Below are 58368 nucleotides of genomic sequence, written 5' to 3' on the forward strand. Positions count from 1 at the left end.
ACATTGTAATAACACATTTCTTAACAGTGGCAATTGCTTAAGGTGTCAGTGTTTTTTGCACCAGTTTCATTAAAATTGGCTTTATTTCATCTGCCAGGGACGTAATAAAATCATTGGCGTATATTTGTTTGTCTGTCCGTCTGTTCGCAAGATTACGTCAAAACTACTGCACGGATTTTGACGGAATTTTCACCACAGATAGATATTAGACTGTGGAAGATGAAATGAAATGATTGAAAACGCTGTGACTCAGTTGTCATGGAGACGAGCAAAAAAAAAAATGCTGCAACTGTGTGGAAAAAAAAAAAAACAACCAACAGCATCTACTAGTGGTCAAACATGAAAACTACATCAGTTTCAGTGTTTCCTGCTCTCTTCACATAGCGGACACAGTTTTCAAAACATTGGCTTTTAAATGCAAAGCTAAAATGCAAATATGATCCGCCTTCACTTGAAACGTTGTCGTGTCAACTGCAAAAGGTGTAAATAGTAAGTATGCGTGCAATGATACACTTGGAAGAAATACCCATTAGATAAGAGTATTTAATTACAGTATAGGGAGTGGTTGTAATATGGTACTTCCACATTTCATGGTTGCTCACATAGGTATTAAAAATAAAATGTGACCTAATGCATTTACCAGAAGAGATAGAAGGTGTCTTTTTTTTTTTTCGGGGGGGAGGGGGGGGGTCCCCGGTTCGCACCGTGCTGCAGTCACGGGGTGAGAGAAGGGTGAGGGGAGGGAGGGAGGGGGTGTGTGAATCTGCAGGACTCACCACGCCTCGGCACGGTGAGTCCGTCAGCCATATTGAGTACCTCTCCTCCGTCAGTGGAAGCAGCAGGCTGGCTGGAGGAGTCAGCCCACAGCCGCCGGTATCACCCGCGTCCGGGAGGTGAGACGCTCCTATTTTTACCCGCGGTGGATATATAAAGTCCCGCTGCTGGCTGGGAGGAGGCGGGAGGAGGAGAGGGGAGGGTGACAGTTGGACACAGCCTCAAGAGAGGTGAGTTTGATCGGCTTCATCTCTTCCTTTAAGCTCTTCCAATGAAGCAGGAGGATTTATTTCCTCCTCTACCGGGCTGGTTAACGGTGTAACTCCGCACGGGAGCACACCTATCTGACGGGCAGGTTAACGGCGGCGTGGTGGAGGTGGAGGAAGTGGAGGGAAGGGTGGGAGGCTCGGCTGGCTTTCTCCACTCACCTCCCCGGTTCTCTCACCGGCTTCTTGCACGTTTCGGGACGGGCGGACGGGTGAGTGGACCCGGTGTCAGTTTAAGACACGTTACGCAACAGCAGAGAAGAGCACCAGTCGGGGTAATTAGATGCCAATTCCTTCTTCTTCTTCTTTTATTTTTTAACGGAATGACCTGAAGGTGCTCCTCCATACACCACCCGCTCTCCCATCAGCAGAAGAGAGCCTCTAACTCATTTTACAGTCGTGTTCATGAGGTTTGGGGGTAATAATTGGAACCGCCTCATCTAGTTTGTGAGTCCCTGAAGGCACCACGGCGTCACAACGTCCACCGGCGGAAACAATGTTTCTTTACGTTCGTAACTTCTGAAGCCGCCGCCGCGTTTCATCCTGCAACAATGTAGCAAACACTAAGAACCGTTAAAAATATCAATTCGAAGTCAAAATATCCCGTTTGTGTGTTTTTAATATTGACTCGAGGACCGTGAAGTAGCCACGACTCACATTCCGTTATTTTTCTTCCGCTTTGCGGATTATTTACATACTGTATCTTAAAGCCAGACCGCTAACTTTACCTCCTGGACCTTGGTGGGAATCAACTTTAACCCCCCTAACTGGGGTGTTTTGGTGATTTAACCTGACTAACTTGTTCACCTTTTTCAAAGTGTCGTTCCTCATCCCGAGTACAGTTACAATAGCGCGCGCCCACACATGATGCCTGCCTGGCGGTCCCATCTGGCACAAACAGATGCTCCGCTGGCGTTGCGGTGCTCCGCGGCTCCCTAATTGGCCTCGTCGCCGCACGAGAAGCCCGTCTATTGGCTGACACCGCCGTCACTCAAATCCCCTCCTGTCGCTGTAGATCCCGCCCTCCTCCGGAGCCAAATTACAACTCATTTGAGAGAGAGGCTCGCGCATCATGACATGAGATACCTTTGACGGCTGGTTTTAGATTTCTCTTGAGCTGCGCTATTTCTTGTAACCTGTTGAATAATCCCAATGGCTCAAGAGCAGAAGAGGACAGCGTTGTTTTATCCACAGCACATAAACATCAAATTTTGGGGAAGCGGATGTCCATCTTCAGTCAGTTTTTGTTGCTTTACATCAGAGGTACACTGGCCTCAATAAAACCTCATGGTGAGAGAACTACATATATGTTGTGAATATATATGTATATATATCATGACAACCGTACAAGCGTGTAATAATCAGTATTTTATTCAGGTCTTCAATCTAAACACTCTGAAGAGATCAAAATCAGACAGACCTTCTGGATCTGGAGACCTTTTGTTGGTCCACAGCCTTTCTTCAGGTCATACTGGACGGGATTTTGTATTAAAAGTTTGAAAACTTGTGAAACTAAAACAAGCAATCGGTAGAGCGCTGACCTTTGCCATCGCCACATTTGTTTGCGGAACTGAGTTCCTAGCAGGTCAGGTAACTACATCACTGTGTGAAACGCTGAGCAGGAAGCGTCTCCACGGTAACGGATTTGGATCTCCTTTGATCTCCTCCATGAGGCGCCTCTCATCTGTTTTGTATGGGAAATTTGTTTTGCAGTTTCAGGTCGAGCTGCAGAAGCTACTGATGCTTGTCGCTTTAATAAAACGAGACGTTGGATTTCTCCGATACGAGGATGCCACCTAAAGTCCTGGCATATGTACTACATCGTTTTGAGCCGTGTTCATAGTGAAGTGTGGACAAAAAAAATTTCAATAACGACAGAGAGAAAAACGATTGTTTTGGTTCTCGTGGACAGGGTCTTAAAAAACATATTTATGAAACATTCAACAGGGGAAATCTGTTAAATTCATCACTTGCGTCAGCGAAGAACTGGAATAAATCCTGATGACGTTCTTAGTAAAATTCAAACCAAATTACTGTGGTTGGTTCCACATTAAAACTGAGGTTTAATTAGGCCTTAATTAGGTCGGACCAGAAATAAAAACACCAGCATATTAAAGTTAACGCTTTACGGTCTGAAGTTGCTAACCTTTTGAATAAAATTGCAACTAGTTATTTAGATTGAGCGACTAATGTGTGAATGTTTTCATTAATTCACCATCACAGATTGGCTTAGAGAATGTTCACATTCCCGTTTGGTTCGGACCGGAGTTCTCTTCTGGGAAAAACCGTTTCGCTTGGGCGACGTGAACACGCCCACGAACTCTGAACCGGAGCAAACAAGTGATCTCTGGTCCCCTTGAAATGTTAGGTCTTGGTTTGTTTATAAAGAATCTTTCTAACAGGCGGGATGAGAGGATGTGATGTAGTGCGCAATGCATTCTGGGTAGTAAACAAAACTACGGGCTAAAGCGGCGAGACTTCTGCTCTCGTTGCGGCCCAATCAATGAACCGTGTTCCTTCTTCACTTCCTCTCTGGACAGTGTTTGTTTCAGGCAACAGCGCCCCCAAACCAGCAGCTGGTGTAATTGCGTGACATTTTCCAGGCGGTTTGATCCGGTCTCTAAAGTGAACGTGAACGCCACCTGAACTAAATGAATTTGCGAAAAATCTCGGTTCCCCTCCCTCCCAAGTGAACCGAGTCCTGGACTATCCGGATGCGAAAGGTCCTCTAAAATATCTTGCCAGGTTGCTGGCTTTCACTGCTATAGGTAATTCTAACTTCTGCTATTTAGTCTTTTCATTATGACATCCTCTGCTAGTGAAACACGACAACGCTGCTTAGAACAATAGTCGCATTCTTCTCATGCTCTATAATAATTGTGGGCTCCATGTGGTTGCTGTGGCTTTCCTCACAGTGATAATTACCCCACTTCGAGTTGGGTCTTCGGGCTTTTTCTGTGCAGTTTGCATGTCATTATGAAATTACCACTCGGTGTGAGTGTGCGTGATGGTATTCCTCCCACTATTAGGCTTGTACAATGGCTTCACCTCTACTCAGCTGGGAACGGCTCCAGGACCCCCAAGTAGCCCCGACCTTGTGAAGCACCACATGGTGAAATGAGTCATCTCAGTAGCTCGTCGTCTTCAGTCCCAACAGGAGGAGTAGTAGCAGGTCCTGACTCTATTAGATGACGCACAACAATGACATAAGCTCTTTGCCAACCTGTTGAACTCCGAGAGGTGGGGTGGGGGGCAGGCAGACTGATTCAGGACGCTCACTTCACGACAAGTCTTCGCGAAAGCAGCCACAGCAGCACCGTCCCTCCACGTTCACACAGGAAGCCTTTTATTTTACTAAAGAAACAAAGTTATTGAAATAGGAGAAGGAATTTGCTAAATGTGCTTTGAATTTGGCAGCAGAAGCTGAATTTAGACGAATATTTCACACACCAGCTGCCACTGTGAGACAGTTTGAAACTCCAGTGTTTGAAATGTTCATGATGAATGGAGATGTGACTGTGTAACCTGGTTTAAGGTTATTTTCACCTGCTTTTCTAGTATATATATATATATATTTTTTAAATCTTTGCTGTGGTCAGGTCCCCATCAGTATTTTCAGCTTTTAGTGAAAATGTCGCCTCAAAAGAGGCTGAAAGAAACAATTATCCAACAGGAAATGCACCAGGGTATTATTCACTGCAGTAGTGCAGTAGTTCATGCATTCATTATTAATTATAATAATAATGGATGATCGTTAAAGCATGAAGTTTCTCTGCACTGCAGAAGATTCTGAAGTGTAATTAAAACTACATTTTGATCAACATCTTTAACTCTTAATTCGAGACTGACTGGATTTATGTATATATATAATTTTTTTTTATGGCTGTAAATATGTCAAAAACCTGATGAGAAGTACACATACCAGATCCTTCTAGTGGTGATAGGATATCTGTCATATCCATTTGATTGGTGCTCTAGTGCCACGACACTGAACTTTCGTTGCGTTGTTTTGAGGGTCTGTTTACACGACAGCGGTGCTTAGAGCCGCTATAAACTCAACTACTTAGATGGCTTCCACGGTGGAACTTTTCCATAACGCCATGACTCCGTCGATGTGTAAATGGACAGGAAAGCGCAAGTTTCTGAAACGCTTGTGCTCCGTCTTCGTGTGTGGACGACAGAAACGCTGCTACTGCTCATGCACACCACGGCTGCAGTGACGAGTAGTTCCGCACATGGTCAGTAGCTGAACAACCACAACAATGTGTACTCCATGGTGTCATGACTCCCACTCCATATTCTCCTTGGTAGTTTTATTTTGACAGTCACCGTAATAACAATCCAGCGTGGTCGTTTGTCCAGATGTATTCCTGTTGTTAATGTTTCAGAACGCTGCCGTGTGAAAGCGACACTTTCTTGAAACCACGCGTGTTCACTTTAAATGTTTCATCGGGGCCTCAAACTAAAAAGGAAGTGCTACTTATGATCCAGAAGCCTCACTAAAATCCTATCTGCACTTCTCGCTCTCTTAAAATAGATTGCTGTTCTACTATTTTGACTTGCTTTTGTTTCCTGTATTAGCTCGTCCATCTATCTCCGCCCTTCCTGTCCTCTTTAGGTTAAAGTTTCACTGTGAATGTGTTCGGACAGAAAGGTCGCAGATGATTACTTTGTCTTTAGCTTGCTTTTCAGCCGTTTAATCTCCGTTTCTGTTGGTTGTCAGGTTCGATGTCTTGACCATTTAATTTTGTCTGACGTTAATATTACTGTTTTGAGTTTTGGTTTGGATTTGACATGCAAATGGAGGAACTGATTTCAGCACACATTTAGTTAAATAAGCAGAACTGACGAACGTCATAATTTCAGTAATAAGTTCAGAATCCACATTTCAGTTTCCGTCTCAGCATCAGTTTGTGGTTTATTATTTCCTGGCGTCCTCCCTGAAGGTACCTTTTGTTCAAACTCACTAAAAATAATCGGTTGTTTCTAGTAAAACCTTGTCTGTCAGTAAACCAGCAGGTATCGTTTCCTGCTGTTACCACAGCTGTTTTGTGTGTGTGTGTGTGTGTGTGTGTGTGTGTGTGTGTGTGTGTGTGTGTGTGTGTGTGTGTGTGTGTGTGTGTGTGTGTGTGTGTGTGTGTGTGTGTGTGTGTGTGTGTGTGTGTGTGTGTGTGTGTGACCTCACACACTTACAGCAGGACATTAAGTGACCTCTTCAACTACACGTGACGCTTGTGATGAAAGGAAAAGAGACGGATTAAAAAAGCAACAAGTAGGAGGTGAAAATGATTCTTAAAACAAAAGATTACACTTGGAAAAAAAACTGAAATAACTTCACTCTAAACAAGTTGATCACAATGCAAAGTAGCAAGTGTTTACAGCTGCAACAGTAGCAGGCTGTATATAGAGACTTACCATTGATTTTACAAAATCATTTCAGCTTTGAAAAACAAAACCCTGTTGAATGATAGAAGTTTATAATTTATGCATATATCTGGAAGAATGCTGTGTTTGAGGTTGATTAAACCTCCCGGTCAGTGTGAGCTTATGTTCATAGCCAGCGCTGCCGTTGGTGAAGGTGGAATAAAAACAATGATGGAATTTGTTGACAAAAATGTCCAACTAGACCAGCCAGCTTTACCTTGCATATTATATATATAAAAAAAAAAAAAGACTAGAACGCTCCCAAATGATGCATTCTGACCAGAACAAATTATATTTAATTGGTAAAACAGTGATATTGTGTGTAAAAGTGAAGCACCCTTTGACAATATTTTACCATTTTTCTCACAAGTAACGGCAGTTTTCGATCGTTCATACAGCACGACGTTTTAGGAGCCCTTTTTTTTTTTTTTTTTTTTAAATGGGCTCCAGAGTGGGCAAAGTGGGCTGGTTTCTGACTCATGTGTCCTTATGTTTGACCAAAGAAGAAATCCAGATCCAAACACCAGTATTGCTTCGGTAGAGTTTAAATCTGCAAATGTGTGTAAAACACATCAGTACACTGTTAGACTGAAGCTTTACACAGAGAACACTCGGGCTTCTCCTGAAATCTCTTCTTTTTTTTTTGTTGCTTTCATAAACTGAGCACGGGTCACCCTGGGATTGTGTGTGCATGTGTGTAAAGCCTGGAGCCTTTAAAATCCATTACATTTCTGTAGATTATGTTCACGGTCACCTTGCTGAATGGAGGAGAAGCTGACGTGAGAAAACACAAAGAAAAAAACCAGACCAAGCATAGAGTTGAAAAGCCTTTTCTTTCAATCAAAATGAGTGATGCTCAACACTTTACTTTCTTTTAACGTAATTATTGTTTCCATCGTCCTTCCCTTCGCTCAGTGAATAGCTATTTCAGCATTCGGTGCCTGCACCTAGCTCCCGCCTGCAGGTATATGGGTCAAGTCAAGCTTTGCATTCTTATGTCTTCTTCCTTTTACATGGCCTCTGCTCTCTCTTCTCTCCTCCTCGGCACTGATAATGAGAAATGGAAAGTCGTATTGCAAGCAGGAGGGAAACTGTGACCCGCCTGATAAACTCGCCGCAGCTTTTATTAACTGGGGCAGCTTTAAATTTGAGCCGTTTCGCAAGGGACTCGCCTGATACATTTTCGTACGACATCGTTCCAACTACCAACCCGAAATCTCTTTGTCTTTTTAAGTATTTCACGTCTGACGTGTGCATCGAGGGCAGCTGAATGACACTGCTGGCTCGGCTCAGATGCGTTTTAGCCTGAGGAAGGAAGCCGGTCTGCCTGCAGTGGCTCGCTTTGAACAGAGAACGTATTTCAGGCCTCCCGTACCTTCAGGATTTGGCCCCAGAAGGCCGCCGATGTGCTGCACGTCGATCAGCAGGACATGCCCCACAGTCACACTGCACATCAAAGAGAGGCTCTCCAAAGAATGAACAGATATCCAAAATGATCTGTGATGTGATTATAAAATCGGCAGCGTGCTCTAGAAACGTCTAATATATTCAAAAGATGTAGAAAGTCCCTTTTCTCAGCAGGCAGTTTGGTTCTCCTGAAAATCTGTGACGATTAAAGAGAAATGAAATCTTCTGACCTACTTTCACTCAAGCACACACCTTCAGCTCAGAACTGATTGAACCCGTTCAGTTAAAATTAAAGATCCAACATGTGACTATGGCTTTAAAGAAGGAGAAAAATGGGACAAGTGTAAGAATTTGACTGAGTTTGACAGTGAATGGACCAGAGCAGTGGAGTGTTTCCGGTCTGACAGAGTCTTGGATGACCAAGCCTCATGGGTAGTGAAGCCTGACCGCATGTTAAATCCCCCAGAGGAGCTCACTGTCGCTCAAACGGCTGCGGGAGGTCAAAGTTCATGCTTGTTCTCGTTTAAAGCAGGCAGAATACACGGAACAGGTCATAATCCTATGGCTGATAGGTGTCTCTTATGAAACTCCCCAAATTCAAATTCCTAGATAGATTTTTCTATTTTGAGAAAAGCGCTTGATCGAGTGGGATTGTAAGAGTTCTATGAGGAACCATGAATTATTTTGTGTATCAGCGGCTCCCTGCAGAATCTGGACAATCTTCTTGTTGGATTCAAACCAAATTAGTTCCTGTATACGAACTACTTGAAACAAGATGATTCCATTATATTAAGGAAATAATCATCAGTCTGGATCGCTGCTGTTGAAGTTTGACTGATTAAAATGCCACTAATTGAGCTTAAAATGACCAATTTTGTTTGCTACTCTTTCTGTGTGTGTTTTATCATCAATTTGAACTTTCTGATCGTTTTAATTCGATGAATTTGAAAATGTGGTTTATCTTTCTTGACTCGCGGCCACACCAGTAGCTGTAAAGCGGCCGCTGCCCCCGCCTTGAGCCCGAGGTTGTGATCAGACCCGCTTTGATTCCCCGACACTTGAGAAAAGTCTATTTCTGGCCTGACTCATCACGACGATCTGGCACCTGTGGGACACCTTGCCGGCTGCTCTCTTCATTTCACCGTTTAATCATTTTAGGTAACAAGATGTTCCAGATAAGATGGCACTGTTTGGATAACCACTACGACGAGCCGTAAGCAGGCCGGAGGTCATGCGAACAGAGAGAGAAACTCGAGCAGAAGCTGTTGTCTTCACCGGCTCTTAATGCCACTCAGCCTGCAGGGTTCGGCGCTGGTTTCAGGCCAGGGCCTACATTTACCAGCCTGACTTCATCCGGACTCTGGAGAATTTCCTCCTGTAGCCAAAGTGGAGGAGCTCCACAGCAGCTGCTTGCTCGCATGAGCCGGACTCTCTCTGTATTAGTTTCTCTACTTGACTTCCTAATGACTGTTTTACTGGTGGGATCCTCTTAGCTGGAGTTTAACCTCGTCTGTGCTTTTAACATAACAAAGCTCTGTTGTCGCATAAATAGGCTTTAACCGATTACGAGGTTTATGCCTGGAATCAGACCTAATTGTCATTTTGCCTTCGTGTTATTCACTTTGACGTTGGAATGATGTCAGCAGTTATTGTTTTCAGGGGAGATGCTGCGAGGCGCCCTTGAAACTTTAACTCTTTGTGGGATTTAGATCAGTTGAAGTCGGTCGTCTTCCTTCTCAGCTCGTCCTTTTATCGAGTTTGAGTCAAAATGAAATTGGGCTGAAAGTATGATGTGAAGCCTGTTAAATCTGTAGAAATATGATATTTAATAAAGAAATATAGTCATTTGATGATTCCCGACTCAAAACATCAGACTGAGAATAAACTTCACTCATATATATTTAATTTGAGCTGCTCAAACGGCTTTACACTTTTGGTCACGTTCATCCATTCAAACACACACATCAGTGAAGATGGCTGCCATGCAACGTGCCTGCAGACCATTAAAGGCCATTTGGGGTTTGGTGTCTTGCTCAAGAACAGTGCGACACATGAAAAGGGTGAGATGCGAGATTGAACCATCAAACTGTATTTATTGCAATTATTCCAATCACCAAACAAACAGATGATGTTAATGTTTTCGTGCTTTGAGATTTGTTCTTCCAAACGACGGTACTCTCTCTCTTGCCCCCTAATAAACCGCCATCAGCAGCGTTTCACACGTGGAGCAGTTTATTTACTTTGTTGTTGGTCCTTTTTCTTGATTTTCACGCATTTGTATTCTGTCAGACTTTCTAATAAGTTAAGAGCATGATTAACTGCAAATAACTGCACTTCAGTCAGTCTTTTACAATGTATTGTGAACACTCCTACTGTAGCTACATGTTTTCAAACTTCTGGTAGAGTTTTAAATCATGTTATTTATCCGAACCACTATACGAGACCACGCTCTTGTTTTCTACTCGTCATCGAGGGACCAGGTGCCTGCAGACATGACATTGGCCATCCGGTTGTTGACATTAATTTGTATTTCTGTGTGTTTCAGGCGCTGGAGGCCCAGAGAGAGACGGGAAGACGGAGGACGACTTCTTTTTGTTTCATCAGCAACAGGGGACGGGCGGCGAGCGGAGAAAGATGCCGAAACCGGTTAGTTTTGATTCACGGCGCCGATCCCATGAAGGGAGTCGATGCTGTTGGTGATGACTTGTTTACAAACTGAGCTTTAAAACTACTGCCGCAACAGGAAAAAGCATTGTTTTTGTCTCAGAAAGGTTTTGCGGTGACGTTTAGAAAACAAAAAAGGCAAAAACTCAGAAAATTATGTAGTTTTCTTTTTGGGGCCACTAGTGGGTGCTGCTGTTTGTTTTTGTAATGAAACCACACACACATGCAGCTAACAATACGCTATAAATGGGAGAACACTGACATTCTAGTGGACACACGACCAAGTTGGATTGTTATTACGGTGACTGTCAACTATTGTTATCATCCGTCTACTCAAGTATGTGCAGAAAAACTCTTGTTTCCATGGGGACAGAGTTGGAGTGTTTTCAAAAAGTGGCAACGGACACCCAAAACACTACAAAAGTTTAGCATTTTCACTTTATCTACTTTACGACGTCATCTGGAATTGTAGTTATTGACAAGCACATATCCGCCTTGTTTCCAAGTATCTTTCTATTTTTGTATTAAGATAGTAAAGTAAAGAAACAAATGTATATTCACACTTGGAGAACAAAAAACTCCTTGCAAATTATATTTGTTAGATTAAAATCGCTGGACTTTTCTTAACACATTGCAGGGCAAATATTTCTTATGAAGAAATATGGAAGGGCTGTTTTCATTCTCGATCCTGGATTTTTCTCCCCCCCCCAAAGAAAATTTGCATTTCCCCCCGTTCCCATGGAGACGAAGACAGTGTTTTCAAAAAGTTGTTTTCAGTGGCTCCAAGCATCATTACTGTGTAAACTGACCCCCAAAATGTACCAAAGGTTTTCTGTTTTCACTTGAACATGTTGTCTTGTGTGTATGAGATGGATGGATTTAAAAGAAGTATTGGTGTGATTGTTTTGAATTAGTTGTGTTGCGCTGACGCCACTCTCGCCTGCTGTTTTGTTATGCGAGTCCAGAGTTGCAGGAGTCTTAAGAAAACATGCACAACTCTCACAGAAGCGCAACAGTCGGGCACTCTGTGTTTGTGCCTTTCAGCAGGAAGGACAGATCCACAAAGAGGGCTTTCTCTGCTCTATTTTTAGACTTGAAGGACGCTGGCAGCTTTCATGTTGCTGTGAAACAAACACATACAGGCTGAGATTGCACTGCAGCTTAAATAATAGGATTATGCTCTTGACGCTTTTGGAGCCACACACACACACACCTTTTTATTATGCATCACCTTTATAATGTTTCAACTTTAAAAACCTGTCAGAACCTTCCCAAATCCCAATTCTATAGCAGCAGTATATAATCATTACATTTCTACTATATGGATAAAATCAAAGCCAGTAATTCTTCACACTTAAATTCTTACATACATCAGAGTTTACGTATCGCATGCATACGTTCATTCCTTTAACCATCAATCAAATCAAGGGCAATGAAAGTGGACTGGTTTTCTTACTTAATGCACGACTATAAACCACAGCAGCAGTGAAACGGATTGATTGACGTTGGTGAAGTCTCGCAGGATGCCTGTACAAGCAGGCTGTTTACACAGTAGTAGAACGATTGCGCCTAGTCCCTGGTCCATCAATCTCAGTAATGGGGAATTAGGCCAGTTCCTGGAAAGAGACTCAATAATTGATGGGAAACAACAACCGGGACGATGGAATAAAGTGAGGATATGCGGGGGGAGTAAACTGTTGAAAAGATGAGTTTCTAAACCTTAAAACCTGTAATCAACAGGCATCTGAAGGTGCAGGATTTGGAATTTAAATGAGCTGCAGTGAATCTTTTCAGACTCTGTTGTGTTTACTATTCTGTCAGCAGGTTAACTCATTAACTTAAGTTAATCTCTGTTTTACCAAATCAAAGAAACTTAAACGGACTATAAAAAGACACAAAAGTAATAAGAACTTGTGAAATAAGTCTAAAAAATAAAATAAAATACACACAGATACAGAAAAGTAAAAAAACAACAACAATCCACATGGAGTTCAGTGTGACTGAACACAATATTACTCTGTGTGTCAAAATATTGCTCTTTGTCCTTGTATAGTGTGTAGATAATGCTCTTTCTCCTGTATGGTGTTGCTCGTTGTGATGGTTAATCTGTCGTGTGGAGTGAGTTACGTTCTGGTGGAAGTCCGTTCCCTCCTTGATGCACGAGCCCTGCAGGTTCTGATGTTCACCGGCCTGCAGTGTCTCAGGTTGAGTTCAGCCTCCAGAACAGAACACGTTCTCGAACTTTGTTTCTGAAAATATGTGTTCTCTAGGAAAATTCCTTTTTCCACGGTCTCCATGGACAGAAGGGTAGAGCCAACATTGCTGCGGCTCTGATGAGCCTCTGCAGTGATTTTCTCCTGGCGGAAGGTCTTGTTTTGCACCCTAATTAAAAGCATTGCAGTCGTTTTAGACGCTGCTAAAAACCTGCAGCAGAGACGTCACAGTCACCTCGATGGTCAGTGGTCGCAGGTGTGTATAAATACAAAGAAAAATGCCCGTTTTCTGTAGTGAAATGAGTAACGTAGGATGAAGTTTGACGTTTGAGAAACAATCAAACGAGGCACTGGATTGAATGAGAGAGGAACATTTACAGTGTGATCTGAGAGACGGCCATGCAGACGCACCAGACGAAGGGAATATTTACTAGAGCGAAAGAGAAAGTTGGAACAGAGACCTCAGATTATCAAGGCACCCTCCAGGGAAGGACAAAAAAAAAAAGGCTCACAAAGGGACGAGGGAGGATTTGGGGAGAGGACTGAGTGACAGGCACTTTGTTCCCATCAAGTCCAGGAAAAACGACACCCCGGCCACCCTGGAGGGAAACTCCCACTCCGGTTACATTCGACTGCACTTTGACATTAAGCCTCGCAGTTTGGTGGTAAAGCCGTCAGCCCCCCCCCCCCCCCCCGCTTCATATGTGCTTTGTCTGTTTTTCTGTGGAAATGCTTAAATGTCACATTGGATTAAAAGCTAAAAAGTCGAGTCTCCCCCTGCAGGCGCTGCCTCATCCAGACTGGACCCATAAGATAGCGCTGCTCCATTAGCTTGTAGCGAATATTGTGCCAGGTTCAGACGCGAACAATAACTGTAATGTCTTTTTGTTGTGTTTGGCCACGTGGAAGTCGTCGGTCGCCCCCATGTCCCGCCTCTCCCCCCCCCAATGGCAAGATGTGGAACAAGCTCCTCAGCCTCAGGCGACTATTAAAACATAGGATTTACCCAAACCTATATAACATTTCCCGAGGCTGTTTTTTAACGCACGCGTGCATGCACTAATGCTACACGAGGGACCCCCAGCACGCCTTTCATGGGGGGCTCCGTGTGTTAAATTAAAGAGGTCATGAAGTGGTCTCATCTTTTCTTGCTGTTCTACTGTAACACTTCATCTCAGTTTGCTTCTAATCATTTAGGTCAGGGGAGTTGACCTCATTTTTGTTCAGTCGCCACACACAGAACAATTTTATCTTGAGCGGGCAGGACTGGTGAATCAGTGTCGTAATAATCTCTGAATTTCAGTTTTTCGAATGTTTTTCTTTGTTACACAGAGTATGTGTGATGAAGATTTCTATATTATTGCCCCCCAAAAAAAAGCAAGAATTGCTACAATCTCGACATAAAGCCAATTTTAAAGGTGTCATATTATATGTAATGTTTTTCCAACAGTAATATACCTGAAAATGATGCCCAGAAGTAAAGTAAGTCTGTCCTCTCTCTCCCTGGCTTGTATCAATTTTTTAAAAAGTGTGTTGCTCCACCAAGCGAATCAGAAATCAAACCCTATATAGTGTCATCGGGGGTTTAGCCAATCCCAGTCAAGGTAAGCCTTCCCTTTGACCCTTCCACAACTAGGTAGCTCTGCTCTGGCACATGGCACCACGAGAGGAAGTACTTCCTCCTCTTCCCAAGATGGGCATGTGTGGGCCGAGCCAGTCCAGCTCACACAGACACAGCAGATTCTGAACGCGGCTCCCATGATCCAATATTCAAATGGAGGAAAATCAAGGAAAAGCTGGATTTGCGACAATAAACTTTGAATACAACGTTTTGGGAAAAATGAGACCATGTGAAAGTTTTGAAAAGCTCTATGATAGGAGATTTTTAATGGTACTTTCTGCATGGCATCTGATGCTAGTTTTTTAGCTTTCATGGCAGCATTACTGATATCTCAGTGTTGTGTCCACTACTCTTAAGAAATTGTAAAAAAAAAAAAATCTAGGTTTTCTTAGAATTTTGGTCCAATTTGCTTTGTGGTTTGGCCAGATCTGAGCCTCTTGCAGGCCGGTTTTGGCCCACAGGCCTCATGTTTGACACCCCTGGTTTAGGTCTTATCAGCTAAGTGTTAATGTGGAACCAATCGCATAACTTTCGTTTAAATTTCAATAACCATGTCATAATGACTTATTTCAGAGTTCTTCTCTGAAGTGATATAAATTCCAATTTAACAGATTTCACCTGTTTAATGTTTCCTAATTGTGATTTTTAAAGTTAGCTGCATTATTTAACCAGTCTTCAAAACCAATTTGACTTTAAGAAACCTGAGGAAACCTGCGACCTGAAGAATTACTGAGTAAGCACATGATATATGATCTATTTATATATATTCAACGTATATATATATATATATCAACCCGAGGTTTGGTAATGAGGCCAGCATCTGTTATAGTCCCCCACTGACATGTTCGATCTTTATTTAGACTTTACTACCTGTACATGCAGAACTTGAAGTCTTCAAGTAAGTTTTCTCTGCCATGTTGCAGAAATAGTTTCTGTTGAACTTAGCATTTGGAAAACCATTTTCATATTGACTTATAATCTTTTGTTTAAGGATTTTGGCAAACCTGATTGATCAGAGGTCGGAGGTATCCTTAAAGCTGCAGCAGGTTATCTGCATTTTAATATGCAATTCTGCAATGATTTTAAGTCAGTAATTTGACTTAAAATCCTCTTTTTGAGATTTTAATACTGTCCAACTTTAAATCGGGTAACAGTTAGAGGTTTATCAAATGTATATTTGCATCTTATACAATCAGTGTCATAAGTGCAAATTTTCCAGATATTTGCACATAAAATAATGAAAACAAGCCTTGCTTAGAGCTTCACAGTACACAGAAACGCTATCGTAGAGCTGTGTGCTTTAGATATCTTTATAATCTAATGTAAAGGGTCTGCTGTTTATTTTCCCAAAGGAGCTCGTCTAAAAACTAAGACTGCTGTGGAAAGCTGGACCATCAATTGACCTAAATTCTGCTTAAATATGATGTATCCCCTGATCAAAACCAGCGTGGCGCAACGTCCTATTTCTCTGCATGTTTACTCTGGCAATGATGATCAAAATGGTAATAATTCACATCCTGATGAAATAAATATTAGTTTTACTCTTAAAAATTAAAAAAAAAAATCTGGATCAGCGGAGACTCATTTCTCACATGCACCAGATACTGAGTGGGCCTATATTAATATACGATGAAGCAGGACGTCTTAAAAGGGCTGGAATGTTTACATCGTGCCGTTCTCTACGCCCACGTGTGCGTGGTTGAATAAAAAAACACTCCACTCCAGTGACTTGGCACCGTGCTTCCGTGTTTACAGTAATAATTATCAAAACGCTGTGGTCTGAATATGAAGCGAAGAACAAAAAAGCAGTGGTGATTCCAGCTGATGGTTCCCTTATAGAGTCCTAAGCTGGCCCCCTAGAGAGGGTTGGCATTGGTCCATATCCATCACAGTACATTGGACGACTGGCTGCGTAGATGGATGGACCCCTCTTAGTTACACATCAAAAAGCTGCAATGCTTTCTCGTTACCTTCCCCGAAGCCAAGCTAGACACAGTGGACTAACTGCTCTGCTGACAATGCCCTGAAAGCAGAAGACTAAACAAAGGGCCTTCGTGACCCTTGTGGCAAAGAAAGATCAATCAGGGCAAACTGACAGAATATATGTGTGAAACAAGCCCAGAAGTCTATGAAGTGAGCATCAGAGCACTGTCATTATAACCCCTAAACTTACCTTTGTGCTTTATCTACAAGAAGATAATTGTGAAGTGCAGAAATTAAGGGAGGAAGGTGCACATCCCGGAGGCTTCAGGTTGTTTTGGTTTCCATTAAAGGTGAATTGATTTCCAATATTGTGTGTTTGGAGACATTTTACACACTACAGTTTTACAGTACACGCCTCACTGGGTGCATATATAAAGCTTTTTTTTTTTGGTTTGTTTGATTGTGGTTAAGCTTTGTTTGCTCATTGTGTGTGTATGTGTGTGCGCGTGTGTGTGTGTGTGTGAATGAGCCAGCCTGTTCATTCAGGGTGTGAGATGCGGTGGGCCGTCGTGCATTATTGATTTATAGCTGCGTTTTGCACATGTTGCCCCTCGTGGTGATGGTTTCCCCTGGGGGCTCGGGGGCTTACAGAGGGCGGGCGCAGCGAGCCCACGCTAAAGGCTTTAAATATTTCAGAGGGCCATTTTCATTTATATAATGGGAATTATCCAAGTCACTAAATCTAATTAGAGGTGGGGTGTGAAGTTCAGCACCTCTCTTATCGCCTCTCTCCAGCTGAATGTATTGTTTTAGGAGAAATGTCAAATCAGTCGTACATAATCACAAACAGGAAAGCAAAAACATTGAAAAATCTACAGAAATCCAGCTAAAAATGATCATTTCTGTCAGAGTTTTTGGCTCATTTTTTCCACCAATTCCATAGAATGTAATATTTATAAAAACGTTGAAATGCCTCATCAGACACCCTCAGGGGCGAGGCTATAAGCTGGGCCTCATCACATTGTTTCAGCTTTGGGCTTCACGAAAGCTTTTTTGGCTGATTGGGAGGAAATCCCTCAACTAAAATCCAAAATATGATAAATTGCTTCACGCTAGACGAGTGGAGGCTGTTTATGTTTATGTCACAGTGGTGAAATGAGATGTTTGAGAAAATGCATCGAGCTTAGAGGAATCTTTGTTTTTCACGCACTTATTTTATTCAAACAGCCTGAAATCGCACTTATATATTGCAGTTCAGTCTATATTTTTGTAGAATATTTTGATGCAGTTTGATTTGATTGTTAAATTTTTTGCAAGAAATTGTAGGAAATTAACAAAAATCACACTTTCATTTTAACACCTTATGTCACAAATTTGTCTCAAACTGCTTCTGGCCTTAATGTATGCTGCATACCGTAAACATACCAAAGATCATATTTCAGGCAATTCATCATCGGTCGATTCAAAATCAATAATTTGCATGATATCTAAATGTATTTGCATCAAATACAAAAAAACGTGCAGTTAAAATTCTACATTAAAGCAAAAACATTTTTTTTAAATTTAGCTGTTTAAAAAAAATCAGGTATTAACATATGCTGTTGAAATAAATTACAACATTTGACTGCCGCCACAGTTTTTTATTATTGCCCATCTACTCGCGCATGAGCAGTAGAACTATTAAAATAAACGCCCAAAAGGCAACGAAAGGTTTGCGTTTTCACTTGAAAACGTTGCCGTGTAAAACGAAGCCTTGGGGGCAAGAGAAGAACAACCGATGTCATTCAGGAAAACAAACCACAAACACACTCACATCATCTACATAAGTGTTGATCGCAGATCACAATACTCTTTCCTGATATCTTGTAGACCCAGAAGAGTTACTTGGAAACACGGGATTTCAGGAGGAGGAGGAGGATAGGTGAGGAAGGAGGCGCATGGCCCCGGTCGCCTTTAAAGCCTCTGTTAACCAGCTTAGCAGGCAACAGCTTTTAATTATGGCTGTCTGAGTCTCTCGCAAACAGTGGACAGGTGGGCCGCCTCGGCCGCCTCGACCTGGACACACTAGCCTACTATTTAGCCGTCACCACTGGCTATGAATAACATGGAGGCAAACACACACGTTCAGCCTCCTCAGCTCCAGGCCTGCTACAGAAACTAAACAGCACAAGATTTAACATAAGATGGCAATTAAAACATATAAACCTCTAATTAATCTTAAGACTCTTAAATAAGAGTGTTTTACAGCATTGGCGATCGTTTCTGCTCTTTTATTGAGCGGCTCACAGGAGGATTATAGCTTCGTGGCTCAGAGTCTTATTAAATCCTTCCTTCACTTTCTCTCTTATCTCTGCGTCACTGTGCCGTGTGTCTCTTAAGATGTCATGGAAACTAATAAGAGCAACGTTGCCCAATGTATGGCCCACGGGCCAAAACAGGATCCATCAGGAGTTCAATATGACCCGTGGGATGCTTTTGGTTTTTTTCACAGAACTTGTCTGTCTTACTTCTCTTTACGGCACAAAACATTTTTTTTTTTGTTTGTTTTACATACAAATGATTCACAAAGGAAGACTTGGATGTGTACATCATGCATGAGGGGGGTGGACTTTCCCGAAATGCTGCTATTCTGCATACACATCACGACTGTAGTAAATAGTTCTTCTGCATATGCTCAGTAGAGCCAATCAGAACAAAGTTTCCTCCATTGTGTCATGACTCCCAGTCCATATACTCCTGGGAGTTTTGTTTTGACAGTCACCGTAATAACAATCCAACTTGGTCGTCTGTCCACTAGAATGTCCGTGTATGAACATTGTTAATGTTTATAGTCGATTGTTCTCTGCTGCGTGTGTGTGTGTGGTTTCATGACAAAAACAATCAACAGCGCCAAACTTTACTCCTGTAAACAGACATCGTTTTCAAAACGTTGCTGTGTAGATCCAAAACTTTTCTAAAACGGTGCGTTTTCACTTGAAATGTCGTATATACGGGGCCTGAAACTCGATCTGAGAGACGAGCGACGCAGCAGTGAAAGCCGTCTACTCATTATTTGAGCTAGTTTATTATCTGATCTATGAAACAACATTTTTACCATCAGTATAACGATGGCGGCTCACAGTACGAGTGCATATGATCAGGATACAATGACAATTAAATGTGCATCTACAATACGTCTGTCGAGAGATCTCAATCAATGGAAGTGTCGTAGCTTTTGTCCTCGATGGTCTTTGAGTGGGTCAGTGGTGCTAAAGGTTTGTATAACAAGGGTCTGTGCTGATTTTCTCCCTCTTCATCTGCAGAAGGTGCTAATAGGTTTCTCGTGTTACTGTGACATGTCATCTTCAAGTGGTATTTGTAAAGTCAGCGACCGGCAGCTTAAACGGGAAACTAACCACATTCACTAAGTTTCATTAGTTTTTATGGGCAAAAATAAAGTTCGAGATCTAAGACAAGTACTTGGCCTTGAAAAGTTTCACGCTATACTCCACCGGCGACCATCTTCGTCCCATAGATATTTAATATTTTAAGCTTTCTGTCGCCAGCAGCCAAAATCTTCAATGAGGAAACTCATTCATTGATGTGCTGGCTCTCTGCGGCTCGCTTGTTTTCCAAATCCAAACATTTGGTGTTTTCGATACCGCTTTGTGTGTGGATGATTTGTGACCCACGGTGAACTGGCCATGTGTATCTTGCACTTTACAAAGTCTCAGCTGGGATTAGCTCCAGGTCCCACAATCCAGTCGAACCCAATTAAAATCATCCAGATCCAACAAATAACATAGACAGAAAAACAAGCTATTTTAGCTTTAAAATAATATGTCTGAAAAATCATGCAAATAAAACTAGTGCCCGTTTTCAAACAGAAGTCCACATTTTTTAGTAAGTCAGAGTGGGGGTACTTTTGTGCTTATAAGATGTACATTATACACAGTGGCGGTCAAACCTTTACAGGAATCCAATAACAAATGTATTCAACCAAGACCTTAAAAACTCAAAATAAGAAATCTTTTCAGTTACTTTAACACTTTTCACCATATTTATTATGCTTTAATGGCACATCTGTGTGTTTTACACAGAGATAACACTGTGGGGTGTGTTTTTCAATGAATTCCCTTTTAAGGATTATTCTTATCTTAAATAACTTGTTTCTCATCTTGGGGGGGGGGGTCAATCCTTTCTAGTCTGACTTGTCAGCGCGTTAAAAATCCCCGTTAAGGCTGCCCACAGAGCTTTTTAGGCGATTACAGTGAAATCAGCATGAAGGGTGTTGCTATGGAAACCTTATCAAGCAGAAAACGGAGGCACATGACACCAAGTGAACCACGGGAAAGTGAACAGTGTGCATGTTCCGCATGAACAGTGGCTGCGCTCCCATACATACAAACGGGTGTCTGTACACACACACACACACACACACACACACACACACACACACACACACACACACACACACACACACACACACACACACACACACACACACACACACACACACACACACGTCTTCTTAGTGAGAAGAACATGTGTATGTTTATACACATGTTGAGATCGTAGTATTTCAGGAGTAATTGCTTTTTTTTTTTGCATATTATAGACATTTTCGTCAAGTATACTTTACCACAACAACAAAAAAACACTTAGTTTAAATGCATTATTTAGATTAATTTAAATCTCGAATTAGCCTTAATGTATTTCGCACCTGAAAGTTGGCTTTATGTTGACATTGTAGTAAATATCCACAGTAATTGGTTTGTTTTGTGAGAACATAGACATGTTCATCACGTATGCTCAAAGTTTAACTTTAAAGTTTCCTATGGTTTATGTTTTACCGGTCCGGATCACTCGAGAAGAACGTGAGCTGTATGAGGCCACTGAACCAAAATGAGTTTGACTCCCCTGACATAGAATCTTATATATTATGTGTTAAAATCTGACCCTCATAATGATCAAAGTAGCGCAAATGGGTTCGGATGTGGTTTACATTCAGGTGAGTGTGTAAACGTAGGGAATGTTTCTGTGGGCTGGTGAGGCTTTGCTCTGCTTTAGTAGTGGGTCGCGAAAGCCCTCATGTGACGTGGCAGAGAAAAATGAAATCAATGACATTTCACATAAAAACATGCTTTCATCTCAGATTATGGCTGCTTAGTTTACGGAAGCAACTGAATTTAGAGAAAAACTGTAGCAAAATCAGCAGAAATCATTTCATTGTCCCAAAAAGACAAACATAATGTGTTTGTGTGTGTGCAGCCACACGTGTGCGTGTTTGGGTGTTCGGATACGTCTGTGTGTGCGTGTGCATGCATGCTTTTTTGTGTGTGTGTGTGTTATGTTCTGTGTGTCCTCTTTTGCAGCTTTTTGTGTGTATTTTTCAGGTCAGTTGAGCCATCTGTGCCTTTTGAGTATTCTGACTGCTGGTTTCTTGTGATTGATGCACCGCGGGTATCATCTGCTTGTCTTTGTGTGTGTCTCTCTCTCTCTTTCTCACACACACACATACACACACACACGCTTGTACACCCCTGACTGATGCTGCAGTGTTATCCCTGAGGCTGCTAACAACTTTGTACTGTACTCTCATCTTTTGTTCAGTTTCTCCTGCTCTACATCGCTCTCTCTCTCTCTCTGAGGGTGACTTGAGGACAGGTTTTCTCTGCAGGCTTTAGCTGCAGCAAATGCAGAGGATCTGAACACAATCCTGCCATGTGTGTGTTCAGCTGTCTGAAGGTGAATCATTGTAAAAAGCCCCACTGCCTTTGCAGGCTTTTCGCCTCAGAGTCAAATTGTCCAACATAAAGAACATGCATAATTGCAGGGTTGAACCCTGTTATTCCACCTTCAGATGGTGCGTCTGTTAATGTGGAAGCAGCTCTGGACGTCTGCAGATGCTTATTTTTGGCTCTGAAAGTCACAGCTGACTGCAGACCCGCAGATTTTCATCTTTACCGCGTCTCACTAATGATTTCAAAGATGCACAAAACACTTATTTATTCATCATGAATAATTCACAGCAATGCAGATGTGCTTGAATTGAGGTTGTTTTACTTTTTTTTTGGGCACGTTAAAATCCAACTGCATTATAAATGGCTTGCAGGGATGAAGAGGAACCTAAAACTTCTAAAGAATTAAAATATGCAAGAAAGAAAAGTTGCAGAAAAGCTTGAGTTGGACTTCAATTATATAAGACATTTTCTCAGAGCACAACACACTTTGGCACATCAATGGCTGCCATGCAAAGTTCTCCATCTCCATCGGGTGCAATTTGAGTGTCTTTCTACAATTTAGATGATTTTTTACTTTTTTTTTTTTTTTTTTTTACTCCCGTATAGAAAGACTGTAAACAGGCCAGAGCAGCTTATTTGAGTTGCAACCGTAGCTCGTGGAATAACTTGAGAAACATGCAAACTCCACTCTGAAAGGCATCGAGCTGCTGCCCTTTCATCGTTGCTAATTTGGTGATTTTGAAACAGCTATGTCTCAAATTACCTTTAGTGGATCTTGTGACATGATATCGAAAACAAACTTTCTTACACTTTTGCATGTTTTTTCTTTTTTTTGCAGATCAACGTGCGCGTCACCACCATGGACGCTGAGCTGGAGTTTGCCATCCAGCCCAACACGACGGGCAAACAGCTCTTCGACCAGGTGAGGAACACAACGCTGCAGAAACACTGCACGGCTAAACTGTCATTTTTCATTATATTACAGAAACCCATGATCAAGATTAGGTGTTAAATCAAAAAATTCCAAAAACACATTTAAATCGGGTGAGGAGTAATTTTACAAAAGTCATCTTCAAACCTTCATCATATTATGGAGATGTGTGTGCGTGTGCGTGTGCGTGTGTGTGTGCGTGTGCGTGTGTGTGTGTGTGTGTGTGTGCCAGTGGGTGCTTGGACGGGTTTTAGTTGGTACCGGTTCTGTTCCGAGACTGAGCACAAAGGCCTCTTTGTTTCAATGTCTAAATGGAGAGCTGTTGGGAGACAGTGTGTGTATGTGTATGTGTGTGTGTGTGTGTGTGTGTGTGTGTGTGTGTGTGTGTGTGTGTGTGTGTGTGTGTGTGTGTGTGTACTGTCTGGGATTTCAAAGGGCAGCTTTCAGTGTTGTTTCATGTTGGACTGTAAAGGGTTGATGGGGTTGTGCTGATCTGGAAGAGAGGATGACGATGCTTGAGGTAATGAGTTGTTCTCAGCCGGTTTTTGACCTTCAGATTTTTCTTTTTTTTAAATATATAGTATATATTTAAAGGGGTCATATTATCCAGTTTTTCCAACACTTTCACATGGTCTCGTTGGTCTAATAACATTGTCTTCAAAGTTTATTGCCTCAAATCCAGCTTTTCCTTGATTTTCCACCATTTGAATATTGGATCATAGGAGCTGCATTCAGAATCTGCTGCGTCTGTGTGAGCTGGACTGGTTCCGCCCACACATGCCCATCTTGGGAAGAGGAGGAAGTACTTCCTCTCATGGTGCCATGTGCCAGAGCAGAGCGGCCTAATTGTGGGAGGAGTCAAAGGGAGGGCCTACCTTGATTGTGATTGGCTTAACCCCTGATGACACTATATAGGGTTTGATTTCTGATTGGCTGGTTGAAGCAACACTCTTTTTAAAAACTGAAACAAGCCAGGGAGAGAGAGAGGACAGATTTTCTTTACTTCTGGGGCGTCAGTCCAAGTATGGGGACGATCATTACTGTTGAAAAGCCATTAGAAAGTGAATTTTGCATGATATGTCCCCTTTAAGGCTGCATTTTGAGATAACAATACATCTATCATGTCTGAATTATTTATGAAACATTTCCGACTAAAAGAATCACTGCCGCTCATACACTTTCTGCTGCCAGTGCGCTTTTCCACTTGCATCACCAGATAATTGTTGATGATGCAGTTTCATGAGGAACATTTAAGACTCTTGACACAATTTGTTAGTAAGCTACATTATTGTGTTAAAGCCATACTGTGACGCTGGGCGTCAAACAATCTTTAGTTCAGGAGCCATAATATCCTCACCTCGACAGCATGGCCTTGAGGCTAGTCTGCTATCTTTCACAGCAGCAGCAGCAGCATCGATATCTCAGTTTAGGGTCTCAGTGTTGTGTTGTGTCCGCTGCTCTAAAGAAATTTGTTTAGAAAAAAAATAAATCAATGTTTTCCTTGAAATCTTGACAATTCTCTTGGTGGTGTGGCGGATCGGAGCCTCTTGCAAGCTGGTTTTGGCCGCCGAGCCTTAAGTTTGACGCCCCTGGTGTAGAGAAACTGTGGGAGGTGGTGGCACTTCTTAAAGATTCTTCTTGCTCGTGCAAATCTTGATGATATATGACTCATCATACTTGTATTTTTCTTCACTAAACCAACTATAAAATCTGTAGTTGTTGGTATTTATTGTTATGTGATTCCTTTCCATATTTGTCTATATGTGAACCTTGAATTTAAATGAGTGCTTCAGAGTAATAAATGAAGAATGCAAGCAATGATTAGGACTGATTAAATAATTTCCCCACTTAAAATAAATATTTCCCTGCATGGTGTCCACAGTCTTTGCTTGACTAGATGAATTCTGACCCCCTGGCAGGTTTAAACTGGGTAATATCAAACAGTGATGAGAAGTCATTCTATAAAGTGTACTTTTGTGCAGCTGTGCGGATTCCTGTGTGAATCCTGCACAGGAACAATATCCTGATTGAGTCGACTCGCCCGGCTGCCACTTTCCCACACACACACACACACACACACACACACACACACACACACACACACACACACACACACACACAGCCACCGCACACAATAGTACAAAAGAGAAGATTCTTTGTGAGTGAGAGTGAGCGAGACAAACAAAATCGTGTTATCCTACACCGAGGACACGGACTGACCTCTTCCTGGCCTCGTGTCTGGGTTTTCTTTCTTCTGATGTGTCTGCACATTTCACAAACGCTGCAGCAACAGATATTTAGGGGGGGGGTGTAAAAGAAATGCCCGGCTAATTGGAATCGTGGAAGTGGCATCAGTGGTGAAAACATTCTCTGGTAATTGATTTTTCACTTAATAGTGGACAAAGTGAACAAGTTAGGAATTGATTTTTGCATTTTCAGCCACATTGCACCAGATCGAAGGGCCGCGGCAATATCCCCCCGACTCGGGGCCCGTTTCCACGGCAACCATTTCCAGTTTAAACCAGTTAAAAGGCAAAACTTTTGCCGTATTTTGGCAGTCTGTTTACAGGACAGTGTTGATGGGTTTTGTTTTATTTATTGCGTATTGTTCTCTGCCCGCATGTGTTTGTGTGGCTTCATTACAAAAACAACCAAGAGCGCCACCTTGTGGCCCGGCATGCTAACTACATTGTTTTCAGTTGTACTTTTCTGAAACGAATATGCAAAAATGTGATGCGACAGGAGTTTTTGGATCATTTCACTGTACTCTGAACCAGAAGGTTTCAATAAAATTGGCTTCATGTAGAAATTGTAGGAATTGAAAATATAGGCCTTTTTTTTTTTACATCTGTGCCACAAAAAAAAGAAAAAAAAAAACTTTAAATGTTATTATGGCTCTATTTTACTGGTCTGGCCCACTAAAGATGACATTCGGCTTTACGCGCCTCTGAACAAAATCATGTTCGACACCTTGATTTGAAGAATCCCGAGCAGGTAAAATCTGCACAATTTTTGTGAAATATTTGCAATTATTCACACTTTTCCATCAAATCAAAGCTTTTTTCTTAATTTGTAGATCATGTTACAATCCATGCAAACATAACTGGTTTCAGTTCAATCCGTCTTTTGCAATTTGTGTGTTTGCATGTTGATATATTGCAGTAATGATGAATGCAGCCATAGTTATCGCACAACCTCGAGCGCAGCATGTCTCTCTTTTACCTAACAAACCTTTCTGCATTAATCTCTGCATACAAGATCTTATTGTTTTGTTGTCTGTGAGCAGCCGAGTCTTTCTGAGATGATTCAGCTGCACTGCGACAAAGTTAGAAACAATTCAGCAAAATGTAGAATCGCCAAATGTTCGCTTAGGACTGAAAACCACCAGGGGAAAGAGGCTGTGAATAAAGCACACACACACACACACACACCCGAAGAGGAAAGGCTGTAGCGCGATGTGAAAGCTTTTTAATCAAACGTTTCTGAACTCTCTCTCTCTCGCTCTCTCTCTCTCTCTCTCTCTGATGTCTTTGTGTGTAATCAGTCAGGGTTGCTACTAATGATCCAGACAGTTTGAATTTATTATCGCCTCTCGTGCTTCCCTCTTCCTCGGTTCGGCTTGTAATCGCTTCTCCTTCATTCTGAAATCTCGTCTCGTCCTCTGCGGATTTCCAGCAGCTTCCAGATCCTTCCTGAGTCCCGGCAGAGGCCTCGTGTGTGTGTGTGTGTGTGTGTGTGTGTGTGTGTGTGTGTGTGTGTGTGTGTGTGTGTGTGTGTGTGTGTGTGTGTGTGTGTGTGTGTGTGTGTGTGTGTGTGTGTGTGTGTGTGTGTGTGTGTGTGTGTGTGTGTGTGATGCTCCAGCTCCCTGTGCAGTAGTGTTTGGATGGTCGTTATGGATTTTGTTTATGCACTCAGGCGACACACGCAGGTATTTAATCAGTGTGAGCAGCGTGTCTGTGGCGGCTGCACATGAGACACTGACAGTTAATGATACACCATCGTATTGACTGTAGAGCCTGTGTGAGGGTCCACATCCCAGTCTGTCTCGCTCTCTCTCTCTCTCTCCATGTCTTTCTCTCTGTCTCTCTCTTTGTTTCTCTCCCTGCTCTCTCTCTCTTTGTCTGTATCTGTCCCCCTGTCTGTCTCCCTCCTTTGTGTCCACCTCTCTTCCTGTCTTTTTTTCTCTTTTTCTTGCTTTCCATTTTTTCTAACTCTTTCTTTCACTCGCTCTTTTACTCTATTTCTGTAGCTTTTTTCCTCTCTCTATATTTTGCTCTTATTCTTTCACTTATTCGCTCTTTCCGTCTTCATCTTATCTTTTTCATAATTTTTTCATTCTTTCTCCACCTCTCTTTTTCCTACTTAGATTCAGTAAATGGGCGTTCACATGATATAAATTGATAGAAAAGAAAAACATTTAGAATCTCTGTCACTGACGAGACACTCGTCGGTGTGGCCGGTCCAAACCTTCATGACGAAGGAGCAAAGCTTCTTCTTTATTTGAATTCAATTAACGAAAAAGTGTGAGAGTAAAACGGGGAAATCTCAAAGTGCTGTTTGTTTGTGTGTGTGTGCAGGTGGTGAAGACGGTGGGTCTGAGGGAGATCTGGTTCTTCGGCCTTCAGTACACAGACAGCAAAGGCTACGTGACGTGGCTCAAACTGAACAAGAAGGTACCAACAAACTTCTAACTCCCTCTAGATTTACCATCCGAGATCAATGAATTCTCGCTGACGAACGGTAAACAGTCGTCGCCGTCTTCAAAGACGTTTGACTGGACAGATGAGAGGTTTTGATTGGTCTCCGCAGGTCACCCAGCAGGACGTGAAGAAGGAAAATCCTCTGCAGTTCAAGTTCAGAGCAAAGTTTTTCCCCGAGGACGTTTCTGAGGAGCTCATCCAGGAGATCACACAGAAGCTCTTCTTCCTGCAGGTACGGAGCAGACGGACACCCGACATCAACATACCGCTGAAGTCTCGCCTGAATTCGCAACGTTTTCCCTTCATTCGTCGTCGTTCTCTAAACTCGGAGGATTTCGAGGAGCCGGGAGTCGAGCTGAAGTCCAACCCGAACCAGTCGATGTGTGATCCGGATGAGCAGTTTAGGCCCCGTTTACACGTTTCCAGTGAAAATACATTGTCTTTGCATTTTTGTGCCTGAAATGTTTTCCATTTACGCGACAGTGTTTTGCCTACGATGTCCAAGATGATCAAGTTGGATCGTTACTACGGCGACTGTCGGCTATAAAACTACAAAGTCCCAGGAGAAATACGGACTGGGAGTAGCGTGGATTTATTAAATTATTTTTGTTTTTTGTATTTACATTACAACGTATTAGTTTTTGCTTTTTCATTCCAGGAAAGTTTGGCCTTTACACAACGTTTCACGTGAAAAGGGGTCATTTTTGCATTTTCGTTACAGAAAAGTTTTGGCGTTCCAACAAAGTTTTCATCGGATGACGTGCAGTTTTTGCATTTTTTTGTTACAGAAAAATTTTGCATTTACACGACATTTCACTTGAAAACACGACAGGTTTTTTTCCACGTTTACGTTCTAGAAAAGTTTCATGTTTACACGACAGTGTTTCGTTTGAAAATGCTTTGGGGGGGTTTTCCCCCGTTTTTCCTTCATTTCTTTCCCCCCGCACTAACAGTAGGAGTACACGTTCTCATTCTCCACCTACTGAGCATGTGCAGAAGAACAATTTTCCACGGTCGTGGTGAGCATGCACAGTAGCAGCGTTTCAGAAAGAGTTGCGTTTTCCTGTGTTTCCATGGAGACTGAACGTAAGCGTTTTCAATAAGTTCCTGTTCTTCAAAAAAACTTTATGTTAATCTGAACACCGTCGTTGTGTAAACAGACACACAAAATGTAACAAACGTTTAGCGTTTTCACTCTCGGTTCTATAAGTGTTCAGACTGTAGATATAAGGCCTGTATTCTGAATGTTTAATATACCAGCCACTGCGTTTCTGACTGCAGTCTACAGCTGACTCTGTGTGTGTGTGTGTGTGTGTGTGTGTGTGTGTGTGTGTGTGTGTGTGTGTGTGTGTGTGTGTGTGTGTGTGTGTGTGTGTGTGTGTGTGCGTGTGCGTGTGCGTGTGCGTGTGTGCAGGTGAAGGAGGCCATCCTGAACGATGAGAACTACTGTCCTCCAGAGACGGCCGTGCTGCTGGCCTCCTACGCCGTGCAGGCCAAGTACGGAGATTACAACAAAGACCTGCACAAACCGGGCTACCTGGCATCCGACCGACTACTGCCGCAGAGGTGAGGCCAATACTTCTACAATACTACACTCGGTACTTTGAGGAAAACTGGCTTCACAAGACGTTTGGAAGTTATTTTAAGACAATAACTGTATTTTACTGGCCTGTGATTCACTCCTGAAGCTGTAGCCAGCCTTTTACATGATAAATATTGTGTTCATGATAGGCTTAGTTTCTCTGATTAATCTATAATGCTACTGCAGAAAATACTTGTTCTAAACCGTCGTTTTGATTAAATGTTGGATTTTCTGGAATTTTGCAATAACAACATGGTTTTAATGGCTCTTTTAGATCCACAGGAAATAATTAATATATGCTAAAGGATTCTGGTTGAAGAGATGCACCTGTTGTACTTTTTTTTAAGGTTTTCGGGTAGTTTAACATACATCTGATGATCTAGTTTTAATTCAGTTTGTCATTTACTGCTTTTATTAGCTATTATATGAGTTTGACTCACCATCTTGACCGGTTCTGGAAAAATGTTTTCACCTTCCATTTCATGCTTTTTCATTCTTAAAAGGTCTATTGGAAAAATCTATTTATTCCCCATCCGCTGACTATAGATGCTGTTTCCATGGTGATATCATTATTTTATTATAGTGGGCAGATTATTGTCAAGCATGAGATCCGAGGTTAAACTCAACTGGCTCATAAGAATAGTCGTAATCTAGTATTTGTGTGTTCATATGTTTAATTCTTTAATTCCGTTTTTGTCCCCCCTCCCCTCCCCCCGTTTCTTTTGTGTGCTCTGTAGAGTTTTGGAGCAGCACAAGCTAACAAAGGAGCAGTGGGAGGACCGAATACAGACCTGGCATGAGGAGCACAGGAGCATGCTCAGGCGAGTGAGACGCTTTGCATCCTGGTTTAATTACACTCTCGTGAAATTCCTGCTAATGTAAAGCTTGGCTGGTTTTCCTCATGAACCAGAATGGGCTTTTTTACTAGTGTAAAAAAAAAAAAAAAAAACTGAGCTTCTGCTGGTACAGCAAAACTATACGAGCCCTAGAGTGTAGTGGTGGCTACTACATGCATTATCCATTAGAGGTAAGCTTGGACCAACACCAACCAATGTAGACTGTAATATAGACTTGCATTAACCTCCATGGCTGGGTATTAACCTCCAGCATTTAAAAAAAAAAGCATAGATTTGCATAGATGAGCTTAAAAAAAAAAAAAAATATCAGGATAAACCCGCATGAAAACTGTTGTTTTTACTATCAGGCTCTTCCCGGTGCATATATTTATTCACCACTTGCCTTGTACATATTAATATTTACTTACTTAATATTTCAGTGTTCTATTCTGTGTGGTGGAATGCCGTAAAGAATTTACTTCTGGGATTACTAAATATTCCTACCTGCATAGACTTGCATGAAAAAAAACCATAGACGTAAATAAACCTGCATAGATGACTATAAAAAAAGTGTAGACCTGCATGGACTGGCATTAAAAATCCTAAGCCTGCATTGTGATTTAAAAAAATTAAAATAAAAAATGGTCAGGCCAGTCAAAAAAAATAAAAAGCCTATACCCTCATGGATAAGCATAAAAGCATGAACTAGCATTTAAAAAAGTGTATAAACATGCATATAAGAGCATTAAAAGGGCAAAAACATGCAGAAACTAGCATTTAAAAAAAAAGCATACAACAGGATAAACCTGCAAGGAATAGTTGTTTTTTTTTTAAAAAGCATTGAATAGCATATACTGGCATAAATTTGCATGGACGAGTATTGAAATCGCAAAAAACAGGATAGACCTGCTTGTACTAGCGTTTAAAAACAAACAAACCCACAGACCTTAATAAACAAGCACCAACAGAAAACGTCGATCAGCATAAACCTGAATGAAATAGCATTAAATAGCAAACAGCAGGATAAACCTGCAGAAATGAACATAAAAAAGCATCGACCAGGATAAACCAGTATGAACTACCTTCCAAGACAAAACATTTATCTGCATAAAACCTGCAAGAAGTTCATCCTAGACTCTTGATTTCCCTCACGGAGATTTTAAAACGGACTCACAATGTCCTTTCCCGTGTGTGTTTGCAGGGAGGACGCCATGATGGAGTACCTGAAGATCGCTCAGGACCTGGAGATGTACGGCGTCAACTACTTTGAAATCAAGAACAAGAAGGGCACGGAGCTGTGGCTGGGCGTCGACGCGCTGGGGCTCAACATATACGAACACGAAGACAAGTAACTAACACACACACACACTTTAGAAACTTGTATATAGACAAGCACATATTTTGAACTCTGAGTTGGAGTCCATTGATTTGATAGCAGCGCCCTCTTCTGGTTAAGAGGAGCATTGCAATTATCACGTTGAATCAGTCAGCAGATGAATTTTTCTTTTTCTTTTTTGTGTTTATAATTCCATCAGATTTTATTTGTAGGTCATAACAGCTGATTCTCATTTGCATAAATCCTGTAAAGTTGTGAGGCTGAGTTATATAAAAGCAATTGAATATATATTAGTGGATTTAACTGAATCTGTCTAACAAAACAATTTAAAAATAAATTATCAAGAAGATGGATGGAGGGTGACAGACACAATGGATTATATCCACTGATGTTTTTGGTCCTTGAATTTTTCTTTTTAATGTTTTAGCACTATTTTATGGGCCCAGCCCACTCAAAATGAAACTGTGCTGCATGTGGCCCCTGAACTGAAATGTGTTTAACACACCTGCTATAGATTGTAGCTGAGAAGTCTTTTTAAAAATCAGTGCATTGTGACTCCGGATTTCACACAATGGTTATGATTTTCTATCAATATTGCTTCTATGATGTTAAAGCCGTTTCCTCCTCAGGTTATCACCAAAGATCGGCTTCCCCTGGAGCGAGATCAGAAACATCTCCTTCAGCGACAAGAAGTTCGTCATTAAGCCCATCGACAAGAAAGCTCCAGTAAGCTTTAATTGGAAAAAAAATTAAATAGTTAAAATAAAGGCTCTTTAATATTCTACACGCACCTTTTTCTTTGTTTGTGTATATGATCGGCGCTTCTTCCAGGACTTTGTCTTCTACGCTCCTCGGTTGCGGATCAACAAGCGCATCCTGGCCTTGTGTATGGGAAACCACGAGCTGTACATGAGGAGGAGGAAGCCCGACACCATCGAGGTGCAGCAGATGAAGGCGCAGGCCCGAGAGGAGAAGCACCACAAGCAAATCGAGAGGTGAGCACTCTCAGAAATGATCTTCTGTCCTCACGTTGTCAGTAATCTTGTTCTTCATTTGTGCGTTTGTGTCTTGTTTATCTGTTGGAGTCGAGGTGTTTTTGAGTTGATTTATGAAAATCTAAGTCTTATGTATGCAAACTTTAAGACCAAAACAGATGGTTTTGAGACTCAACTTTAAAAAAAATATATATCTATATACATCTGAAGCCACAAAACACGTGTAACCTTCATAATGAGGAAAATGCAGTTTATGAAGTTTGATACGTAATTTTGCTTTTTCATGTAAAAAACTGGAAGCAGCAGTGTTTAAGAAATGTTGATATAAATGTCTGAGTTACTGATTGCATTCAGTCTTACATGTTTTAAATGTTGTTTGGCGGCTCCATCCAGTTGGGGTGAATTTGTTCTATTTCTTCATGACGAAGACACAGTGAGCTTCATCCATCAAGATCTTTACCTTCCAGATGTTTCTTTCTTCAAAAGGCCATGTGCTCCAAAGAGCCAATCAGAAATCAAACCCTATATAGCGTCATCGGGGGTTTAGCCAATCCCAATCAAGGTAGGCCTTCCCTTTGACTCCTCCCACTATCAGGCAGCTCTGCTCTGGCACATGGCACCACGAGAGGAAGTACTTCCTCCTCTTCCCAAGATGGGCATGTGTGGGCGGAGCCAGTCCAGCTCACACAGACACAGCAGATTCTGAATGTAGCTCTTATGATCCAATATTCAAATGGAGGAAAATCAAGGAAAAGCAATAAACTTTGACTAAAAAGTTTTTAGACAAATGAGACCATGTGAAAGTGTTGAAAAGCTGGAGAATTTGACTCCTTTAAAGTGGAGGACCAACAGTTAAAAACCAGCCGCTTATGTCGCAGAGCCCAGCTGGAGAACGAGAAGAAGAAGCGCGAGCACGCGGAGAAAGAGAAGGAGCGAATAGAGCGAGAGAAGGACGAGCTGATCGAGAGGCTGAAGCAGATCGAGGAGCAGACGCAGAGAGCTCAGAAAGGTACGGAAACGTGCTGCTGCGTGACTGTTTCAGGACGAACACCGATTCTGTTGATGATACTTGAAAACTGACCCAAAGTTCTCCTCCTTCATATCCATGTTTTCACTGTAAGGCTGTCGGGTTGCAAAGGGGTGGAAAATGTCTTGTGAATTTCATAAGAATTATAGCAAAGTCCGTTATCAATATCGTAGAAGCGATTAAATTCCAACACACAAACATTTACATGTGATATTTGTAAGTTAACATATTACCACATAATATCGTCAAAGTTACTTTTAGTCCACAGGTTCTAATGTGTGTCTTTGGATCAGGATTCTAGAAATAATCTGTGCATTTGATGGGAGGAATGGCATAGATATTCAACTGCACTGAGTCAGAATTATGCTCAAATATATTTTCCCAACTATATTTAAGTTTCCTATTAAGAGCCAGACTTCAACTTAGTAAAGTCCTGGTTTCTGCCTGTTTATTCCCATAAGTTGTGGAGTTATTGCCCTTGTTTCTATGAATATTAATCCTTATAAATCTCCAATACGATTGATTTTGAGCTTTCCCCGCACAGATTTTGAATATATATCAAAAACAGTCAAAACTCAAGACATTGATTTTATTTTTTTAAAGTTCCCACTTTAACTTAATTCACAAAAATGTCAGAAATGATGGTGGAAAACATTTTAGGACACAGTTTAGGAGGAACGGGAAGGATCCATCTTGTTTGGGCAGACGTATGAATGCTACTTTGGTAAATAAAGGAGAACGATGTTATTTTGGTGATTGCTCCAAAAGTGACTTAATCACTTTTTAAACAGTGTTGGTGTAGAAACAAGATTATCTGTCCACGAAATCCAGGCCCTAGTTTGCATTTTACAGCATTTCTCACAGGTCAAAAGGTCAAATGTTGACCTTGTCCCAGCAGTGTCGGAAGCTCGCCGGCTTCAGCTGGTTCAGCAGGTTGTTTAATGTCTCTGGAGGCCAGCCAGGAACGACACACTCTCCCAAAACACATGTTCCTCCTGCTGTCACGGCAAACATCTCATCTATGTGGATTTGCCCAAAACACAAGCTCCCAAAAGTCTGTGAGGACCACAAAACATTCCAGAACACCACATGTCATCCCTGTAAAACGCCACACATCAATCCCGTAAAACACCATATAACTCCACGAGTGTCACAGAGAGAAATAAGTGATAATAGTAGCCATTGTGTGTTTGTGGGCTTGCAATAGTTTCTCTGTTTGAGGAGAACTGTGCAGAAAATTCAGAGAATAGAACTTTTTTTCTTCCCTTCCATGTATTTCTGAGACACAATGAGATGTGGTGTGAGTGCTGCACTCTCGTGCGCCTCGCGGCAGGTTGCTGGCTTTGAGCCGTGCTCGCGTGTGATTGGTCCTCAGAGCTGGAGGAGCAGACCCGCAAGGCGCTGGAGTTGGAGCAGGAGAGGAAGCGAGCGAAGGAGGAGGCCGAGCGGCTGGAGAGGGAGCGGCAGGCGGCTGAGGAGGCCAAGGCGACGCTGGCCCAGCAGGCCGCCGACCAGATGAAGAACCAGGAACAGCTGGTATCTTCCCAGCATGCACCTCTTTCGTCCTCCCATCCGTCGTCTATAACAAACCTCACCAGACTTAAGGCCCTGCCGAGTGAAAGCGCTAAATTTCCACGTCATTTGTGGCGTCTGTTTACACGGCAACGGTGCTCAGAGCCACTGAAAACTGAATTAAATTTGTCTGCTTTATTTCTAACTAATAACTATTATTTCTAACTAATTTATAAGTAACTACATCATTTTCAGCATTTCTGTGTAAACGGACATGGGTTTTCAGAACGTTGCCATGTAAACGCAAATCCTTTTATCAAACGAAAATGCAAAAACAATGCATTTTTACTTGAAACGTTGCCGTGGAAATGCGGCCTAATATAACAGTCAAATTAAAGTTAAATTTTTTAGAGGTTTTTTAGTTTTTTTCTTCTTCTTCTCTACCCAGTTGAACTTAAGTTTTAATGCCACACAGTAATTGTGACCGGTGTGACAGATGCCGACTATGTATAAGGCTGATTATTGCTTCTACCTTCAAAATAAAAGCCTCTACTAGCAACTCGCACATTGAGAAATATCACGTTAACAGGAGCCGACATTGGGATTCAGTGTGAATTTGCAGGAAGTCTACCATCCAGCTTGTATTTGATGTGTGAAGGAATGTGTTACTTTCTAGGTTTTTTTCCTGTTCTTATTGAACTTGTAATGATAGATCCTCAATGTTGTACTTTTTTCCCCTAAACTGCTGTTGGCTTTGAGGACTGCCGGCCGGTTGGACGTCACCGTCGAGCAGTGCTTAATTTGTAAATCATTAGGTCCCCGGAACACAGGTTCTGGCGGCAACACAGAGACAAAAATGTCACGGGGTATGTCCAAATTGTCCCTCCTAACTCCTTAACTATCGACTTTTCCTTAACCCCGGAAGTGTTTTGTGTGGCGGCCATGATAAGGACTGTCTGAATTCTCAATAAGCAAAGCAAAGGAGGCTCGTTGCTTCCTTTAGAGCCTCCTTTAGCTTAGGAACCACTGATGCATCCTTTAGCAAAGGAGGCGAGCTCATGCTGCCCCACAATTCCTTGCGGCGACAACATTTAAAGGGACCTGCCCATCTGAGCGTTGAGAGAAACTCACGATGTCGGAACAGGGGAGCATGTAGATCATGTAAGTTACCAAAGCAACAATCTACCTTTAACAACTTTAAATCATATAAAACCCAAATGCGCTTTTTGTGGTACATTTTCGGAAACTCGTAGTTCTTTCGTCACCAAGGCGGACGTCACTAACTTGCGCCGCCGTCGCATTATTATGACGTCACGTCAAGTGAAAGCGCTGTCCGACTACCCCACTGACGTGATTTCGCGTGATTACATGATTACCGCCTTTCACTAACTACTTTAGGAAGCCCTCTAACACCTTTCCTTAACCCCGTGACGTCATCCACGGGATTAAGGTAAAGTCGATAGTTAAGGAGTTAGGAGGGAAGTTTCGGACGTACCCGCAGAATATTTCTATTTTTAACGGGCCAATAATATCACGTGAACACAATCAATCAATTAACCTAAATGTTTAATAAAAGAATGATGAATCAGCGTTAAAGAACCACAGACAATCAGCCGGTATGGAGCGCATCCGTCTCTCTGAGTGACAGCTGTCAACTCTGACGTCTTTCAGCACACAGCGCAAAATCACCGCTAATTTATCCACTCGTCAAATTTCACTATACTTTCAGAACAGAAAAACCTACAAATAATAAATATTTACCACCTTTTACACCCATAAGTCCACAAATCCTCTCATGAACCAGCAGCAAAAAATGAAAAGAAAAAGCGTGCTTACTTGTTTAATCGTCCAAAACAGCCCTTTGCATCCATTTCCCTCCTCCTTTCTTTGCTCTGAGGCTCACGAGCAGTTCTGTGTCCTTTTGCGATCCAAGTCCTCACGCACGGAATGGCGTTGAATTTGGTGAAATGTGGTCCAACGAGGCAAAGAAAAAGCAGTGAGGAGATGGTGGATGTGAGAAGAGATGCTCTGTTGGCAGCACAGTCCAAATGTGTCCAGTCTCCATGTCCATACCAACACTTCCACCGTTGTCTCCTTCTTTTTCCTCTGTCCCCGAGTCTGTCCTCATTTCCACCGGAAAGTTCTGCTCCTGCTTTAGCGTCGCTGCTGCAGGTGCTCACTGCTGCCGTGCAGCAGCTCTCCTCCTCCGCGTTTTCCAAAACAACCTTTGACTTTTTGACATCAGGATTCTCGTCGTTTGCTGGCATAAAAAAGCTCTTCAAGCCCAACTGTCTCTTTTTGGCCATCATCCACCACCGTCTTCCAAGCTCGCTGAGGCGCACACAGTTTTCGCGCAAAATCACAGTTTAGAGTGACGTAGTTTGGGAGCGCCGGAAATGCCCTCTCCTCCTCACCCGATCAGTTTTTACTTTCAGTTTGTTTTGAAATTTCTAGCGATTTCAACTCAATAAAAGACACAGCTGTCCGTATATACTATTTAAAAAAATAATTAAACACATAAAAGTGAAAAAGGGGTTGGATTTATTATTATTATTATTTATTTATTTATTTTTGTAATGAGGTGCTGTATCCAATCAAATAAGTGCCGGTCAAAATCTAGGCGGTGCCGGATACTGTTCCGGCAAGATCCGGCCCAAGTTAAAGCTCTAGATTCAAGTGTGGTGAATGTCTGGTGTCTCTCGACAGGCTGCTGAGCTAGCCGAGTTCACTGCCAAAATCGCCCTGCTGGAGGAGGCCAAGAGGAAAAAGGAGGAGGAGGCCACCGAGTGGCAACACAAAGTAAAGAAACCCAGCGCGCAGCCGCGTTTACGACACTTTTTTTTTTTTCTTTCGCTGATCCGAACTCTTTTATTCATATTTGTTCTAAATGTGCCGCGTGAAAGCGCATGTCCTCCAGTCTGACCTTTTGACCTTTGACCTCGCGCGGCGTTCCCAGGCGCTGTCGGCCCAGGACGACCTGGAGAAGACGAGGGAGGAGCTGAAGACGGCGGTGACCACGCCCCCCGCCCCCGAGCACGACGAGAGCGACGAGACCAGCGCCGAGGCGAGCGCCGATCTGCTGAGCGACGGCGTCAGCAGCCAGCGCAGCGAAGAGGAGCGCATCACCGAGGCCGAGAAGAACGAGAGGGTGAAGAAACAGCTGCAGGTAGGATGGAGGGAGGAACGGAGGAGAGGAGAGGAATGATGGAAAGAGTGTTGTTGAAGCAGCTCCAATTCTCAATGTTTTCTCTTCATCCACTCCTCCTCGCTCCACCTATTTCTCTTCCCTTGTTCTCGCATTCATTCTTTTTTCTTCTATCCGTCTTTTTTACTCCATCTGTTCTCTTCTTTTCTTCTCTTTCTCTTCCTTGCCCCTTTCCTCTTTTGCTATCTTCTCTCTCCCTCCCTCTCTCGCTTTTCTTCTCCCTCTCCCCCTTCCCTCTCTCCCCATTCTCTCTCTCCTTCTCCCCTCTCTTCCACGCTCTCTCTCTCACTCTTCTTCTCCCTCTCCCCCATTCTCTCTCCCTCTTCCCCCTCTCTTCTTCCTCTTTTCTCCCCTCACTCTTCTTTTCCCTCCTTCCCTCTCCTCCCCTCTCTCTCTCTCTTCTTCCTCCCTCCTGCCCTCCTTTCTTCTCTCCTCTCCCTTTCTGTCTCTCTTCTTCCCCCCTATCTTTGTCTTCAACACCCCCCCTCCCTCCCTCCCTCCCTCTCCCCCTCCCTCCCTCTCTCCCTCCAGGCTCTGAGTTCAGAGTTGGCGGAGGCGCGCGACGACACGAAGAAGACGCAGAACGACATGCTGCACGCCGAGAACGTCCGCGCCGGCCGGGACAAGTACAAGACGCTGCGTCAGATCCGGCAGGGCAACACCAAGCAGCGCATCGACGAGTTCGAGTCCATGTGAGGCGGGAAGCGGCCCGGCCCGGCCGGGACTCCCGCCGCCGCCGCCGCCGCCGCCGCGCCCAGAGCGGACGGACGCTCTGGTTTTGCCACGTCAACGCCTCACTTCTCCCCGCCAGGCCCAAAACCTGCAGTCGCCACGCCGGATCCTCCCGCCGTCCGGAGGAACGTCAGCTTCTTGGGCTTCGTAGCGTCAAACCTGGCCAAAGCTCTGCGAGCAGCGTCTGGCCCGTCACAATGCTACCTGCTACCTTTTCTTCTTCTTCTACTACTTAAAGAGAAGCACACGTCTTTTAATCGAATTGAAATTAGCAAGCATACCTGCCTCCCTTGTACATAACTGGCAATTTTAAAGCTTGCATGTATGATTTACGAACCTAGAGAAGTCGTTTAAAATGGACTGAATTGGTTGATATTGTGCTTTTTACCCAACAAAATGAAATGGCCATTTGTAGCTGTAGCTTCTTAACTTAGGCAGCAACGCTTCGTTTCTCCACCTTACGTTTACCTTTGTCATCAGATGAGACATTTGAAGAATCTGTTAGATATTTCTTTTTCTTTTTAAATGCCTTATCATGTCATTTCTCTCCCGTTTAGTGTTATCATATTTTTTTTTGAGGGGGGGGGGGCAATTCTGCTGTTTCTGGTCTGTTACATCTGCTAACTCTCTGAGAGCAAAGCTTCTGTTACATTCTTAATGTGCTGGCATTTTCTGTCCATGGAGACGTTTGTTCATTCAAATATATATTTTGCCCCACAATAAAGAATGAATTTATATTTCCAAAAACATGCAGCTTGCTGGTCAAAGACTGAGGTTTGCGTGTTGCAGAGCTTGTTTTTCTTTTTGGATCAGACACGCACTGTTAGAAGAGGTTTCGCTTTACGACAGAGTCCAGTCCAGTTGTATTTGCAGTGAAGCGTTGACACCAACAGCCGAGGCAGTACGGACACAGCCGAGGAAAACATTACAATGGAGGCTTTTTTAAAGAGGTTAAATGTTTGCATTGGCGGATCTAATGGGTTGGCAAATGCCCCCCTTAAAGAAAGCGTGTCAGTATATATAAATGTCGGCCATATGTTGCCACCCTTCAAAATTTCCAGCCCCTCTCTCGCCATGCCATGAATGTATTTTTTTCCTGACACAACTTTTCAAATCAAAACGCATAGTTTTAGCTTAATAAAGCGAGTTCACGTGGCAACGTTGTCCATTTTCACAGAAATTCTGAAAATGATGTTTTCATGTTGGGCCAGTAGTGGGTGCTGTTGGTTGTTTTTGTAATGAAACCACGCACACACACGCATGCATGCAGAGAACAAGCGGCTCTAAACAATAACAATGGGAGTACGAGGACAGATAAGCAAGTTGGATTGTTATTATGGTGACTGTCAAAATAAAACTACCAAGTCCCAGGAGAATGTGGACTGGGAGTCATGACACCATCTTATTGTCCATCTACTGAGCATGTGCATAAAAACATCTGGAGCTGGCTCGAGTTTTACATGATGCACCTGAACGCACCACTCAGGGCTGTGCTGTATTTTGGTGTGAATCAAACATTAATCAATAAGAACCTTTACCCCCCCCCACCCCCAATATTGTCATGCAAAGTTCACAGAAGAAAACACAGGTAAAAGCTTGAGCAGAGCTTTTATTGGTCACTTTCACATCACACACAAGCACACACACACATACGCACACACATACACACAAACAACAGTCATTTGGCCTCAGGTTCCCAGATTCTGTACGTACAGGGCGTCTGCTCTGTTTCCTGCTTCTGTTTTGGGTTTTCTCATCTAAAGCTTCACAAAACACATGAAGAAATCTAACGTGACACATTCTCATTCAGCGGACAGAAAACTAGAAAATGGAGTGAAACGTGGAGGTCAATTCATTTGGCGAAAGGTTCTTCAATCTATTTATACGGAAGGCAGCTGGGCAGCACGTTATGAATTCAATATTGGGTTATAACAATACCTTTTGAGTGCAAAAATAGTTTTTTTTTAATTCCCTCGGAGACGGTACAGCTTGTTGTACATGTCAGCTTTGGGTTTCAGCCCCCAGCTCCGCACCGCCACAGTGAAACAGCAGCAACCGTCAAGTATTTCAATCCTTATTGTTTTGGTTTTCGTCTAACTCCCGTTGGCCTGAGCAGGAGGAAACACTGGAAATGTATAAAAAAACAAGCTTGCTTTTGGTCCCTGAAGAGGCAACACTGGTATTACTAAAGCACAAAAGTGGTGATGGTGTAAATTCACAGTTCTTATTAGAGAAAATGAAATCCAACAGTTTGAGGACATTTCAAGTCGAGATGAAAATCTTTGAAAAACCCAAAGCAACAAGTTAGACGTACATTCAGACAGCTTTCAGTACATTGCGCTCCTCCCATAGTCCTCTCTGATCTCTGGTTTGTAGATATTCCAGTGAAAACCTCAGAGCCCATAAAGTTTACACGACAAGAGAAAACACATTGCGTCTTTGTTTCTGGAAAATTTTGCCTTTACATAGCAACGTTTTGAAAACAATATCCATTTCTACGGAAATGGCAGAAACGCTGCAAACAATGCAGTTTTTAACGTAGATCCACTAGTGGGTGCTGTTGGTTGTTTTGTAATAAAGCCACACGCACACAGCAGAGAGCAATACTCTATAAAGGGCCCGATGCAAACAACCCCATAAAAACCTGTAAACACAACTGCAAGGATATGCTGCACATGTAAAGGACTTTTCCCATTGTAATGACTTTGACAGTGTGGATCCGGGTGCCAGGAAGCTTTAGGATGGGGGGGGGGAGAAAAAAAGAATCATAATGAAAAGAGATAGTAGTGTGATATTTTTTAGAATTTAAATTATTAGTGTAGTATAGACCGAATACAATTACAAAGTTTTATTGAAATATTAGCGCTGTGAAAGTCAACAACTGAACAGATATTTAAAGTTTTCAGATTATAGTTGCCAACTGTTGGAAATACTTTTTTTCTTTTATGTATTTTTAACCCTTCAAGGGACAAGGCAGCTCCATGCCCCCCCCCCCCCAAACAGATTTTTCCTATCACTTCATCCCATTTCAGGACTCCATGGCGCCCTCCGGTGGAGGCCCGCCCCACACTTTGAAACCACAAACTCGGATAATTTAAATCAAGAAATGTGTTCAGTCTGAAGTCATTTCCTTAAACATATGTTAAGAAAAACCCAAACTAGCACATTTTTTAATTTCTCCTTATTGTTCACTCCACCGACTACAATCTCATGGATCAAAGCACAATTAGAAAAATAGTTGTTTTTTTTAACCAAGCTTTTTGTAATAGAAAAATACTATTCTCCCTTTAGAGAGAGCACACAGTGCCTGAGCAGCAGCGTGAGAGCAGCTCAGAAAACAGACGTGTTCCTCTTGTGACTTTACAGGTCAGTAAGGTCTTGAACAAGCGCTTGTGGAAATGTGTCATAAAAGGTGGGAGCCTGAGGCGTGATTTGGCTCCCCGCTTAAACTCTGATCATGTGCCAACTCATCCAGGTAATCTTCAAGGCTTGTTTCACATTTAAAGCTGCGACTCAACACAAACTGTTCCCTAAATGTGTGTATTAGACCCTACTACCGTCTTTAAAAAGGGAATAAAACATCCCCCACCATCATATAAAAAGCCAACAAACCAAAGGGGACGAACACGTGTCGCATAGAACTCCAAATAGCTAAAATATGTTCATATAACACAATGACTTTGCTTCAAAAGTTTATAGGATACAATTTGTATCAACAAAGAGAGGTTTTAATCTGACAGAGAGGAAACGGGGGGAACCGGACGAAGAGTTTCAGCTTTACAAACAAACCTCCAGTCCAAGTGTTCCCACTGCGGAACGGTTCCCTTCGAAACACAGTTCCCATCTCTGCTCCTTTAAGCTGTGGTTCTCTGGAGATCTGAGCAGTTTTCAACAGAATAAAACCCTCTCCGACAAAGGAGACCCTGCGTCTCATGCGTCTCAGACATTCTCACACACACACCAAAGGTAATAAATTAACATATTTTAAATTAAAATAATACCGACAATCTTCAGTCCACCTTGTTATTTGGGGTGACCGTGCTCTCAGCCGCCGCCACGACGTCAACTGGAGGATCGACAAAGCTCAAAGGTGGAAAACAACAAATGCACGAATAAGAAAAATAAAGTCAGTACTGAAAGCTGGTAAGCCGTGAAGTCTGTCCTCGGAGGAGAAATTACTGTAATTCAATGACAGAACAACAGTTTGGGGTTTTTGACTGGAGTTTTTCCTGTGTCTGTTTTTTAGTTTCGCTTCTCTGTCTGGGAAATCCACCAAACTTCACGCCAAAAAGAGAAACTGTTGACCCAATGAGGGGACGAAATAATGTGTTAATACAGAAAATAATGTGTATATACTCAGGTGTATCTCAAAAAAGTAATAATTGAAATGTTAGCAGCAGTCTACATTCAAAACATGTGTGGTGAAATTTAAAGCAATTTCACAAAAATGAAAAGTGAAAATTTTAGCCTGCAGTTAAAAAAAAAAAAATCTAATTTGATCAAATATTTTAACATCTTGTATTTCTGATTCTTGAGGAAATTATTTGAAAAAAACTAAACAGAAAAATGCTTGAAATATTTAAATTCATATATTATTATACGTGAAAAATATATAGAAGTGTACGGAATCATATTGCATCACATGAAATAAAAAAATCAGTTTTTCTGAATTAACAAGATCTCCTAATTATGGAAAAACGAAATTATAAAAAATTCTGGCTTTTATTTTGTTCAAGCAAAAGCGATTTTTATTTTTTCATGTGAATGCAAAACATTTCCTTAAGGTGTCCCATTTTAACTTAGATTGTTTTTTAGATGCACTATATATATATATATATATATATATATATATATATATAAAGGTTGTATATAATTTGATGTTTTTAACCCCATGTGGTTACCTGAATTCATTGACAGCGATCGTAAGCTTCACTTATACCCTGAAATGATTGGCCCCCCCACTCCAAAAAAAAGCTAAGAAAGAAACCCAACGACCCAACGATACCAAAAAAAGTGCCAAAAAACAATAATTTTAAATAACTTAAAATGTAACAAATAAATTAAGCCTAAACTTCCTCCTTGAAACACGTTAAAATATCCTCAGGTGGTGTGAGTGTCTCGACTCACAAAATATCTCCGACATGCTAATTAAACCCTCATCTTTAAGTGCTGAAATATCAGACATATTTATAGAAAAATATGGCAATCTGGGGATTTCCCGTTACAAAAATACCATTAAATCTAATGAGACAATTTCCCTGCAAAGAAATGAAGCAGCCCATTAAAAGCTGGAGGAATTTCATATCTTGTGTAAGTCAGACTTTGTAGTCCTCGTTTGGAGGATCGATGGCGCAGACTTTCAGGTCCTGTCTGTGGTTCAGGTCCCGTGCTGTGATTTCTCCAGCAGGATTGCCGCTGCCAGCTCCTGAGCGTCCATCATCAGAGGATTCCTGGACATCACCGCTCTCACCAAGTCGGGAGGGAAGATACCGCACAAGTTGACGAACACCCTCTCCCGGAGGTCCTGGTACCGGGCGAACACGGGGGTCTCCTGGTGCAGGGCAGCTGAGGCCTGGTGGCTCTTGTGGGCCGTGACGCAGGGAAGCGACTGCTGGGAGCGAGCTGGCGTGGAGAGGCCGGTAGGTGCTGAATGGACCTGTTGGCTCCAAGGCGTGTGCCAAGCCTTTGCATGCAGTTGCGGAAGGCTCTTGTAGGAAAAGGGATCGTAGCAGGGCTTGGCGGCTGGCTGGTAATCAGGCTCCCAGTTTATCTGTTGGGTTAACGCAGGGTAGCTTCTTCTAGAATGAAGAGTTGAGCCTTCATACACTCTGGAGTCCGGGAGACCGCCTTCCTGCCAAAGCGAGCCCAGAAGATTGTGGGTAATGGGTGAGGTTTGAGACGGCGGGTGAACGGAGGACGCTTGGGACTGATGTGGTGAACGAGGAGGCAAATTTGGAAAACTGCTCGGCATTGGATGTTGATGCTGAGGTGGGATGAAGGCCGAAGGCATCTTGAAAGATCTAGGCGACGCATGAGAGAAGAGAGATGACGGAGGGTCGTCTACGCTGAAAGGTTGTTGCCTCCGGAGTCCCGGAGGAACGGAATACCTGCTGGGGTAAGGCTGGCCGAGTCCTGGAGACGCACAGCTTGCACGGTGGGCATACTGGGCAGGGTGGTGGTGATGGTGGTGATGGTGGTGAGGATGGTGGTGATGGCACTGGGGGCTGTCGTCCACCAGGAGATCGGGGGAGAAAGAATCGGAGCTAGCGCTACCTTCACTGCTACAGTCTGACGGAAACGAAAGCCCGCGTAGATCCGCTGGAAGGAAGCGTTCGGGAGTTCGTGGCACGACCAGACTGAGGCTTGAGTAGTTCTTGACCAGCGAGCTGTAGCTCACCTCTGGAGACTCACATCTGAGCAGAGCTTCAGCCTGACTCAGTGCTGAGGCCGCAGCCGCTCTGGCGATGCCTCCAGGGTCCAGATGTCCCGCTGAAGGGGGCCCCCCTGGAGCAGGATGCCCCAATGTGATGCTGCTGCTGATCCCTCTGCGCCCCCCGGCTTGCGAGGCCATTTGAAAGCCATCCTCGGTGAGGTCGACCAGGGAGCTCTGCAGGCTCGGGTTCTGCTGCTTATTCCCACGAATCATTTCAGCGTCAGCGGGACTTGGGCTCTTCGCCATCAGGGCGTGTTCCAACAGGCCTCTGGACGCGACTGAGGAGATTCTGGCACTGGCTCGCAGCTCATCTGCCACAGCTCGCTGGGGCTGGCTGCCCCGCTCAGGGTGGTAGAACTTACACTTGTGGCCATACGTACACTTCTTACCTAAAGTGAGAAAAAAGATTAGATAAGAATCACAGTGAAAACAGAAAACTATTGTTGACGTTTTTTTACTTGCATTTTAAGCAATTTATACAAATTTTAACCTTCCAGGATCACATATGTGGACATCCTTTTGAGTTGTCTAGACCATAATACAAAATTAAATTGAGCCATAGGAGGCTATATACAGTTTATGGTATTCATGTGTGAAGTCATTTATAGTCTCTGTAATCTGTAATCTGTAATCTAGTTCTCCAATTATCAGTACAAAATAATGTATAAGCGTTAAACATATTAAGATCACATTTAAATTCTTGTTAAATGTTTTTGCATTATTGACCAGTCATTACATTTTGGGTTTCATAACTTCTTTACATTTCGGGCTCAGCGCTTTTGTTACATAATCGACCAGTTATTACATTTTTGGTTTTACGACATTATATTTTATAAGAATTTGGGTCGTTGTTACATTTTGAGTCGTTTGGCTTCATTAAAAAACAGGATTTTACCATAAGGACACGGTTGCTTCCTGTGCTCCGGAATCACAGGCCTCTTCCTCAGGAAGTTCTCCAGGCTGGGTCCATGGCGTCCCAGAGGGTCATCTGGTGGCATGAACCTAAAAACGCAGGCGAAAGAGTCAAGTTCTGATCGGCTCCAGTAACAATCACACAACTAGAGTTTGGTTTCTGTCACATCTATGAATAAAACACATAAAAACCAGCGTGTGTCTGATGGGATTCCCGCTTACTTGTCGTTTACGAAGGAGTACATGAGCAGGCGCTCGTCGATGAACTTCTTCCACTCCGGCTTCTCGTTGGCGAGGTCCCGGTAGTTGTCGTTGGAGACGATGATGCCTTCTGACTCGTAGGCGAGTTTAACGATGAACCGGTCGTCGTAGCAGACGACGCGGCGCCCCTGCACACGGCGAGAGGGAGTGAAAACCAGGATCTTCTCTTTCTCCAGTCGCCGCAGGATCTCTTGGTCTGAACAACAAAAAAGAAGAAGAAGAAGAGGGAAACGGAAAAGATGGATTTTAGACAATAACTGGTTTTTGACGGCTGCCAGGCGAGATGCTCGGCTCTCAGTTGGAGAGATTTAAGATTCAGACCGGGTGAGCCGGGAGATGGAAGCCAGCCCAAGGCAATAACAGCCACAGGTGGCGCTAAATACATATAAGTTTTGTTGCCTTCGCCAATGAAAGTTGGGTGAGAAGATTATGTTTTTGGTTGCATGCATTAATTTATTGGTTTGTGTGTATGTATCTTACCAACTTTTCACAAAAACTCCTCACACGAATTGTATGAAATTTTCATGGATTATTTGTGAAAGAATTTCCCAGACAGAGTGGATGGGAGAGGCACCTCATGGAGGAGAGCAAAAGAGATCAGCGTCTGTTGCCATGGAGACGCTCCCTGCTCCCTGCTTGTGAGTGATATTGCTTGCAAATTTTTAGCATTTCAATAAGGGTTTTACATGCTTTAGGGACTGTTTGCACAAGAACGATTGGCTGGAAACGGCCTCACTTTCATATCTGTTGTTATGTGTTCATCATGGAACGTTGGTGGATGACATTATCAAACAAATTGCTATATTGGAGCATTATAGCAAATAAATCTACAGATCGTTTCTGCTGAAGGATGAGCTGATTCGCACCTTTCATACACGGTACAAACAAATGTATTAATTGAAAACTCAAGTGTATAGAGGTTGCATTAAATTGCACTGCGTGGGTAAATTAATGTATCTGCATAACGTCCATCCTGTTGGTTGTGCGATTTGAGAGGCATCATGTTCATAGATCTGCTTCCACAGATGCTTGTTTGAGCTTGTTTTAGTACATCAGGCTCATATACCTTTGAAGAAAACAATGAGAGGAAGTGAAACTGATACCTTCTTCTCATGTTTTAATTTCATGCTTTGCTCCAGGTCTTGTTACAACCAGTGATTTTATGCAAATCACCTAATAAAACAGCTGTTCTGTTTCCGTCATGTAGTATTTGAAGCGTTTTAATGATGAGCCGCAGCCTATTCACCCTGGATCATTTCCATATACTAGAAAACCAACACAAAGGGAGCACGCATCCTGTCAGTTATCGGCATTGTCGCTGAGTTTTCATCCGTGTAAAGTGACTTTGCGCTGTTACCTGTGATTAAAGCGTCAGGACGGGACTGCTCTTTCCTCCAGGCCGGGACGAAAACCGTGACGTCTCTGTGGCCGCGCTCCAGGAACCAATCAACAGCCAGCTGGATGCCTTGGCAGGAAAACACTTCTTTATTCCCATGACTGCGTGAAAACAGGGAGATGAATTAGTCCAACATGTGGCAAGAAAATTAGAAGAAAATACAATAAAGAGCCTCAAAACATAAAAAGGTTGAGTGTTGATGTGAACCACAGCAGTCCTTAAATTGAGGTTTAGGGTAAAAACTGTATCATGTTTGGTTAATTTTAGATTGTAAATGTGAAAATCACACAGTATCAGCAGTTTCTGGTCAAAGCAACACTTTAGATTAGCTGACAAAACCAGGAACTTTTATTACCCATGAATATATAAATACATGAAACTACAGCCACTAGACTGGTCGTTTCATTCGGTATACTTCAAATCAAATCAAACCTTATTTGTATAGCACTTTTAGTACAAACAACTGCAGCACAAAGAGCTTAAAAACGGAATAAAAACATGATAAACTCCCACCAGTCCATCCCCTGCCATGTTATATATATATATATATATATATATATACGTAAAATAAAATAAAAAAAGATCTGTTTCAATTCCTTTAATAAAGATTAGAATACATTATTTATTCTATTTTCTACAAGCCTCATTAGCAGACATGAATATAGAATAAATTGAACAAAGGGAACAGAAATAAAGTAAAAAATTAATAATAAAGAATAGAGTTAAAATAAAGAATTATAGAAATAGAATATAAAATAAATAAGAGATAAAGATTAAGTGATAGTAATAGAAACAGAACAAAGTGTAACATAAATAATAGAATAAAAGAACAAAGAATAGAAACAGAAATTCTGAAATCTCAAAATTGCCAAGCTGTTAAGGTGCTGAGTTCAGGGGGGGAATAGTTTTGTATCTTTGTTGTTTTAGTTGTTAAAATAACACAGTGTCAAATGTATTTTCTGGTCAAACAAATACAAAACAAACAAACAAACAAAACTATAGTTCCCTCTGGCCATATTCTCAGGTACAGCTTAACTTGTTTCCTATGGAAGGTACGCGGTAGTCATTTACTCTTTAGGACGATACAACCAACCACACACTCAAAACGTGCCATTTAGTTAAATTAAACCCTCTTTAATAATAAATTAGAGTTTATAAGCTTGTCAAAGTTGCTCCTTGTTTGAACAAACTGCAGCTCAGCGAGTGATGTTGATTATCCTCTGATATTTGAGTTGGTTTTAGTTTTGCAAGCAAAAACAAAAGAAGTTTGTTTAAACTATACCATTATTACCTAAACGATCACTATATGTGTGAATAAAATCTCCAAATTTTATGGAAACTAAATTATTTCAAATCAGCAGTAAAAAAAAATCTTAAAAAAAAAAGAACTCAAAAGATTAAAAAAAAAGATATACACATGTTTTTAATCTCTGAAAGATTGAATCACAAAATCATTCACAACACTGGTATATGTGAGTTTGGCTTTTTTATCCCCTTGTAAAGAAAGTTTGAAGAAAAAGTTCATGAAATATTCAAATGCACAATTTAATAAGGAGCACCTCAAACTCTTTAAAGTTCATAAATGAAAAACCAGGAGAGGCAGAACTAAACCATGTTTCTAACATTAAATGATCGGAATAGAATAGAATTGAACACAAATCGTTGATAAATCCCAAAGAAAAATTATTTAAAGCCAACAAAACTCATTTAATTAATTTAAAGGACTGTTTATTGCACCTGACTAGAGATCAATTGAAATCTCCTTTTTTTATTCAGTTTGAATCAAAAACATCAAATCTACAGTACACGAGGGACAATTTGCACACAAAAGTTGTGCAGTTACTCAAAAATCATTACTACAAGTACATGTGCATGTGTGTGAGGTCTGTTTTAGTTATGTGTGTAAGTTTGGATATATTTTTGCATCTTCACAATGAGAATTATGGGAATCTTAAAAGACATATAAAAGTGTTTGGCTCCTCACCTCATGGCCACGTTGCTTCCGTCCACGACGACCGGCCGCAGGTTCTCCTTGTCCTCCGCCAGCTTGGACGAAAACATCAGTCTGCAGGAGTCCAGAGAGGAGGTGGAGGAGGTGGAGGAGGAGGAAGAGCAGGCCAGAGAGGAGGAGGAGGAGGAGGCGGAGTTCTGCAGGACAGTGGGACCTGCTTGCTGCTCCGTCTCGGTCTTGGTTCCCAGCTTGACCAGCTCCCCCAGCATGTCGTTGATGAGAGCGTCTGGGCCCAGTTTCCTCAGCACCAGCAGCACCAGCTCCTCGCAGTAGCCCAGCTTGAGAGCAAACTCCAGCTTGCTGCGGCAGTCTGTGACGGGGTTGGGGGACGGGGCGGGGTCGGGGGAGGGGTGTGCAGGAGATGGGTCCGGGTCCGGGTCCGGGTCCAGCCCGGCCGGCTGACAGGCGGCGCGCTGTGGCTGATCCTGGAGCTGGTTCTGGAGCCGCTCGTCCTCGCTGTCGGAGATGATGCTCTCCTCCGAGGAGTTGCTGCAGCTGCTGCTGCTGCTGTAGCTGGAGTTGGCGCTGGAACTGGCGCCGCTGCCGCTCCCGCTGCTGCCCCCGCTGCTGGCAGGTCCGGCCCTGACCTGGAGGACCCCCCGGTTCCCGCCGGCGTTCGGACCGGCCTGCCGCTCGGCGCCCTCCACATGCAGGTAGTCCAGATCCAGCCCCAGGCAGAGGATGTGGCCTGTCCCATCCTCCAGATGGTCCTTCAGGCCCATGAAGTCCTCTCACACATCCAGCTCCAGCTCCACGCCCTCCGTGACCTCCCAGGCACCTGGCCGACCCCCCCGGCACTTCTGATGACACGCTGCTAGCTGGCCGCTCCTGTGACTGAAGCTTCAGGGGAAAAACAAAAGAAAACAAGAAGGGTAAAATCCAGCACACATTCCAAATAACCACACATCATTTACATTTGTGACTTTACCAGATCCAGCATTTTGTTTTGGACACATGCCAAAAATCTTTTAAAGAAGAATCAAACTAATGCCTGTTGAGATCTGTCTGTCTTCTTTCAAACTAAAACTGTAACTACAAGGGAAAAAAAACTAAACCAAGATCTGACTGGAGTCGCAGCTCCTCCCACCTGATTTGCCTACTGGGATCTTGTAATGCATCAATCCTGATGGATTCCAGCAGAAAAAGTTGAGCGATTGAACCGAAGAGAAAAAGCTGAAGGTCAAGCACACACTCCATAAGTCCTGATCTGTTCGGAGGCAAACACCATGTTTGACTGCGTCTCCCCTCAGTCCCACACGCCGCTGATTTGCATTTAAGCTCTGCTGTCAAAGACTCTTCAAGTGAGATCAGAGACCAAATACCAGAAACCGGAGCCAAAAACAGCTGCTTCACTCCCACTTATGCAACCAGGTTGGATCAACTCAGAAATCTTAACTCTCACCACCACCGTCTTCAGTTCTGAACTCAAACAATAGTGTCATTTATGTAGAGCCTCTGTTCATTTCCAGATAGACAAACAATAATTTCCCGACTTAGTGAAATCTAAAGGCATTTATTATGAAAACTGTAACGTGATATATATAGCTTGTATGTCAGTTGTTGACATAATTGTCAATTTTTTTAGTATTTCACATAAAAGCAGAATTACCACACTGTGTTCTGCTCCTTTGCCTTAGAAAAAAACACTTCATAGTTCCACTTAATGCACTTGATTGAAGCACTCTAATTCCTATTAAATGTACTTTTTTTGTATTTAACATATTGGATTGTAGCACTTATTGACATATGAGGCTCATTTACCAAATGATTCAGAAATCTGAGTAATTTTTACTCAGTTTTACTCCACTTTGCAAGATTCACAGTTTTTCCCCAATCAGTTTATGGATCTGTGGGTTTGCTTTGCCTGATCTGGCTTTTGTCTACAATCCAGTGACAGGAAGTTTGTTAGGGTTCCAGATTTCCCTCTCTACATACACAAAAATATTTTAATTTACACCTGATCATTTACAAAAAAAAACAAACACTGAATTTACTCGAGACACCTGGTCAGAGCTACTATGCCATACCTGTAGGGGGCAGTGTAACGAGAAGCATGAAGCGATGTTAGCCAATCAGAGTCCTGGAAAATAAAAGACGTCACGACGGTTCGTTCGTTTGGACCGACAAAGAAGCGGAGCTCCCTCTTAATGTGGCGGTACAATAAAACGGAAAATGAAAAAAAAAAACAAGCAGCAAAACGTAAACACGGGTCGCACACCGATGACACTAAAACTCCGCCTCCCCCACTTTAGATGCAAACGGAGACACAGAGTTTTTCCAGCTCGCCACTGTGGCCGGAGTTTTTAGGAATCATCATTTGCGGCAAGTCGTAGCTGCGTTTATGTGTAAATACAAGGTGCAAATATCACACTTTTTTTAAAAATACCCGAGTACGTGGAAACGCGGCCTGGGAGCACGTCGCTCAGGAAGTCGCAGCTGAAAGTGGTAATTTCTGGAAAATCAATGACAAAACTCAGGAATTTCTCACAATATGTGGTTCAACTGAAGGAAAATGGAAACGACTAATTACCTGCTTACTTTGTTTCTGAATTAAAGCTCTTCTGCTTTGACAAGTTGAACTGAACCCACTGATGTCATGTCTGCTGTGATTGTAATCCCATTACACAAACTCAGCGTGAGGACACACGAGAGAGAAAGATAGTTTGATTTGAATACAGATTGCTTAGATATTTACCATATTTATTTGCTTTTATTATATTTTTTCAGCTTGTAACGTCTTTCTGATCAAATCAAATGCTGCTCATCGCGACGTTTCCTCTGTACCGTGCTCATGCGATTCAGCACTTCGAAACATACCGTCGTTGACCACTAAATGTCACTGTATGGCAACAGGAAGCTGCTACAGTACCACAGGAAAAACCTTCATTGCTGCCATATTTCACTGACGGAGCAACAAAAATGCCTCCAAAAAGAAGATCATTTTAAAGGAAAATGATAAACTGTACATCGGAAAACTGAGAGTTCAGCGTGTGTGAGACACTGCAGAATACAGAAATAGTACGTTAAAAGCACGAGGGCCGGAGCTGAGGAACAAAAAAGTCGCTGCTCTCAGACGCAACTTTTTGAAAACGCTGCCACTGCGCATGTAGTAAATAGTTCTTCTGCACATGCTCAGTAGAAGGTCAATCAGAACAGCGTTTCCTCCGTCGTGTCATGACTCCCAGTCCATATTCTCCTGGGACTGGGTGGTTTTATAGTTGACAGTCTCCATGGTAACGACATTGTTGTTTCCATAGAAACAGACATTGTTTTCAAAACGCTGCAGTGTTAAAATGATGAAAATGAAAAGAAACCCCTCATTGGGATTGACGCCGCCCACGTACATATTAATATTCTGATTTTGATACATTTGCAATATATTGTGAAGCACTTTATGAAATGTAAACGTTATTCTAAAGAACAGTTTGAAATCTGCTTTTCTGCATTAATCTTTCTCCAGCTTTTTTTTAGAAACATTTTGCCATTAGTGATCCACAATCGTCACACGTTTTCCCCCCAAAAAATTTTCATGTGTTTGAAGCAAAAATTATCAAAATCCCAAACAATAGTGACACTTATCAGTGAAAATCAATCTAAAAATTACATATACACATATAAAAGACATTGTTTAAACCCAGCACACAATCAGCTGGTGTGGATGTTTTTTTAAATTCTGTTATTTTTTGTGCTATTTTAAAGACCGTCCTGGCATTTTTGAAATAATCTATGGTGTATTTAAAGCCTTTTCTTTTCTTTTCTTTTTAATAATTTACAGTTTTTAACGATTTTTCTGGTGTTTTTGAAGACTTTTATGATGTTTTTCCAGACATTTCTGGTCGTTCTGAAGACGTTTGTGGTGTATTAAAATACTTTTCTGCTTTTTTTGGATAACTTATTGATTGTGAAGGTTTTTTTTCCCGAACTAACCAAGTACCAACATTAAGACGTTTATTTCAATATTCAAACGTATTTCATTCACTTTTTTTACTCTCTCACGGAACACTTGTCACTTTATTTGTATCCTTTGCATGCAAACAATCTTTATGCAAATTATATTTCATTGTCTTGGTAATGGTGGATATAAATATTGAGGTTGGTTGTTTGTTTATGTGCTTGGAGAACATGAGTCATCGGCTTTTATTGCACCAGCTCTTGTCACCGCCTGTTATACATGTACAAAACTTTGAATATATTCTAAAATATGTCTTGCACAAATACTTCAAGACTTCGGCCACTGGAGCAGATTGTAGTTAGCGTCACAACGAATTAACCCTGTACATGTATAATAGCCCTCATTAAAATAGTCTTTGGTCCAAAGGGGTTTATCATACACAACACACACACTCACACACACACACACACACACACACACACACACACACACACACACACACACACACACACACACACACACACACACACACACACACACACACACACATACAGGTAGACCATACAAACTCAGACCCTTTAACGCTAACGGGCCGCAGTTTAAACGGCTGCACTCCTGCGCCCCCTGTGGTGAGATTTATACTGCAGAGGCAGCTGTGGCTCAGGTTTCTTCAGATTCCAGTCGTTGCTGTTGGTTTGATTCAAATGACTTTGAGAAAAAAAAATAAAAAATCTTTAACCTGCTCCCAGTAGTGTGCACAGTACTGTGTGTGAAAGGGTGAATGCGACTTACAGTGTAAAACACCTTGAGACTGCTGCAGTGGGTGAAATAAGGTATATGAAAGAAGGTTGCTTAATTCAGTTGAATTTCATCACTATCTAAGTTATTCAGCTGAACTACATTTGATTTTAACATACTTTCCCAGTTCGTCCAGATCAAACATTTCACTTCATGTTCAACATGCAAATGACCATAAAAACACCTTAAAGCCCAAAAGGAAGTAACAGTTCACAGTCAGTCATATGAGAAGCACTCCTGTAGCCACAGTTAAGCTCGACGCAATATACAAATATGAGTGTGTTTGTGTTTATCAGTGGAAATTCCCATGCGGGGAACTTCCACAGCTCTTCCACAGCTTTGAGTTGATCTGAATATTTCGGTTTGTTATAATGTTGATGTGTGTTGATCTTGCTGTCAGATGTGTGTTATATCAGGACATAGAGGTTATTTTGAGAACAGAAAAAAAAAAATCCCTAAAAGAACTTACACTGTGACAGAAAAGACAAACTATTGAAGTTTTGGAAGAAATACAAATCTGTCTGAATATAATCTAAGGCTTGCAATATGATACGTGTTTCACTGCTCCCTTTCAAGGCTAATATATATATATATATATATATATATATATCGGCTACATCAATATTTCAAAACCAGTTAAATAAAACTTAAAGTCAATATTTAACTTCATGTGAAAGAAGAATCCAAACTTTCCAAATCGTAATTTAGGATTATTTGTCAAATTTTCACTTGTTGCTGGCCATTAGGGATTAAACAAGTCAGGAAACTTAAAAACTTCATTGACCTGAATGGTGTTGGTTTTACTGTTTTATTTCTGCTTTAAATTTAAAATGAAAAAATATCTCACTCAACCCTACTTTAATTTAAAATAGACTTCAGCACAAAATCATTAGCGTAAACAAGTACTAAGTTTATATGCCAGTATTAAGTAGTTTTCTTTAGTAAATAAATAAATAAATCAAATTTCAATTTTCTCTGTTCAACATTTTAAATAAGTGGAAATTAAACATTTTATCTCAAAGAATATTCCCAGACTTCACTTTAGATTTTAAAATCCGCCCATGTCTCCGCTTGACGTCCTGTCCTTAAAACCTGTACCTAAAACCACAAGAATGCCTAGTTTTAATTGCTCTCAAGCGACTATATCTCAATTTATTTAAATGAACTAGCAACCTGCACAGTATAATGAAATACATTGTTGTGAGTTGAGTGGTTTTTGGCTCCTTGTGTCTGATTGCTGCTTCCCGCCCTGATGTGTTTCACCTGTTCCTGAGAGTGTGAATGTCTTCACATGGGGGCTGTGGTTTATACTGGGCGTCTTCTGTGAGTTCTGGTTGATTAGCTCGTCTGTATTATGTTAAATGGGTGTATTCCCTTGCAGGTTCTTTGTGGTAGTTACTATAGAAATGCATTAATAAAGTGTCAATTTATGTTTTACAAAACAAACCCCAAAAAACCCTCTTATTGCAATATTTAACTACAGGGCAACTATGCTACTACAACAGTTTGTTAAACAAAGTCACCCAACTTAATTACATTAAGAAAAAGTGCAGTTTCTTTAAATATCTACTCTAAGTATTAGTGTCTTTTTAAATACACGCAATTGCATTGTCAAAGACATGCCTTACATTTAATGTACTTGTACGAATTTTCTACATTCAAAGCCATTTTTTTTACATGGCTATAAGTTTTTGTCACTTTTAAGTTAAATATCAAGAATCTATTCGATTTAAAAAATTAATTTATTGGCAACACATTTGCAGACCAACGTGTTTTAATATGAGTAAACTAGATTATAGGACGTAAACTGTACTCATGACTAAATAAAATTGCGTGAATGACTGAAAATACTACTTGATTAGAGTACTGTGAGTATTTGTACTTCCACCCATGTAATTGCTGAAAACAGTTGAACCATCAACCATCAACTCCTGCAGACTCATAAAAGCACTAAATGTTGATGAAAGATGTCGGACGCTACATGTGTGGAGTTATATTTCAGCCACAGTTTTAATGAGGAGGCCCCTAAACTGCAGGGCCAAAGCACCGGAAAGCCCCCCGCCCAAATGCCGCAGCCCCCCCCCCCCCATCCCCCAAAAGTGTAAGCCGCCGTGCCACTGTTTGTCCTCCTGAATGCCACAAGAGAGTTGGAATAATTTAGTCCATCAACAACAATAGACACACAAAAGGAAGGAGCGGGAGTGACTTGGTGTGTATCTGAGGGTGTGGAGGGGCCAGGAGGGGGCGAGAAGGGACGGGTTGGGGGGGTGGGGGGTGGGGGCCAGAAGTGTGTCTGGCTTGCCGTCCTTCGACAATGCAGCTGCCACCCAATCTGTCCCCCTGTGACGGCGGGCATTGTTCTCCGGCCCTGAGCGGCGTGCACAGACGGAGGCTGGGGGGCTTTTTAAACCCACTCACCCCCAACACACACACACACACACACACACACACACACACACACACACGCCGGGTATTTACACTGGCCTCAGTCGCAAGTTTGCAGACTGGATCTTTTGCCGAGTCAGCAGAAATACGACATTGACGCAGCAAAGTGTGAAGAGGCGACTCGGAGGCAGACGAGTCACGTCTGAAGTTTTAGTCTGACTTTGACTCTGTCGCCTCGAGAGATGTGCATGCACAGTATTTTAGCTGGGCAATATTGTCTCACTTTGGTAACATATATATATATATGTATTTTAACAAGACCTGGTTTTGATAAAAAAAACAAAAAAAAACAGGTCTTGATAACATTCTATCAGCAACAAACTGAAAACACTCATTTAATGATATTGTGACGAGCACCCTATGCATTCATCATTACTCCAGAATAATCTTTGTAAGAGTGACATTAGAGTTTGATTCATATTTTATGGCAGAAATTAGTCAATTAATGTTGCATAGCCATGGCTTGTGAAAAAAAATTAGAAAAAACTTTAAACTATGTAAAAGAATCAAGAATCATACATAACTGAAATGTTTAAACTGTGTTGAATCGTTTATGAAGATTATAACTTCAGTAACTCCGACAGCTGGATGCTCAGTGAGAAATCCCAGATCATCTTCAAGTTCAATGAAGTACAAATATTTAGAGTTCAGATTTAAGTATTGAGAGAAAAAAGAAACAGCACTGCTGTATAGTCAACAGCTTCTCCTGATTAAACTAACACTCAGCATTTAGAGGTTATTCATACACTAATATTACAGACGCTTGATTGAGTTCTGGGTTCATATTTCTCAATATAAATATGAATATATCTCTCAGTAGTTTTGTGAAGTCCCAAGTTCCTGGTTTGGGTCGATATTTGATATTCAGTTATAATAAGCAACACAAGAGCTCTACTCTGATGCATTTTTCTGATGTTTGTAATAATTTACAGAATATTCAGAAAATGTATATGCAAGTCCATCCATCCATCCATCCATCCATCCATCCATCCATCCATAATAATATGTTAGAGGAATATGTATATCTTGTAATTATTCCAAAGTGTAAGGTTTTATCAAATGCATGCACACACACATTCAATGATGTCATATGGGTCAGATCAATATAAAATATCCTTTGAGTTTCTCTGCGTCGCTGCGACTGTCAGAATGAAAGATAAACTCGGTGTGCGAAGCGTCTGCATGTGTTTCGTCGGAGTCGGACTTCCACAGTGAGCAGATGCTGCAGCCTCACCCACAGTGACCCGGCCTGCCTGCGCTGCCTCTGCACATCTCTATGTGTCCCGGTCCTGGGTGAGCCCCCCTGGGGGGGGCGGGGTAAGGATGAGCTCCCTGGGGTCAGACCCTGA

The 58368-nt window shown here is 42.1% G+C and overlaps 2 protein-coding genes across 7 annotated transcripts; one reads left to right on the top strand and one right to left on the bottom strand.

Moving 5' to 3' along the window:
- Positions 1 to 757: 757 nt before the first annotated feature.
- LOC308119017 (radixin) lies at positions 758 to 40270 on the top strand. 6 transcript variants are annotated; one of them, XM_080478787.1, is made up of 15 exons: positions 758 to 1004; positions 10417 to 10517; positions 22854 to 22937; positions 27524 to 27619; positions 27756 to 27878; positions 29061 to 29212; positions 29966 to 30049; positions 31266 to 31412; positions 32030 to 32126; positions 32232 to 32395; positions 33274 to 33404; positions 34798 to 34958; positions 37641 to 37733; positions 37891 to 38100; positions 38671 to 40270. In XM_080478787.1, the coding sequence occupies exons 2-15, from the start codon at positions 10506 to 10508 to the stop codon at positions 38833 to 38835; spliced, it is 1719 nt and encodes a 572-aa protein (XP_080334913.1). In that variant the 5' UTR covers positions 758 to 1004; positions 10417 to 10505; the 3' UTR covers positions 38836 to 40270. The 6 variants fall into 6 exon arrangements, with proteins under 6 accessions (XP_080334913.1, XP_080334911.1, XP_080334915.1 ...); XM_080478785.1 differs by having other exon boundaries at positions 793 to 1004; positions 29966 to 30053; positions 31270 to 31412; XM_080478789.1 differs by having other exon boundaries at positions 990 to 1252.
- A 3978-nt stretch (positions 40271 to 44248) lies between these two features.
- LOC308118717 (putative ribonuclease ZC3H12C) lies at positions 44249 to 50606 on the bottom strand (the record flags this gene model as incomplete). The annotated part of the gene is made up of 5 exons (XM_080478227.1): positions 44249 to 45693; positions 46200 to 46306; positions 46439 to 46673; positions 47835 to 47974; positions 49858 to 50606. The coding sequence occupies 5 exons, from the start codon at positions 50604 to 50606 to the stop codon at positions 44249 to 44251; spliced, it is 2676 nt and encodes an 891-aa protein (XP_080334353.1).
- Between the last annotated feature and the right edge of the window lie 7762 nt (positions 50607 to 58368).

This window comes from Lipophrys pholis, assembly GCF_963383615.2.
Source record: "Lipophrys pholis genome assembly, chromosome: 13".
NCBI classification, from domain to species: Eukaryota; Metazoa; Chordata; class Actinopteri; order Blenniiformes; family Blenniidae; genus Lipophrys; species Lipophrys pholis.

Coding starts and splice junctions, on each gene's coding strand:
- LOC308119017 (XM_080478787.1), top strand. Junction 27,620..27,755: donor GGCTCAAACTGAACAAGAAG/GTACCAACAAAC, acceptor TGGTCTCCGCAG/GTCACCCAGCAGGACGTGAA. Junction 33,405..34,797: donor GACGCAGAGAGCTCAGAAAG/GTACGGAAACGT, acceptor ATTGGTCCTCAG/AGCTGGAGGAGCAGACCCGC.